General features: G+C 42.8%; 5 non-coding genes and 2 pseudogenes across 5 annotated transcripts; all 7 read right to left on the minus strand.

The window, feature by feature from the left end:
- Positions 1–31,332: 31,332 nt before the first annotated feature.
- Positions 31,333–38,043, minus strand: LOC123426199 (annotated as a pseudogene).
- On the minus strand, positions 31,790–31,876 carry LOC123433806. Its single transcript, XR_006625115.1, has one exon. It is a non-coding gene; the product is annotated as a small nucleolar RNA Z102/R77 (small nucleolar RNA).
- LOC123433798 lies at positions 31,949–32,046 on the minus strand. The gene has a single exon (XR_006625108.1). It is a non-coding gene; the product is annotated as a small nucleolar RNA Z101 (small nucleolar RNA).
- LOC123433807 lies at positions 32,163–32,248 on the minus strand. Its single transcript, XR_006625116.1, has one exon. It is a non-coding gene; the product is annotated as a small nucleolar RNA Z102/R77 (small nucleolar RNA).
- On the minus strand, positions 32,291–32,387 carry LOC123433799. Its single transcript, XR_006625109.1, has one exon. It is a non-coding gene; the product is annotated as a small nucleolar RNA Z101 (small nucleolar RNA).
- On the minus strand, positions 32,492–32,572 carry LOC123433815 (annotated as a pseudogene).
- LOC123433800 lies at positions 32,616–32,715 on the minus strand. Its single transcript, XR_006625110.1, has one exon. It is a non-coding gene; the product is annotated as a small nucleolar RNA Z101 (small nucleolar RNA).
- Positions 38,044–72,089: the final 34,046 nt, after the last annotated feature.

Here is a 72,089-nt window from a genome sequence, read left to right on the forward strand (position 1 = left end):
TATGGTGAACCATTATGTGATGAAGTCAGAGCATGATTTGTTTAATGATTGTCAACCTTTGTGTGGAGGTCGGGATCACCCGATGGTCAATTACTACCAACCCTTCCCCTAAGAGCAGGCATATAATACTTTGCTTTGATAAGTGATAGTCTTTTGCAATAAGTATGTGAGTTCTTTATGACTAATGTTGAGTTCGTTGATTATACACACTCTCACCCTTCAACCTTTGCTAGCCTCTCTAGTACCGCACAACTTTCGTCGGTACATGAAACCCACCTTCCTCAAAACAACCACCATATATTTTCCTCAAAACAGCCACCAAATCTACCTATTATGGCATTTTCATAGCCATTCCGAGATATATTGCCATGCAACACCACCTTCTTGTTTTGATGACACGCACCATCACTTCCATATTGCTTATAGAGTCATTCTTTGTTCTTGATATCGAGTTGTAAGTAAATAAAAGTGTGACGATTTGCATTATTAGAGCATTATACCTTGTGATGAAAAGGATGATGGAAGCTATGATTCCCTCAACAGTTGGGATGAGTCTCTGGACTTCACAAAAAAATAAAAGAGGCCAGCGAAGCCCATAAAAAAAATAAAAGACTCCATAGAAGCCCATCCAAAAAAGAAAAAAATGATAAAAAAGAAAAAAATGAGATAAAGAGAGAAGGGACAATTCTACTATCTTTTTCCACACTTGTTCTTCAAAGTAGCACCATGTTCTTCATAGAGAGTCTCCTATTTTGTCACTTTCATATAACTAGTGGTATTACATCTTTTTCACAACCGTGCACTTAGTTTTCTTTTTTAGCTTTCATACACTTATAGTTCTAGTACATTTGTTGCATGGCAATCACTACTCACTCACATTAATATCTATTGATTGGCATCTCCATAACCCGTTGATACTCCTAGTTGATGTGAGACTATCTTCTTTCTTTCTTTTTGCAACCTCCACCACACTCTATACCACCTATAGTGCTATATCCATGGCTCACGCTCATGTATTGCATGAGAGCTGAAAAGGTTTGAGAACATAAAAGGTGTGAAACAATTGCTTAATTTTCACCATGGTTGTGCATGATTTAGGTACTTTGTGTGGTGAAGATAGAGCATAGCCAGACCATATGATTTTTTAGGGACAACTTTCTAAGACCATGTTATTTTGAAAGGAAGCAATTACATTATTAGTATGTTTGAAGTATTATTGTTTTTGTGTTAATATTAGACTTTTGTTTTGAATCTTATGGATCTGAATATTCATGCCACATTAGAGAATATTACATGGATAAATATGTTAGGTAGCAATAATTCCACATCAAAAATTCTGTTTTTATCATTTACCTACTCGAGGACGAGAAGGAATTAAGCTTGGGGATGCTTGATACATCTCCAACGTATCTATAATTCTCGATTGTTCCATGCTATTATGTTATCTATTTTGGATATTTTATGTGCATTAATATGCTGTTTTATATTATTTTTGGGACTAACGTATTAATTTAGAGCCTAGTGCCAATTTCTTTTTTTTCCAAGTTTTTGAATATTGCAGATAAGGAATATTAAACGGAGTCCAAACGGAACAAAATCTTCGGAAAGATTTTTCTTGGACCAGAAGATACCCAAGAGACTTGGAGTAGGGGGGCAGGGCATCTGCCGAGAGGCCACAAGCCTGCATGGCGCGCCCTGGGGGGTGGGCGGGCCCCTTGGCTTGTGGGTCCCCTGCAGGCCTCCTAACCCTATTCTTTGGCCTATAAATTCCCAAATATTCCTGTATCGCCAAAAAGAGCCACGAAAATACTTTTACGCCGCCGGGAGCCTCTGTTCCCGAGAGATCCAATCCGCGAGCCTTTTCCGATAATCAGCCGGAGAGGGAATAGATCACGGAGGGCATCTACATCAACTCCATTGCCCCTTCGATGATGTGTGAGTAGTTCACCATAGACCTACGGGTCCATAGCTAGTATCTAGATGGCTTCTTCTCTCTTTTTGATCTTCAATACCGTGTTCTTCATGATATTCATGGAGATATATCCGATGTAATACTCTTTTACAGTGTGTTTGTCGAGATCCGATGAATTGTGAGTTTATGTTCAGATTATCTATGAATATTATTTGGGTCTCTTCTGAATTCTTCTATCCATGATTTCATATCTTTGCAAGTCTGTTCGAATTATTGGTTTTGTTTGGACAACTAGATTGGTAATTCTTGCAACGGGAGAAGTTCTTAGTTTTGGGTTCAATCTTGCGGTGTCCTCACCCAGTGACAAAGTAGGGGTAGCGAGGCATGTATTGTATTGTTGCCATTAAGGATAAAAAGATGGGGTTTTCATCATATTGCTTGAGTTTATCCCTCTACATCATGTCGTCATACTTAATGTGTTACTCTATTCTTCATGAACTTAATACTCTAGATGCAGGCAGGATTCGGTCGATGTGTGGAGTAATAGTAGTAGATGCAGAATCGTTTCGGTCTACTTGATACGAACGTGATGCATATATGCATAATCATTGCCGTAGATATCTTCACAATTATTTGCTTTTCTATAAATTGCTCGACAGTAATTTGTTCACCCACCATATGATTCCTTTATGAGAGAAGCCTCTAGTGAAACCTATGGCCCCCGGGTCTATTTTCCATATTATATTTTCAGATCTATAAACCGAAAACACCAAAAATACTTTGCTGCAATTTATTTTCTTTCGTTTTCGCAAACTTTTATATTTATCTCTATCAGATCTCATCCTTGCAAATAGCTCTAAAGGGATTGGCAACCCCTTTATAGCATTGGGTGCAAGTGTTTGATTCTTTGTGTAGGTACTGCTATTGGGGCCTTAGTTGTTCCTCCTACTAGATTAACACGTTGGTTCTCAACAAACTGAGGGAAATACTTATCTTCTTTGCTGCATCATTCTTTCCTCTTCAAGGTAAAATCAACGCAAGGTCAAGAGGTAGCAAGACTCCGTAGCCCCAATCATGCGCTCCTGGGTAGGCCGGCACTCGCCAAGTTCATGGTGATCCCGCACTATGCTTACCTAAAAATGAAGATGCCGTGTCCCATAGGTATCATCACCATATCGGGCTACAGGAAGTCAACCGAGTGCGCTCGCGACGGCAGCCGGCTAGCCGAGGCAATGGTGATTGTGGAGGAAAAGCGTTAGCTCGACCAGCTCGTGGGTGAGGCCACCGAGCAGCCGGCCGTGCCGACTCCCCCATCCCAGCTGGCCAGCGAGGCTACTTTCCAGCAGTCTAGAGACACCAGGTAGGTGCCACTCGACCCGGACAACTCAAAGAAGTGCTTCACCATTGGCACCACCCTCAGTAGCAAATAGGAAGCCGAGCTTGTCGACTTCCTCCGTGAGAATCGGGACATTTTCGCATGGTCCCCCAAGGACATGCCTGGTGTTTCGAGGAAGTTCGCCGAGCACAAGCTTCATGTGCAACCGGATGCAAAGCCGGTCAAGCAACCCTTGCATCATTTCTCCAAAGAGAAACAGCGCACCTTTGGAGAGGAAATTTCCCGGCTGCTTGCAGCCAGATACATCATGGAAATTTTCCACCCGAAATGGCTGGCCAACCTAGTCCTCGCGGTGAAGAAAAACAAAACCTGGCGCATATGTATCAACTACACAATCCTGAATAAGACATGCCCAAAGGATCCATTCACCCTACCCCGAATCGATCAGGTGTTCGACTCCACGGCTAGCTGCGATTTGCTATCCTTCGTGGACGCCTATTCCGGCAACCACCAGATGAAGCTGGATCCGGCAGATCATCTGAAGAGCTCCTTCATCACCCCATTCGGAGCCTACTCCTACGTCGCCATGTTGTTCGGCCTGAAGAATGCAGGCGCCACCTTCGAGCGCTGCATGCAGAAGTGTCTCCTACCCCAAATTGGAGGGAATGTGCATGTTTATGTAGATGACATCATCGTCAAAACCAAGAAGCACTTTAACCTCCTCGACGATCTCCAGGAGACATTCGCTAAATTGCGCAAGTTCCGGATCCGGATCAACCCGGAGAAGTGCATCTTCGGTGCGCCGGCTGGCCGACTCCTCGGTTACATCATGTCCGCACGCGATGTTGAAGCCAACCCAGAGAAGATCAGGTCCATCGAGCGCATGCGGAAGCCGACGGAGCTCCACGACATCCAACAGTTCGTCGGCTGCCTGGCCTCGCTCACCCAGTTCATTAGCCGGCTCGGCGAGAAGGTGCTGCCACTCTACCAGCTCATGAATAAGACGACCAAGGTCGAGTGGACCAACCAGGCGGACGAGGCCTTTCGTGACCTCAAGCGCGTCCTCTCCAGCACGTTCGTCTTGGCCGTGCCGACTGAGAAGGAGCCCATGCTCGCTTACATTGCTTCGTCCACATGAGTGGCCAACGTTGTTCTGGTGGTGGAGCAGTCTAAGGAAGGCAAGACGCTACCGGTTCAATGCCCCGTTTACTACCTAAGAGAGGTCCTTGCCGCCTCCAAGCAGAACTACACCCACTACCAGAAGATGTGCTACGTTATATATTTCCCTACCAAGAAGCTAAAGCAATACTTCGAGTAGCACACCATCACCATGGCGAGCACGGCTTCACTTGCAGAGATCATGGGCAACCGGGACGCAACCGGCCGGATCGCCAAGTGGACCATCACCATGTACGAACATGACATCCAATATAAGCCGCGCATGGCCATCAAGTCCTAGGTGGTGGCTGGCTTCCTCGTCAACTGGGCGGATACCTAGTTCACGCTACTGATACATCCCAAACGTATCTATAAAAAATACCGATAAAATCATATAAAAAATCAACGTAACGGAAGCTTCTAGATCATCGAAGATGGGCCAAAGGGGGGCCGGGGGCCGTCGAGGCGACCTCCTAACACGACATGCCCACTGGCCGCACCCACAGGTCGCCTGTGTGGGTTCCACCTCCGCTGGTGCCCTCCTTTTGCCTATATTTACTCCTCCGACATAAAACCCTTCCATCACATCCAGAATCGCAAATTTCTCCATCGTTCCGCCGCCGCAGTACTTCTGAGATTGGGAGCGTCAGGAGACCTCTTCCCGGCACCCTGCCGGAGGGAGGATTGACCTCCAGGAGGTTCTCCACCGCCATGGACGCTTCTCGGACGTGCTGTGAGTAGTCCTCCTTGGACCATGAGTCCATGACCAGTAGCTATGTGATGTCTTCTCTCCAATCTTGTGCTTCAATGGTTAGTCCTTGTGAGCTGCCCTACATGATCAAGGCATCTATATAATTCTCTTGCTATTGCTATGCTCAGTTTGTTGGGATCCGATTTGATTATGAGATTATGTTCAGATTCTTATGAGTTATATATTTGATTATCCTTTTATATTATGTTCCTAAGTGATTCATGCATGTTCTCCTTTGCTATTTATTGCTTTGGCCGAGTAGTAGATTGTAACTCCAAGAGGGAGCGTTATGCATGATTGTGGGTTCATGCCCCTCGATGTCTAGCTTGAGTGACAGAAACATGAGCCTAGGGGATGAGTTGTTGCCATGAGGGAGAAAAAAACGGTGCTTGTGACCACAGTTGCAATGATTGTTTACCTTGCACATAGTTCGTTAATGCACTTGTCCATTGCTTTGAGTTTACAGTTTGGATGGCGCTCGGAACTTAATACCAGCGAGATGTTCTCGATAGATATCTCAAGGTGGATGATTAGTAAGGAGACGTGGATGAATAAACGGTCTACTTGTCTTGTTGTACTGCCCATTACTGTTGAACCTCTAACTATCAAGTAGCATAATTAGCATTGCGGTTCGTCCATAATTCTCTCAAATTCCCAACTGTAATTTGTTTACCCCAAGCATAGTTCTTTATCGTATTTTGGGAGAGAAACATCACTAGTGAACATCATGTGACTCCGGTCCATATCAGCACCATTGTATACACCACCACCATTTACTTCTTTCTTTACATTTCCGTTGCAATCATTGTTACTATTCTCGCTTGTGTTTTGATCCTTTGCAAACTACAAGGCCGGGGAGATTGACAACCTCTTTGTACTCGTTGGGAGCAAAGTTATTTGTGTGTGTGCAGGTCCATGTCTTCTTCTAACCAGGGCAGGAGACACCTACTTGTGGAGCCTAGGTGTCAACCTGGTTCGATAAACCTTACAATCTCTGTGTAAGGGAAACCTTGCTGCTGACTAAATCTCAACTTTCCACTTGGGGTAACCAACGGGGTGCGAGAAGTACATACATCATCTCGTCATCAAGCAATGTTTCTTGGCGCCGTTGCCGGGGACTCCAGTCTTCAAGATAGGGGAGGTGCACACTATCCTTTACCTTTGCTTTTTAGTCTTGTTAGTTTGCTTTCTAGTTTTTGCTTTAGAGTCTTATACCAAAAACCACAAAAAATTAGTTGCTTTGTTCTTGCTTATTGCCACTAACCTCTCTTTGAGAGTCCTCTGAAGACTAGTACTATTATTGAAGAGCTTTTTGATGATCTTTGTGCTGGTTCAATTGATACAACTTGATCCTTTTTGCATTATGCCTAGCTCAAAGGCATAAAAGAAAGCGCTTGTTGGGAGGCAACCCAATTTGTTTTTTAATTTCTGTTTTGTAAGTCTTTATGCTTGTTACTACTGTAGAACATCATTGTATCTTTATTTTCAAGCTTTGTGCCAAGTTATAGCCTCCAATTGCAAGAAAGTTCAAAAATTGTGACATGATGTCCAGAAACAGATTCTGTCTGCTTGTCGGAAAAATTCTCCAAAAATCACCAGATCATCTTTTTGATCTGAATGTTTTTGACAGAATGATATATATAATTGTTTTTCTGGCATCTGTTCTGAATTTTTTGATTTGACTTGCAGAATTGCCCCGAATAAATTAATTACTACCTGTTGTTCTGTTTTTCACAGATTCTGCCATGTTTTGCATTTTCATCATTTTGCAAATCTTAAGCTTTCTTTTTCTTTGCAAAAACCTTTTGGCAATCATGAGAAACAGTATATTTTCATGAAAATAATTATTCCCAATAGGTAATAAATTATTTCATTAAGGTACTAACCAATTTAATCAGCTTATCATGAGTTTCGTATGAAGGGAGTTTTCAAGTATGCGATGGGATATGATGAAAGAAGATACATGAGTATCAAGCGCTCAAGCTTGGGGATGCCCCCGTGCACCCCGTAGAAATATTAAAGGAGACTCAAGCGTCTAAGCTTGGGGATGCCCCTGTGCATCCCCTTCTCTATCAACAATCATCAATTCGTCCATCTCCATGCTAAATTTTTATCACTTCATATGTTATGTGCTATGCTTGGAGCGTCCCGCTCTTTACTTTTTAGTTTGTTTTAGTTTTGCTTGCTGTTCATAACAAGTCGGAACCTAGCCTACCTTGTTTGTGAGAGAAAGACACTCCATTCCACTCTAGAACACAACATAGGTTTTCATGCTTATGTTTTATGTGTGTTCTCTATCTCTACATAGCTATTGTCATGCTTAGCTCTTATTTTTCATGCTTATCTTTTTAAGAGTTTTTATTTAGGTTGCTTATGGAACTCTCTTGAGTTATCATTCTTATCTTGTTTAGAGAGTTTGCTTGTTGCACTAAGTTGTGTGTCTTGCATGAGTAGGTAACTGAGGTTGCTATTTAAGTATAATAGTAACTTGCAATAGTTTTGAGGTATTGATTAGAGTAATGTTTGGACTATTGGTGCCAAGAGCTTGAGCCTATTACTGATAGGTGTCGTATTTTGGGAAATCCGTGTGTTTTTTAAAAACTAAAAATTAGTTGAGAACTCTAGCTACTAAATTGATCGCTAACCTCTCGAGGGACTGGAATATATAGAGTACCCTCATGTTACCATGAGTCGAGGATGCGCAAGTATAACCAAACCCCCAAACACTCCTCCTCGGGGTACTTGTCTCTTTGTGAATTTCCTAACTAGATAGAGAGTTACTGATAATTAGTGTATGAGTTCTTTGGACTAATGTGAGTATTCGATTGTTGGCACTTCCACCATCCATATTTTGCTAGCCTCTTCGGTACCGTGCATTGCCCTTTCTCACATTGAGAGTTGGTGCAAACTCCACCGGTGCATCCAAACCAATGACATGATACGCTCTGTCATACATAAGCCTCATTATACCTTTCCTCAAAACATCCACCATACCTACCAATTAAGGCATTTCCATAGCCTTTCCGAGATTCATTGCAATGCAACATCCACCATCTCATGACTTGTTCTTCATGTCATACATGCTTTTGCTTGATCGAGGAGCCACATGATAGTTGGGCATTACCCTTATTATTGCTACATGACACACTAGTTTCATTTCATATCCTGCTACACTAGCAGAGGCATACATTTGTATACATCCTGATAGTTTTCACTTGTCTTTATGTTGAGTACTTCTTATAAAGTGTGATGATCTTCTTTTTATTCATGTAAAACATAGAGTGTTTCCCTTAAGTGAGGAAAAGAGCCCAAAGACGACAAAAGAAAAGATCTCAAAGAGGACAAATGAGAGATAAAAATAAAGAGCCAAAGAGGCCACAAAAAAATAAAAAATAAAGAAAAAGAAAAAGAATAAAAAAGAGAGAAGGGGGCAACACTACTATTCCTTTTGAAAGATCCACACTCGTACTCCATTGCTATATTTGTAGTACACAGAGATTATCATTCATGCAATACTATGTGGGGACCCTTACACTATAGAACTTGGCTTGCATATTCCAATGATGAGCGTCCTCAAATGAGATCTAGGTATTCATGAGCAAAAAAGTTGGATGCACCCCCACTAGTTCCATTGGATAGCTTACCTTAGCTCAAATGTGCATCCGTTACATGGCAATCCCTACTCCTCGCATCATATCTATCATTTGGCTTTCTCTTGCCTATGGTTGTGCTCATTGATGTGAGCCTTTCAAACCTTTTTGTCTTCTTTCCCCATCATTATTCTATTTGCCATCCTAAGTGCCAACATATTTTTCTTACGCTCATCCATTGCATGAGTGCTCAAAGTCGAATGGGAGAGGATCATTTTGACTTGTGCCTGACTAGTGGTGTGGGGATGAGTCAAAATAAGATTCCGAAGGAGACTAAGTGTGAGGTTTACTAGATTGAGTTCTCAATTAAAAGTATATTTTATGATCTCAACCCATCTCCCACTTCTTGGACGCAAACACCATTTGGAGACATTCGAATCACGAACAGCGAGAGCTCTTGCACCTTTATGTTCTTACTTTGTTAAATTCAATACTAGATATAGACTCTTGCGTGTTATTGTCTTGACTTGAATTGCATATCTCACTTGATTTAATTTGAAGTTCTTATATGTGTGTTAGCATGTCACCGCATAAATTATTGTGTTATCATTTTTATACTCCAGGACGAGCAGAAATTAAGCTTGGGGATGTTGATACATCCCAAACGTATCTATAGTTTCTGCTTGTTCCATGATCTTTTGGGTGACATTGTTATATGTTTTGCTACACTTTTATATCATTTTACACATATTTGGACTAATCTAATAACTCAGTGCACCTAGTGCCAGTTTGTGTTTGCTGATGTCTATTTTGCAGGGGCTTTTACCCAATTTTCCGAACCCCGAAAAATCCCAAGAAAAATATATAAAAAATAAGCATAACGGAAGCTTCCAGATCATCGAAGATGGGCCAGAGGGGGGCCAGGGGCCGTCCAGGCGACCTCCTGGCGCGGCTTACCCCCTGGCTGTGCCCACATGCCGCCTGGGTGGGTCCCACCTCTTCCGGTGCCCTCCTTTCGCCTATATTTACTCCTTTGAGAGAAAACCCTTCCATCACATCCAAAATCGCGAATTTCTCCATCGTTCCGCCGCCGCAGCGCTTCCGAGATTGGGAGCGTTAGGACACCTCTTCCCTGCACCCTGCCGGAGGGAGGATTAACCTCCAGGAGCTTCTCCGCCGCCATGGACACTTCCTGGACGTGCTGTGAGTAGTCCTCCTTGGACCATGAGTCCATGACCAGTATCTATGTGATGTATTCGCTCCGATCTTGTGCTTCAATGGTTAGTCCTTGTGAGCTGCCCTACATGATCAAGGCATCTATGTAATTCTCTTGCTATTGCTATGCTCGGTTTGTTGGGATCGGATGGATTACGAGATTATGTTCAGATTGTTATGAGTTATATATTTGATTATCATTTTATATTATGTTCCTTAGTGATTCATGCATGTTCTCCGTTGCTATTTATTGCTTTGGCCGAGTAGTAGATTGTAACTCCAAGAGGGAGCGTTATGCATGATTGTGGGTTCATGCCCCTCGATGTATAGCTTGAGTGACAGAAACATGAGACTAGGGGATGTGTTGTTGCCACCAGGGAGAAAACAATGGTGCTTGTGATCACGGTTTCAAGGATTGTTTACCTTATGCATAGTTTGTTAATGCGGTTGTCCGTTGCTTTGAGTTTACACTTTGGGTGGGGCTCGCAACTTAATACTAGCGAGATGTTTAGGATAGATATCTCAAGGTGGATGATTAGTAAGTAGATGTTGATGAATAAACGGTCTACTTGTCTTGGCGTACTGCCCATTACTATTGAACCTCTAACTATCAAGTAGCATAATTAGCATTGCGGTGCGTTCATAATTCTGTCAATTGCACAACTGTAATTTGTTTACCCAAGCATAGTTGTTTATCGTCTTTTGGGGGAGAGACATCACTAGTGAACATCATGTGACCCCGGTTCATATCACCACCATTGTTTACACCTCCACCATTTACTGATTTATTTACTTTTCTGTTGCAGTCACTGTTACTATTCCCGCTTGTGTTTTGATCCTTTGCAAACTACAAGGCCCGAGAGATTGACAACCTCTCTGTACTCATTGGGAGCAAAGTTATTTGTGTGTGTGCAGGTCCACGTCTTCTGCTAACCAGGACAGGAGACACCTACTTGTTTTGCCTAGGGGTCCTCCTGGTTCGATAAACCTTACAGTCTCCGTGTAAGGGAAAACTTGCTGCTGAGTACATCTCAACCTTCCACTTGGGGTAACCAACGGGGTGCGATAAGTATATACATCATCTCATCATGAGCCGCCGCCTCCGGATTCCACGCATTGGCGCATGCACTTTGATGGCTCCAAGATGCGAACTGGTTTGGGAGCAGGCATTGTTCTGTCTTCCCCGAAAGGGGATCGGCTCAAATATGTCCCTCCAAATCCACTTTGCCACCTCCAACAACTGGGCCGAGTACGAGGCACTCGTCCATGGTCTCCGGCTCGCCAAGGAGATTGGCATCCACCAGATGCTCTGCTTCGGCGACTCAGACCTCGTGGTGCAGCAGGTCTCAGGAGAATGTGACGCCAGGGACGCCAACATGGCCAGCTACCGCTTCCTCGTCCAATAGCTCACCGACTCCTTCGAGAGGTATGAATTCCATCATGTCCCCCGAGCGGACAACGAGGCGGTAGATGCACTGGCGAAGATCGGCTCCACCCGACAAGCGCTCCCAGCCGGCTTCTCCTTCGAGCAACTGCACAAGCCTTCGATCAAGACGTCTCCGAAGTCAGCATCCATCTTCGTGCCGGCTGATCTATCTGACCCTGCCCCGGACCCGGAGGCTCCTTCGGCTGCATCTGCGGTGCCGGCTCTGGATGGGCTCGTGGCAGCTGACTCCAGATCCATAGCCGTCATGGAGGTGGAAGACGCGTGTGGCTCCGTCGTAGTCCCGGGGGCTGAAGGATCCGCCTCAAGGACTCCGGTAGGAGACCCGGGGGCTCCAGCTCCTCCATTCCCTCAGCTCGAGAAGGCTCTAGCTCTGATTCGGCCCCTACTTGGCACATGCCCATCCTTACCTATCTCATGGGCGGCGTGCTCCCAAGAGATGAAGCCGAAGCCCGAAAGATCCAGCACCACTCCACTGCCTACGCCATCGTTAACCGCGAGGTGGTTCATCACAGCGCGACATGCGTTTTTTGAGCTCTGCGTCGAATTAGAAAAGGTACATGAGATCTTGAGAGACATCCACCAGGGCGAGTGCAGGCACCACGCAGCCTCGAGGACCCTGGTGGCCAAGGACTTCCGCCACGGTCTCTACTCGCCAACAGCCTTGGAAGAGGCAAAGCAGCTCGTCGATGATTGCGAGGGCTGCCAATATTCAACATGCGGAGACACCTACCGTTTACGGCCCTCAAGACCATTCCCCTCTCATGGAACTTCGTCGTTTGGGGGCTTGACATGGTGGGTCCATTCAATACCGTTAGAGGCGGCATGACGCACCTTATGGTAGCCGTCGACAAATTTACCAAGTGGATCGAGGCAAGACCCATCAAGAAGCTGGACGGGCCCACGGCCGTCCTATTCGTCAAGTACATCATGGTCCGCTATGGGGTCTCCCATAGCAGCATCACCGACAATGGCACCAACTTCGACAAGGGTGCAATGGCACTTTTCTGCTCCAAGGAAGGCATGTGGCTCGACCTCGCACCAGTGGCCTATCCGCAGTCGAATGGCCAGGCCGAAAGAGAGAACGGCTTGATCCTAGCCGGCATCAAGCCGCGGCTCGTGACGCCACTGGTCCGATCGGACGGTTGCTCGATTGAAGAGTTGCCAGTCGTCTTGTGGAGTCTTCGCACCACTCCCAACCCATCAACTAGTTTCACTTCGTTCTTCCTCGTGTACGGGTCAAAGGCGGTCATCCCCACGGACATCAAATTCGACTCGCCTCGGGTCACCCTATATATGGAGACGGATGCAAAGGAGGCAAGAGAAGACGACTTCGACCTGCTCGAGGAAGCACACGAGCTGTCTCTGAGCCATACGGCCATCTACCAGTAGAAGCCTCGCCACTACCACAACAAGCGCATCTAGCCCCTTTTCTTTCGCAAAGGGGACCCGGTGCTCAGGCGAATCCTAAGAACCGCATGCTAGTACAAGCTTTCCTCCCCAAGGGAAGGTCCCTTCATCATTAGCAAGGTGCGGCACAACAACGCATACTACCTGATAAATGCCTAGAAGCCGCAGAAGCGCAAGAGATACGCCTCCAACGAGGAGTCTGAGCATCCATGGAACGCAACACTCCTACGCCCATTCTAGTGCTAAAAGAGAAAGAACAAGTGTATGTATGTATCCCCTACCCTTTTGGGCTTATGAATGCATGGGGTGCCCCAAGCCGAGATTTGGGGCATACCTTTTTGATTCCCTCAATCATTCTATTTCTTGAGAAAACACCCCGGTCCTACTCCTCGAAATCGGGGGATCGTGATGACGAGATGATGTATATACTTCTCGCCCCTCGTTGGATACCCCAAGTGGAAGGTGGAGATGTAGTCAGCAACAAATTTCCCTCACACAGAGACTATAAGGTTTATCGAACCAGGAAGACTCCTAGGCTCAACAAGTAGGTGTCCTCCACCCGGGCGCTAGCAGAAGACGTGGACCTGCACACACAAAAAATAACTTTGCTCCCAACGAGTATAGATAGGTTGTAAATCTCTCCGGCCTTGTAGTTTGCAAAGGATCAAAACACAAGCGGGGAGGTAATAGTGATTGCAACGGAAAAGTAAATGAAAGCGGTAAATGATGGAGGTGTAAACAATGATGGTGATATGGACCGGAGTCACATGATGTTCACTAGTGATGTATCTCGACAAAAGGACGATAAACAACTATGCTAGGGTAAACAAATCACATTTGGGAAATTGACAGAATTATGATCGCACCACAATGCTAATTATGCTCCTTGATAGTTAGAGGTTCAATAGTAATGGGCAGTACGCCAAGACAAGTAGACCGTTTATTCATTAGTGTCTACTTACTAATCATCCACCTTGAGATATCTATCCAGAACATCTCTCCGGTATTAAGTTGCGAGCCCCACCCAAAGTGTAAACTCAAAGCAATGGACAACTGCATTAACGAACTATGCGTAAGGTAAACAATCCTTGCAACCGTGGTCACAAGCACCGTTGTTTTCTCCCTGGTGGCAACAAGCAGATCCCCTAGTCTCATGTTTGTGTCAATCAAGCTAGACATCGAGGAGCCCGAACCCACAATCATGCATAACGCTCCCTCTTGGAGTTACGATCTACTACTTGGCCAAAGCAATAAAAAGAAACGGAGAACATGCAAGAATCACTAAGGAACATAATATAAAAGGATAATCAAATATATAACTCATAACAATCTGAACATAATCCCATAATCCATCGGATCCCAACAAACCGAGCATAGCAAAAGCAAGAAAATTACATAGATGCCTTGATCATGTATGGCAACTCACAAGGACTAACCATTGAGGCACAAGATTGGAGAGAAGACATCACATAGCTACTGCTCATGGACTCATGGTCCAAGGAGGACTACTCACGACACGTCCGGGAAGTATCCATGGCGGTGGAGAAGCTCCCAGAGGTCAATCCTCCATCCGACAGGGTGCCGGGAAGAGGTCTCCTGACGCTCCCTATCTCGGAAGCGCTACGACGGCAAAACGATGGAGAAATTCGCGATTCCAGAAAGTTTTCGAGGGTTTCCTCATGGATCTCTAAATATAGGCCAAAGGAGGGCACGAGAGGAGGTGGGACCCACCCAGGCGACCTCCTGGCACGACCTAGGGCCTGGTCGCGCCAGTAGGCCGCCTGGGAGGCCCCTGGCCCCCCTCTGGCCCTCCTTTGGTGATCGTAAAGCTTTTGTTTTGCTGATTTTATATTTTTTTTTCTGGATTTTTTCGGGGGTCAGAAAATTGGGTAAAAGCCCGTGCAAAAAAGACATCAGCAAACAGAAACTGGGACTGGGTGCACTGAGTTAATAGGTTAGTACAATTATGTGTAAATTGATATAAAATTGTAGCAAAACATGCAACAGTGTCACCCAAAGATCATGGATCAAGCAGAAATTATAGATACGTTTGTGATGTATCAACATCCCCAAGCTTAATTTCTGCTCGTCGTCGAGTAGATAAATGAGAAGACAATAATTTCTGTGGTGACATGCTAACACACATATAAGAACTTCAAAGTAAAGAAAGTGAGATATGCAATTCAAGTCAAGAGAATAACAAGCAAGAGTCTATATTCAAGTCAAGACAATAACATGCTAACACAGATATAAGAACTTCAAAGTAAAGAAAGTAAGAACATAAAGGTGCAAGAGTCTCTCGCTGTCCATGACTCGAATGTCTCCAAATCTTGTTTGCGTGCAAGAAGTGGGAGATGGGTTCAGAGATAAAATATTTTTTAATTGATAACTCAATCTACTGAACCTCACACTTAGTCTCCTTCGGAATCTTATTTTGACTCATCCCCAGACCACTTGTCAGGCAAAAGTCAAAATAATCCTCTCCCTTTCGATTTTGAGCACTCATGCAATGAATGAGCATAAGAAATATATGTTGGCACTTAGGATGGAAAATAGAATAATGATGGGGAAGGAAGACAAAATGTGTGAAAGGCTCACATCAATGAGGAAAACCATAGGCGAGAGAAAGCCAAATGATAGATATGATGTGAGGAGTAGGGAATGCCATGTAACGGATGCACATATGAGCTAAGGTAAGCTCTCCATGGAACTAGTGGGGGTGCATCCAACTTGTTTGCTCATGAAGACCTAGAGCTCATTTGAAGAGGTTCATCATTGGAATATGCAAACCTAGTTCTATAGTGTAAGGGTCCCCACATAGTTATGCATGAATGATAATCTCTATGTAGTACCAATATAACAATGGAGTACGAGCGTGGATCTTTCAAAGGAATAGTAGTTTTGCCCCCTTCTCTCTTTTTATTTCTTTTTCTCTTTTTTTATTTTTGTGGCCTCTTTGGCTCTTTCTTTTTATCTCTCATTTGTCCTCTTTGGGATCTTTTGTTTTGTCCACTTTGGGATATTTTCCTCTCTTAAGTGCAACACCCTATGTTTTACATGAATAGAAAGAAAAATCATCACACTTTATAAGAAGTACACAACATAAAGACAAGTGAAAACTATCATGATGTATGCAAATGTATGCCTTTGCTAGTGTAGCAGGATATGCAATGATACTAGTGCGTCATGTAGCAGTAACGAGGGCAAGGCCCAACTAGAATGCGAATCTTTAATCAAGCAAAAGCATGTATGACACGAAGATCAAGTCATGAGATGATGGATGTTGTATGGCAATGTATCTTGGAAAGGCTATGGAAATGCCTTAATAGGTAGGTATGGTGGCTGTTTTGAGGAAAGATATAATGAGGCTTATGTATGACAGAGCGTATCATGTCATGGGTTTTGATGCACCGGCGGAGTTTGCGCCAACTCTCAATGTGAGAAAGGGCGATGCATGGTACCGAAGAGGCTAGCTAAATATGGATGGTGGAAGTGCCAACAATCGAATACTCACATTAGTCCGAAGAACTCATACACTTATTATTGGGATCTCTCTATCTAATTGGGAGGTTCACAAAGAGACAAGTACCTCGAAAAGGAATGTTTGGGAGTTTGGCTATCCTTGCGCATCCTCGACTCATGGTAACGTGAGGGTACTCTATATATTCCAACCCCTCCAGAGGTTAGCGATCAATTTAGTACCTAGAGTTCTCAACTAATTTTTAGGTTTTAAAAAACACACGGATTTCCCAAAATACGATACCTATCACTAATAGGCTCAAGATCTTGGCACCAATAGTAAAAACATTACGCAAATAAATACCTCAAAACTATTGCAAGTTACTACTATACTTAAATAGCAATCTCAATTACCTACTTATGCAAGACACACAACTCAGTGCAACAAGACAACTCTCTAAACAAGATAAGCATGATAACTCAAGAGATTTCCAAAATCAACCTAAATAATTTCTCTTAAAAAGATAAGTATGAAAACTAAGAGCTAAGCATGACAGTAGCTATGAAAAGATGAAGAACACACAAAAGGGATAAGCATGAAAAGCTATGTTGTGTTCTAGAGTGGAATGGAGCGGGTGTCTCTCCCAAACAAGGTAGGATAGGTTCCGACTTGTTATGAACAGAAAGAAAAACTAAAACAAACTAAAAAGTAAAGAGCAAGACGCTCCAAGCATAACACATTTCATGCGTATGAAGTGATAAAAATATAGCATGGAGATGGACGAACTGATGGTTGTTGATAGAGAAGGGGATGCATGGGGGCATCCCCAAGCTTAGACGCTTGAGTCTCCTTGAATATTTCTTGGGGTGCATGGCGGCATCCCCAAGATTGAGCGCTTGACACTCCTGTATCTTCTTTCATTATCCCTCCGATCGCATACTTGAAAACTCCCTTCATACGAAACTCATCATAAGCTGATTAGAGTGGTTAGTACCCTTAATGAAATAATTAATTACCTGGTGGAATTAAATATTTTCATGAAAAGCTACTGCTTCTGATGATTGTCAAAACATTTTTGAAAAAAAAAAGCAAGCTTAGGATTCGCAAAACATGGCAGAATCTGTGAAAAACATAACAACACATAGTAAATAATTTATTCGGGGCACTTCTAGAACTCAAATAAAAAAACTCAAAACAGATTCCAGAAAGGCAATTATATAGAGCATGCTGTCAAAACAATTCATATCAAAAAGATGATCTGGTGAGTTTTGGCGAATTTTTCCGTCAAGCACACACAATCTGTTTCTGAACAGCATGTCACAATTTTTGAACTTTCTTGCAATCGGAGGCTATAACTAGGAACAAAGCTTAAAAATAAAGATACAATGATGTTGCTACAATAGTAACAAGCATCAGTACCATTAAAAATTAAAATAAAAACTCAAAGTAAAGATAACAAGGGTTGGCTCCCTAGAGCTCTTTCTTTATAGCCATAAAGATAGGCTTAAGATTTTAATGATGCTCTCGTAGGAATAAGAGTTGTAGAACAAAAGAGAGCATCGAGAAGAAAATACCAAACACATTTAAGTCTAACATGCTTCCCGTGCATAGGAATATTGCAATAGAATAATTCATTGAAACACAAAGCAATAAGCATAGGAAGGAAAAACAAGTGTAGCTTCAAAACCTTCAACATAAAGAGAGGAAACTTGATATTATTGAAATATCTATAAGCATATGTTCCCTTGTCATAATAATTTTCAGTGAGATCATGAATAAACTCAACAATATAAGTATCAGATAAACCATTGTTACCATGATCCACATGGACTTCATGAAGAGGATAAAATTTGGAGTAAAAGAGAGACTGAATCTCTTCCCAATCCCATAGGTGAGAATCATGTAGTAGCTGATACGTCTCCAACGTATCTATAATTTTTGATGGTTCCATGCTATTATCTTGTCAAACTTTGGATGTTTTGTATGCATTTTATATCTTTTTTGGGACTAACTTATTAACTCAGTGACAAGTGCCAGTTCCTGTTTTTTCAGTGTTTTCACCCTTTTCAGAGGAGAATATCAAACGGAGTCCAAACGGAATAAAACCTCCGAGAAGATTTTTTCTGGAACAGAAGATACGCGGGGAGCTTAAGAACCAAGGCAAAGGGTCCCGGGGGAGGCCACAAGTCCCCTAGCCGCGGCCTAGGGAGCGCCTAGTAGACTTGTAGGCCCCCGTTGCTCCTTCGCCCTACTTCTTCCGCCAATAAATCCCCGAAAAATCTGAAACCACGGGAGAGAGCCACGAAAATACTTTCCCGCCGCCGCAAGCTTCTGTCTCCGCAAGATCCCATCTGGGACACGTTCTGGTGCCCTGCCAAAGGGGGGATTCCGACATGAAGGGCTTCTTCATCAACACCATTGCCTCTCCGATGATGCGTGAGTAGTTCACCACAGACCTTCGGGTCCATAGCTAGTAGCTGGATGGCTTCTTCTCTCTCTTGGATTTTCAATACAAAGTTCTCCATGATCTTCATGGAGATCTATCCGATGTAATCTTCTGTTGCGGTGTGTTTGTCGAGATCCGATGAATTGTGGATTTATGATCAGATTATCTATGAATCTTATTTGAGTTTCTTCTGATCTCTTATATGCATGATTTCATATCCTTGTAATTCTCTTCGAGTTGTGGGTTTCGTTTGGCCAACTTGATCTATGATTCTGGCAATGGGAGAAGTGCTTTGGATGTTGCACTTTCAGCCCTACACTTTTACTTTGTTGCACTTTCCGCCTTCTGATCTCACCTTGCAATCAATCGTGAAGGTATTGACAACCCCTTTGTAGCGTTGGGTGCAAGTTTGCTGTTTTTGCGCAGGTACTTTAGGAACTTGGCTTGATACTCCTACTGGATTGATACCTTGGTTCTAAAACTGAGGGAAATACTTACTGCTACTGTGCTGCATCACCCTTTCCTCTTCAAGGGAAAAAACCAATGCAAGCTCAAGAGGTAGCAAGAAGAATTTCTTGTGCCGTTGTCGGGGAGGATCAAGTCAAGAATAGTCTCCCGTCAACGTGCCAATTTTTGGCGCTGTTGACGGGGAGCATCAAGTCAAGAATAGTCTTCCTCCAACGTGTCAATTTCTGGCACCGGGGATTATTCTAAGTGAAGCTTATCCAAGTAACCATCACAAACTCATCTCTTGCATTTAATTTTTTTGCCTCTCGTTTTCCTCTCCCCCACTTCTGAAAAACAAAAATTTACAAAAATATTTGCCTTTTTCGTTTGCCCTTTTCTTTCGCTTGCTTTCTGTTCGCTTGTGTGCTTGTCTGCTTGCTGAAGTCACCATGACTGAAAACACCAAACTTTGTGACTTCTCGAATACTAATAATAATGATTTTATTAGTACTCAGATTGCTCCCGCCACTAGTGCGGAATCATATGAAATCAATGCTGCTTTGCTGAATCTTGGTATGAAAGAGCAATTCTGCGGCCTTCCTACTGAAGATGTCGCATCTCATCTTAATACCTTCATTGAGTTATGCGATATGCAAAAGAAGAAAGATGTGGATAATGATGTGATTAAATTGAAGCTATTTCCATTCTCATTGCGAGATCGAGCAAAAACTTGGTTTTCATCTTTGCCCAAAAATAGTATTGATTCTTGGAACAAGTGCACAGATGCTTATATATCCAAGTTTTTTCCACCGGCTAAAATTATCTCTCTCCATAATGATATCATAAATTTTAAGCAACTAGATCATGAACATGTTGCACAATCTTGGGAGAGAATGAAATTGATGATTAGAAATTGTCCCGCTCATGGCTTGAGTCTTTGGATGATTATACAAATCTTCTATGCTGGTTTGAATTTTGCTTCTAGAAATATCTTAGACTCCGCCTACGATGGAACTTTCATGGAAATCACATTAGGAGAAGCCACAAAATTCCTAGACAATATCATTACAAACTATTCTCCGTGGCACACTGAAAGGTCACATACAAGTAAAAAAGTGCACGCTATAGAAGAAATTAACTCTTTGAGTCCTAAGATGGATGAGTTGATGAAATTGTTTGCTAGTAAAGGTGCTCCTTTAGATCCAAATGATATGCCCTTGTCTTCCTTGATTGATAGTAGCAATTAGAGCTTGGATGTTAATTTTGTTGGTAGGAATAATTTTGTCAACAACAATGCTTTTAGAGGAAACTATATTTCTAGGCCTTTTCCTAGTAATCCCTCTAACTTTGGCAATTCCTACAACAATTCTCATGGAAATTACAATAAATTACCCTCTGATCTAGAGAGTAATATTAAAGAGTTTACCAACTCGCAAAAGATTTTCAATGCATCCGTAGAAGAAAAACTGCTCAAAATTGATGATTTGGCTAGGAGCGTTGATAGAATGTCTCTTGATATTGATGCTTTGAAATTGGGATGTGCTCCTCCCAAGATCAATATGGATGAAACATTGAAAGCTATGTGTGTTTCCATGAATGAGAGTAAAGAAAGAACCGCCCAAATTTGTGCTAGACATGAATGGCTTCAAAAGGCGTGTTCTCGTGATGAGAATCACGAAGATCTTAAAGTGCTTGGTGTGACTCCCATTAAATCCTTGCTTTCTAGTGTCAAACCTAATGATGATGGGGCTGGATATGAATCCACTTTGGTTGAAAAACGCCCCAATGATTCGGAGTCTATCTATCTTGATGCATAAAGCATTGAAAGTGGAGTAGAGGATATCAAAACTTTGAGTAGTAATGAAACTACTACTTTGGATTTCAAGGAATTCAATTATGATAGTTGCCCTTTGATTGAATGTATTTCCTTGATGCAATCCATGCTGAACTCTCCACACACTTATAGCCAAAACATGGCCTTTACCGATCATATCGTTGATGCTATGATAAAATCTCTTGAAGAGAAACTTGAATTGGAAGTTTCTATTCCTAGAAAACTTCATGATGAGTGGGAACCTACTATCAAAATCAAGATCAAAAACTATGAATGCAATGCTTTGTGTGATTTGGGTGCTAGTGTTTCCGCGATTCCAAAGTCTTTATGTGATGTTCTAGGCTTCAATGAGATTTATGGGTCCTCTCTTAATTTGCATCTTGTGGATTCTACTGTTAAGAAACCTATGGGAAGGATCAATGATGTTCTTATTATTCCAAATAGGAACTATGTACCCGTAGATTTCATTGTGCTTGATATTGATTGCAATCCAACATGTCCTATCATTCTTGGTAGACCTTTCCTAAGGACTATTGGTGCTGTCATCGATATGAAGGAAGGGAATATTAGATTTAAATTTACACTAAAGAAGGGCATGGAACATTTTCCTAGAAACAAAATAAGATTCCCTTATGAATCCATGATGAGGGCTACTTATGGTTTGAGAACCAAAGACGACGATACGTGATTCTATCGCCTTATGCATAGCTAAGGGCGTTAAACAATACCGCTTGTTGGGAGGCCACCCAATGAATTTATCTTTGCTTTTTGCTTTCTGTTTTGTTGTGTCCACACCATCATAATTCTGTTATGATTGTGTTTTTTGTGTTTCTTTTTGTGTTTGTGCCAAGTAAAACCTTTATGACTAGTTTGGTGATGGTTGTTCGATCTTACTGAAAAAGACAGAAACTTTTCGCTCACTAAATTATTTTTAATTTTTATCTAGAAAGAGATTTTGAATTGATTCTTTTTGCGGCTGGTTCATATGCCAATTTCCCAAATTTTCATAATTGTTCAGAATTTTTTCGATACCATAAGTATACGAAGTATACAGATTGCTACAGACTGGTCTGTTTTTGACAGATTTTGTTTTTGTTGTGTTGATTGCTTATTTTGATGAAACTATGGATAGTATTGGGGGTACTAGCCATGTAAAAGTGAGAATATAGTAATATAACACCAATATAAATAGAAATCAAGTTTGCTACAGTACCTAAAGAGGTGGTAGTTTTTTTTCTTGTGCTAATGATATCACGAGTTTCTGTTTAAGTTTTGTGTTGTGAAGTTTTCAAGTTTTGGGTGATGTTCTCATGGAATTAGGATGAAGAGTGGAAAGATATCAAGCTTGGGGATTCCCAAGGAATCCCAAGCCAAATTCAAGGACACCAAAAAGACTAAGCTTGGGGATGCCCCGGGAAGGCATCCCCTCTTTCGTGTTCAATCCATCGGTAACATTACTTGGAGCTATATTTTTATTCACCACATGATATGTGTTTTGCTTCGAGCGACGTGTATTATAGGTGTCTTTTATTTTTGTTGTGTCACAATCATCCTTGTTGCACACCTTTTGAGAGAGACATGCACTCATCGTGAATTTGCTAGAATACTCATTGAGCTCCGCCTAGATCTTTTGAGTTAGGCAATTTAGCTCACATGTGCTTCACTTATATATTTTGAGCTAGATAACTTTGCTATAAGTGCTTAACTTAGATATTTTAGAGCACGGCAGTGTCATATTTTGGAGAAATAAGAAATCTCGATCTTCACTTATATCTTTTTGAGAGTGCTCTCTCTGAGTATCTTGGTAGTTGGCTCGTGTTATGAAAGTAGTCCTAAAGTTGATAGGCATCCAAAGAGGATACAATAAAACTTCCATATTCATGTGCATTGATTAGAAAGAGAAGTTAGATTCCTCTCAATTAGTTTTGAGACACGGATTTGGTAATATTAAGAGTCATGTTAGTAAGGTGTTGTGAATCTAGAAATACTTGTGTTGAAGTTAGTGATTCCCGTAACATGTACGTATGGTGAACCGCTATGTTAGGAAGTCGGAGCATAATTGATTTATTGATTGTCATCCTTTGTGTTGCGGTTGCGATTGCGCGATGGTTAACTCCTACCAACCCTTCCCCTAGGAGTATGCGTTTAGCACTTTGTTTCGATTACTAATAAAAACTTTCACAATAAGTATGTGAGTTCTTCATGACTAATGTGAGTCCATGGTATAGATGCACTTTCACCTTCCACCATTGCTAGCCTCTCTAGTGCCGCGCAACTTTCGCCGGTACACAAAACCACCATAGACCTTCCTCAAAACAACCACCATACCTACCTATCATGGTCTTTTCATAGCCATTCCGAGATATATTTCCATGGAACTCCCACCGTTCCGTCTCATGACTTGTGCCGTCACTTACATATTGCCATTGCATGATCGTAAGATAGCTAGCGAGATGTTTCAACGTCATACGCTAAGCTAGATCGTTGCACATCCACGTACACTGCCGGAGGCATTTCCTATAGAGTCATCACTGTCCTAAGCATTGAGCTGTGAGTAAATAAATGTGTGATGATCATCATTATGAGAGCATTATCCCATGTCAGGAAAAATGAAAAGAGGCCAAAGTTGCCCACCAAAAAAATGAAAAAAAATGAAAAAAGAGGCCGGAGAGCCCAAACAAAAAAAAGAGAGAAAAGAGAGAAGGGACAATGCTACTATCTTTTTCCACACTCGTGCTTCATAATAGCACCATGTTCTTCATGATTGAGAGTCTCTTGTTTTGTCACCACCATATACTAGTGGGAATCTTCATTATATAACTTGGCTTGTAAATTCCAATGATGGGCTTCCTCAAAATTTCCCTAGGTCTTCATCAGCAAGCAAGTTGGATGCACACCCACTAGTTTTCCTTTTGAGCTTTCACACACTTATAGCTCTAAGTGCACCCGTTGCATGGTAATCCCTACTCTTTCCCATTGATATCTATTGATGGGCATCTCCATAGCCCTTTGATATGCCGAGTCGATGTGACCATCTCCTACTTTTTGCCTCACAACCTCCACCACACTCCATTCCTCCTATAGTGCTATATGCATGGCTCATGCTCATGTATTGCGTGAGAGTTGAAAAAGGTTTGAGAAAGTAAGAGTGCGAAAACAATTACTTGGACAATACCGGGGTTGTGCATGATTTAAATTCGTTGTGTGGGGATGATGGAGCATAGCCAGACTATATGATTTTGTAGGGATAACTTTCTTTGGCCTTGTTATTTCGAAAGTTCATGATCTACTACTATTACTCCACACATCGACCCCTATCCAGCATGCATCTAGTGTATTGAGTTCATAACAAGCAGAGTAACGCCTTAAGCAAGCTGACATGATGTAGAGGGATAAATTCATGCAATAGATATAAACTCCATCTTTTTACCATTGACGGAAACAACACGATGTGTGCCTCGCTACCCCTTCTGTCACTGGGTGAGGACACCGCACGGTATGAACCCAAAACCAAGCACTTCTCCCATTGCAAGAATTATAGATCAAGTTGGCCAAACAAAACCCACAACTCGAAGAGAATTACAAGGATACAAAATCATGCATATAAGAGATCAGAGGAGACTCAAATAATATTCATAGATAATCTGATCATAAATCCACAATTCATTGGATCTCGACAAACACACCGCAAAGGAAGATTACATCGGATAGATCTCCATGAAGATCATGTTGAACTTTGTATTGAAGATCAAAGAGAGATAAGAAGCCATCTAGCTACTAGCTATGGACCCGAAGGTCTGTGGTGAACTACTCATGCATCATCGGAGAGGCAATGGTGTTGATGAATAAGCCCTCCTTGTCCGAATACCCCCTCCGACAGGGCACCAGAACGTGCCCCGGATGGGATCTTGCGGAGATAGAAGCTTACGGCGGCAGAAAAGTATTTTTGTGGCTCTCTCTGGCTGTTTCAGATGTTTGGACAATTTATAGGCGGAAAAAGTAGGGCAAAGGAGCCATGGGGGGCACAAGCCTGCTAGGCGAGCCCCCCCTAGGCCGCGCCTAGGGGCTCGTGACCTCCCACGGGGTCCTTTGCCTTGGTTCTCAAGTCCCCTGCGTATCTTCTGTTATGGAAAAAATCATTCCGCACGTTTTATTCCGTTTGGACTCGGTTAATATTCTCCTCTGAAAAAGGTCAAAAACACGGAAAAAACAGAAACTCGCACTTGGCACTGAGTTAATAGGTTAGTCCCAAAAAAGATATAAAATAGCATATTCATGCATACAAAACATCCAAAGTTGACAAGATAATAGCATGGAACCATAAAAAATTATAGATAAGTTGGAGACGTATCAACCGACGCCCCGAAATCCACAGAAGATCCGCACGTGTGGGGCGAGGCGGCCATCGAGCGGGCTCCACTCTGCGGCCTAGTCTTGTCATGCGCATGGCCTGTCAGGCCTCGGACTGCAGGGCACCAAACATGTCACCCTCCCTCTGCGCACCGGAGAGCTTGAGGCGGCTCGCACTTGGCCAGCTACGACCCAGGCCGGCATCGGTGTATCGGCAATCCGGCGGCAACTCCGCGCCATGCAAGAAACGAAGATTAAGTTGGCGAGGTCCGCCACTCTGGGCTGGCGGACCTCCTATGCTTCGGGGAATACTGACGGGAGAAAACCCCGGGGTAGGCCAAATGCAAGGACTCCCCCAACGCCCTTTTGAAAAACATACACACGGCGGCCGACTCGTGGTAGGCCGGCTGCGCCTAGCAGGCTCTACTGGGCTGGCTACACCCGTCCAGCTCAACTGTGCGCCGCTAGCCTGTGGGTCAGCTCTAGTCAAATTGCCCTGACGAACCACGTCAGGGGCATCATCACCAAAGGTACGGCTACAATGTTGCACGTACCGCTGACCAGGCCAAAGCGAATCTACAGTGAAAGGGACATGCCACTGATCATCGCCGACTGCGACTAGCCGAGATCGCAGTGGGATTAGCATGCCCGTCTCCACTCCATTAGCTACCCCGGCATGGGCAACAGTGCAACAGGACATACGATGACCGAAGTCGGCTATGCAAGGTGATGCGCATAATGAGGCGCATGCCACTTGGTAGTGAGCACTCACTAATTGTGGCGCCTGGTCGGTAGGCCCTAGCGTCAGGCGGGACCCAGTAGCCGGCGGGCCCGCACTTGCGACAAGACTTCTCCTGCCGGTGGGACCCCTGGCCGGCTCTAAAGGCTACCAGATGGGTCCCACCCAGTACCTTCTAATCCTATTGTAAGCCAAGGGGTTGGCCTATAAAACCCCCTGGCACCCCCATGCAAGGGTCAACCGATCACACACACACACACACACACACACACACGAGGGGAAAAGAGAGATCACAGCTCCTTCTTCTTCCTCCATCATACAACTCTAGGAGCATATGGTATCTCCAACCGGATCATCAACAAACTCAAGCAAGACTAGGGGTGTTACCTCCCACGGAAGACCCAAAACTGGGTACTTTGTGTGTCTCGCACCACACGTTCCCAATTGCTTTTCGAAACCCGATGGCATACTTTCGGTCCCAACCACGTACGATTAGCCACCCCATGGCATATGTCACGAGAAATTTATGACAAAATCACTTACGAACAATAGCAGCTAACGATAGTTTCGTCGAGTGTGTCTTGATTGAATAACTGAAAAAATTCAGAAAACTCAATCCATATCTCGTTTGCATGGAAGTAATGCTCTTGCTCGACTTTCACCATGAGCATATGGCGCCCCATATTTACTTTTCTCAGGTACCATTCATGCAATCTGTGCATTTGTCTTGATAGAAGCAGGACCTGCTCAGGCCAGACTAAAGGGTTCCCGGGGACATATTTCCCTGCAAATTATGTAGCCATGGGGGCTTCCTCGGTGCCTAGGAGTTTCTCAACATACAGATCTAATTCTTTAGCAAGAGCATTGGTTGCTTCCTTACCGGTACTCACCTTGAGCGGTGGGGGGGGGGGGGGTCGAGCTGGGGAACAGTTTTCCCGCTTTTATTACTACCTGTAAGGCTCGACTCCAGATGTTTCTTTGCATGATATGACTTGATAATATAGCATTCATAGTCGTCTGATCGCCTTGGCGATGGGGGTCGCTCTAGCCGATGCATAAAGTGTTGTACGGTTTTCTCCGGTATTTTGTCCTTTGGCGGTGGTGGCGGTTTCGTTCCAAAATGGGTCTTCACTTCAGAAGCCAGTTAGGTGTCGATTTCCTCCTCGGTCTTCTCATAAGCCAACTTCTTTTGGGAAGGGTCTTGGGTTTCTTCTTTGGTTCTCTCTCCCGCTTTGGAGTCCGGTGATGCGGCAGATATCAATAATATTGCAGACTCGCACTGAGCTCCGTCTCGGGGTGGGGTAGAGTCGGTTGATGCGACGGAGGTAGATATGGTGGACTCGCGGTGCGCTCCGTCTCAAGGTGGGGTGGAGTCATCTCACGCGGCGTACTTGGAGGAATAGTTGGTGGCCTTGGTGCCGAGTTTGGAAAGACGATGCATTTCTTTCTCCATACAACGAGACCACATATGACTTCTCGTAGTGTCTGCTCCAACTGACTAACGGTCTTCGTAGGTGCATTGGTTTTCCCTCCAATCTTAAAGCGTGATGTACCACAGCGACGGCCAGTATTTTCCTCAGTTAAGAAACCAAGGTATCAATCCAGTAGGAAGATCCACAAGACTATGTAAGCAACACCTGCACACAAATAACAAATCCTCCAACCCAACCGTGGAGGGGTTGTCAATCCCTCGTGGGTAAAGTAAGGCTAGATTGATAGATGCAATTAAGAGTGATAGCAAATAGAACACAACAACGTATTTTTGGGTTTTTGATGATATAGATCTGAAAACAAAAGAGCAAATAAAGTAGAAAAGTAAATAGCAATGTAGAGATTGCAAATAGATGATGTGAAGTAGACCCGGGGACCATAGGTATCACTAGTGGCTTCTCTCAAGAAAATAGAAAGAGGTGGGTAGACAAATTACTATTGGGCAATTGATAGAAAAGCAAATAATTATGACGATATTCAAGACAATGATCATGTATATAGACATCACGTCCAAGACAAGTAAACCGACTTCTGCCAGCATCTATTTCAATTACTCCACAGATCGACCGCTATCCAACGTGCATCTAGTTTATTGAGTTCATGGAGAAACGGAATAATGCCTTAAGAATGGTGATAGGATGTAGACAAGATGTATTCATGTAGGAATACACCCCATCATTTTATCCTTGATAGCAATGATACATGTGTGTCATGCCGCTATGTGTCACTGAGATTGAGCACGGCAAGATCAAACCCATCACAAAGTACCTCTTCTCATTGCAAGATAAAAGATCAAGTTGTCTAGAGAAAAACCATATATCGGAGAAGAAATACAAGGCTATAATAATCAAGCATGAATATATTATCATAGATCTAATCATAAACTCACAATTCATCGGATCCCAACAACACACCGCAAAAGAAAGAGTTACATCATATGGATCTCCAAGAGACCATTGTGTTGAGAAACAAAACGAGAGAGAAAGCCATCCAGATACTCCCTACGGACCCGTAGGACTGATATGAACTACTCATGCATCATCGGAGGTGCACCAATGAGGATGGTAAACCCCTGTGTGGTCGTGTTCCTCTCCGGAACTGCCTGTAGATAAGATTTCGTGGCTCTAGAACTTGCAGCGCCTAAAACAATTTGTTGTCGACTCCTCTAAGGTTTGCTGAATATTTGGGTATTTATAGAGGTCAGAGGCGGTGGAGAAGGTTCCCGAAGGCCCCACTAGACACCACGCCACACTAGGGGCTCTAGCACACCTTGATGTCTAGTGAGCTCCCTAGGCCTCGTTTGCTGCTCATTCTTGAGTCCCAAGTTTCCCTCTGGTCCGAAAAAAATATGCGCCAAGTTTCAAGGCAATTGGACCTCATCTGATATAGATTTTCCGCGAAGGAAAAAAATAGCAACTCGCACTACGCACTATGACAATAGGTTAGTTCCAAAAAATGATATAAAGTTGCTATAAAATGATTATAAAACATCCAAGAATGATAACATAACAACATGGAACAATTAAAAATTATAGATACGTTGGATACGTATCGGCATCCCCAAGCTTAATTCCTCCTCGTTCTCGAGTAGGTAAATGATAAAAATAGAGTTTTTGATGTGGAATGTTGCCTCACATGTTCACCATATTCTTTTTTTCTTTTAGCATGGACATATGTACTTATAAATGATGCAAAGTAGTAGTCTATAATTTGAAATGAAAATTTCAATACTCAAGCATATCAACAAGCAACCATGTCTTTCAAAATATCAACTCTAAAGAACGTTATCCCTAGCGCATCATGCTCTATCATTGATCCATTCATGCAACACACTCAAATATTAACTACATCTAATGCTCGACTATGACAATGGTGTTCCTTAGTTGGTGCTTTATAAGAGAAGATGGAGACTCAAAAAAACCCATAATGTAAATAGATATGCCATTCGTAGAGAGAAGCACAGATTTGTAGAGGTGAGAGAGATCAAGGTGAAAAATTTAGAGATAATTTTTTAAGGTGGCATGCTTTTTCTGTCAACGAGAACGACTAAGAATTTCCAATATCCTCCAAGCTAAACAAGTTATAGGCGGTTCCCAAACTGAAAATAAAGTTTATTCCTTTTCCACCCACTACAAGAAATATGCTAATGCATAACGCTATATTTTCGTCGCTACATCATCACGGTTTTTAATTTACGACGAAAAACGAAGCGTCAAAAACTGACACCAACGACATTTTGATCAAAATCGTCGTAACTTTTACGACGATTCCTCGATCGTCGTAACCTTTACAACGATCCTAAATCATTGTTGGCAATCTAACCCAGTCCTACGTGGCAAAATTACGACGAAATCAAAATGTCATGGTTGAAATCAGCCCAACCCATTTCAATTGATCACATGGGCTGGTTTTATTTTTTGGGCTTGTCTTATTGGGCTTCTTTTTGGGCCTTTGCCTATTTACAACCACTTCTAGTATTTTTTTTGAATTTTTTGTATCATTATAATTTGGGCCCTGGCCTTTTAGTACCCAAATACATTTGGTCCGGTTTCAGTTTTGGCCTTTTTTCATTTTTGAATTCAGCAACTTTTTGTTCCAAAACTTGGTTTCATTTCTATTTGTTGGGCCTTTTCAACCCAATTATTTGTCCAATATTAAATCCAACACTATTTCATATTCAAATCAAGAAAACTCCAAGTCGAATTAAAATCATCCATCATATAACATCACATAATACATCTCTCAGGTTCACATAATACATCTCCCAGGTTCACATAATACATCTCCCAGGTTTACATAATACATCCAAACTCCAAGTCGTTCTCCTCCTTGGGCTGGATGGCGCCTGCAGCATCCACCTGATTCTGCATCTCCTCGGCGATCCTCTTCAGGTGCTCCATGTTGTCAGGGCCTGCAACAAATAGACAGATTTTAGAACCATGTTGGTGTTTCTTTTATGCTGCATACAGTACATAAGAGGAACTAAACAAGCATCGATGTGTCAAAGCTAGAGAAAGAACAACACGAGAGAGGTAATAAACAGGATGACTATCAATTGCCAATTGACGAGCATAAAAACACTAACCGCCAGCTCATGTAAACTGAGCTGAGCAAAGGAAGGAGAAGTATAATGTAAGAATATGGCTTGATATTAATTTTCATACATGAAAGACAACAGGTAATGTGAGTCACTCAACCGTTAATAAAACAGAACATTCGTCAATTAATACTACCTATTCATAAAATAGAGATCATAAATTTCAACCCCAATTGCGAGTACACAATTATAGATCAACTTTAAGATTATTAACCTAAACTATTTATTGGCTCGTCTCACCAAGTCACACAGAGTAGCATACTCACTGGACAAATAATAAAATGGAAGTCAAATACTTGAAGCCCAAGTGCCAACACAGGCTTATAAATCACCTTAAAAGATTATTAAACTAAACAATTTATTGGATGGCCTCAGTAAGTCAAAGAGTAGCATACCCAATTGGTTGATGATAGAAGGAAGAACATCTTGTAGCTCTGCCAAGTCAAACCATGAATATAATAAGTAATCACGAAGACAACAACATATTAGGATACACACGGGTTTTTGTAGCAGACATGTCAGGAAGGGCAAACCAAAGTGCATAGCTTCATATTACAAAGACTAATCAGGTGCACAAAAAGATGTGTAGGATGGCCAAAGTTAAAATGAGCATGTTATAAACTTGTTCAAATTGACTAGGACTAGTAAGATATCACAGTAAATGGATCTGAAAAGGATGTAAATGTAGGTTAGCTATGCATTAAAACGATTGATAAAACTAGTGTCCTGCTCCGACAAAAAAACGTGTACCTGGATGGTGTTGACGCCCACCCTCTTGAGCGTGCTCTGCAACCGCTTGTCGTTCGTGGTCGCCGTCTTGTGCACCACCTTATTCTTCCTGCACCGAGACTCCTCTGCCCACCGCGTTTAGTGTTTCTGCAGGTGCAGATGCCAGCAAATTAGTAAGAGCTACAGTAGTATCCTCCATCAAATTCAAATAAAATGCAGGTGCACATTCTACAGGAAAAATTGTACATATATTCTGCAGAAATAAAATGCATAGTTGTACATATATTCTGCACAAAGAAAATGATTAAAAAAATTGATGAAACAATGGTAAAGCGAGGCAAGAAAAAACAGATTGACTTTACTACTGTGAGTTGAAAGCAAGATGATCAGATTCGGTTCAGTATTTTAGGCCATCATATCAGCCAATCAAACCAATAGGGAAATTATTCTGATTCATCATATCATCTCTTGCTAACTTACCCCAAAATTGATTATTTTACACAGAAAAATACTAGCAGGGAAAAATACAATAGTGAGGGAAGATGCATCAGATCTCCAAGGTGAAAAGGAGGGTGACATCACAGAAATGCCTCAGGTGCAAATTACCCATAATCTCATGTCTCATCATCTGCATCAACCCATTCTATCTGAATTGATCTAACACTGTTTTTATCATTCTGCATCAAACACAAACATATCTTTTAACTAAAAATGCTTAGGAAATATTTATTTCTCTTCATATCGAAGGAGGCAGGATGACCAGATTCGGTTCAATATTTAGGCCATCATGTCAGCCAATCAAACCAATAGGGAAATTAATCTCATTCATCATCTCATCTCTCTCAATTGAAAGCCCAAAACAAAAGAAGAATAGAGTACATCAGATGCATCAGATCTCCAAGGTGAAAAGAGTGTGACATCACAGAAATGCCTCGGATGCAAATTACCCATAAACTTGTGTCTCCTCATCTGCATCAACGACGTTCATTTTTCCCAACAACAAAAAAATAATTGAACAGCAAATAAAACAAGAGAAACTAGACATGCTGGCAAATTTTCTTTCTTAGAGAATTCAGTGTGGGGTATGATCAGATAGAGCTAATACATGATTCATTGGACATCATATCATCCATCAACTATATATTTATATCCTCATCTCACCCCAAATGAATCAAAAACAACAAAACCAAATGGAGATGATATTATCAGATACCCATCAGATCTCCAAGGTGATAAGGGTGTGACATCACTAAAATGCCTCAGACGCAAATTACCCATAAAACTTGTGTCTCATCATCTGCATCAACGATAATCCTCCAAGAAACAAAAACAAGAAGGAAATTCTATCACCAGTTCGTACGGCCTCTTAGTTGCGATGCACTACAACTAGTTAGTAGCACATCTCACAAGTGTTTGTGCAGGCACTAACCAAACACCGGCACCTAATCAGAACAGAGGGCTAACATGCTAAGCATGCCGCCAATGTACTTGTTCTTTCATCAAATCACTAATAAATCTAGAGAATCGTAAGACAACTCGGCAGCGTTCGCCACCATCACCAGTAATGAGAACAGAGGGCACCTTTAAGATGAAAATACTGTAGTGCGCAGGTCAAAACCGTCGTTAATAATCGTAAGAGGGGTCGTGCAATCTACACCGGCGTCGCCTACTGGACCACCACAGAGGTGAGTGAGGCCATGTACAACGGCGACAGCGGGGCGGTTCACTGTGGCATCGTCTCATACGGGGCGGCCATGAGATCCGCCGGTAATCAGTTTTTGCGATGCGTGATGGGCAATTGGACCGGAAACACAATCTGAACTAATAAGTCCCTGAGGCGGGGAACGGGGGATCGTTACCGAGTTGGTAGTGAAGGACCCGAGAAGGAAGGGGTCCCTGACTCACTGACCATCGGGGTCGAAGAAGAAGTCCTCGCACGTGCGGCCGTCGAGCTGGGTCTTCTCGAATAGCTCGGTGCCGTTGGTCCTGAGCCCGGTGAGGAACCCGTTGAAGTCGGACACGGAGAAGGCCAGGTGGTGCCGCCGGGGCAGCTGCGAAAGCTGGACACCCTCAGCCCGCTGGGAGACGGCGGCCGCGGCAATGGTCGGGTCGCGCTCGATGATGTGGAGCGCGACGTTGGGGGAGGCCGAGAGGCGGAGCTAGGCGACCTGGAAGCCAGAGTAGGTGGGGACAGGGAGCAGGTGGGGATCGGGAGGGGCGGGGAGGAGGTGGCGGCGACGAGGAGATGGGGACGAGGAAGGAGGGGTGTTCGATCTGGATGGGCTAGGGTTCGCTACGCGAGGGAGAGAGAGGAGCTAGGTGGGTGAGAGGGTGAGGGGGTGTGGGCCGTTGGATCTGTACGACTTGGACGGCTCAGATTGTTTTCAATAGGGCGATCCATGGACTCTATTCTGATTGGTCAAGACATGTGTCATTTAAAATAATCTCTAAGTGCTAAAAACAATGGAGATTTATGAAGAAACTACCAATAATATTTTGCAAAATGCCAACACTAAAATTTTCACTCAAGTTATACCACATTTTATGGATAATAACCAACTTCTATTCATTTTCTTTGGACGAAAAATTCATTTTCCACTTTTCGAGGGTCCAAAATAAGTTATTTTGTGAAGGATCTACCATATATTTGTTGAAAAATTGGACCAAATCATTTTTATAAAATACTAGGCCATATTAAATGCACAATTAACCAAATGGTTGGGTGTCAAAAGCTTTTATCCACCTCTCGTGAAAAAGACATTTTTTTGTCGAATCAGCTAGAAGCGGGTCAAATTTGAACTGCAGCTGCCTCATAGTTTGCTTTTTATTTTTCCCAAAAATAATTTATTGGTACAAAAGTATCTATTTAATCATAGAAACATCAAAAGTTCTCCAAGATTCAACCACTAGCTAGGAATGCTCATACCCGCCGTTTTGACCCCATTTTGAAATGGCCATGAAAAATTCAAAAAAAATCAAAAAATGGAATACCTTTGCATTGTGTCATTTTATGTGACAAATTTACCAGAAAAAATAATAAACTTGTAATACGATAATTATTTTTAAAAAGTGTTCTCAGAAATGGGCTATCATGTGTGAAGATTCATGGTTTTCAAGCCAAATGATCAATCTTATGGTCACATGCATTGCATAGTTTGTTCAAATGATCTAATATTATGCACAAGGGTGCATATTGGAATGTCAAACAACGTTGATTAAGGAAGTTTTCATTTTCCTTGTATGTAAAAAATCATTTTCCATTTTTCAAGTGTCCAAAATGAGTTTTTTTGTGAAGGACCTATCATATATTTGTTTCAAAATTGTACCAAATCATTTTTATAAAATACTAGGACACCTTTAATTTACAATTGAAAAAATGGTTGGGTGTTAAAATCTTTTATCCACCTCTTGTGAAAAAGACAAATTTTCATCGAATCAGCTGGAAGCGGGTCAAATTTGAACGACAGCTGCATTATAGTTTGATCTTTATTTTCCTCAAAAATCATTTATACGTACATAAGAATCTATTTAATCATAAATACATGGTGTGGTGTCTTGACGTCGAGGTTTGGAAGGTGGTCGAGGGCCCCAACTCCAGAGCGCGTAAACTTGCATGTTAGCCACGTGGTCACTACCTGACGGTTGTGTTGCCACACGTTCGGGGTGGAATAGGCATGTCTGGTGGGTTCGAAAATCCCTCGATAAGTGTTAGGAATAAGAATACAATAGAAGAATCTCACGAGGAGACCGAACTAAGCTCAGATATGAATTAGCACACAAGTGTTTGATCAGCGGTGCGGGAAATGCACATAGACAATGGGCCTAAATTTTGGATGAGGATGATTATCTACTAAGGACACTCCCTTGGCAAATTTTAGCTCATATGTATGAACCTAGGTGACACTTGCTTTGCAAAGTACCACACTGTGCAGAAATATGGATGTTGAAGCTGGGATCAAATGTATGAATGTATTGAGCTGAAATTTGGTGTATGATGCTAATTTAGGCATATGAAGGCACTGTAAAAATTTTATACCATTTGTACATGCCAAAGTGACACTTCCTTCACCATGTGTTAATCGAGACAGAAAATGGTAATTGAAACTGGGCTCACATACATGATTGGATTGAGCTAAATTTTGGAGGAGGATGATAACTTGGGCACATTAAGACACTGTAATAATTTCATAAATTTTGGATAAACAAAAATTGTACTTCCTTCATAATGTTCTCTACTGAACATAATATTGGGAAAAATATTGATGGAAACTGGCAGAATTAAATGAGCTAAAATTTGGTGGAGTTATGTTATATGGTAAGTTTTATTCTGTGGTAAATTTTCATCAACTATAAAGCAATATGAAATGTAGTTGCTTCACAAACTGAAAATATTACTAGAAACAAAGATTGGATGCTGAGCTCACATGGATTATTACATGTGGCTGAAATTTTGTGGAGAGCTATTGTTTTGGCATATAGAAGATGTGGAAAAAATTCAACTCATTAGGATATTCCTAGCTAGTACTTCCTTCACAAAGGTGTGAGATGAACACAAACTTGCTGAGAAAGATTTATTAGGAAAATGATTACGAAAGATTTCATGAGTGTCACATCCCTAACCCTTAAGCAAGATAGCATTGTGCTCATGTCTTCTTTGCATTTGCATCTAAGAAGTTTCAACAAAAACAACAAAGTGGCAAAGGAAAAACTCAAAACCCAAGCCACCATTTCAATTAAAGGAAATTTCAAACTAGTTCAAAATCAATGAACCCAAAATGGCCTCAAGAAATGTTCAAACTTTCTGATAAATCATGAAAGTAAATGAGCATTGGAGAAAACTATTTTCTTGACACTTTAAGCATTTTAAATAAATGCAAAAGCCACTGGTTTCAAATTTAAAAATTTGAAATCAGAAACTATAATTTTCCAAAAATGTTGAAAGTCTTGGAAATGAGTGGGGATATTATAACAAATATTTCAGGAGGTCAAAATTAGTTTTTACCTTTTGTTTTGGAGCTGAAATAATTAGCAAAGCAATAAATAGCAAAACAGAAAAACCAAAAAAAGAGAAAATGGGAAAAAACTTACCTGACGCCCAAGCCAGGCCCAGCCCATCTCGCCGCTCGTCCCCTTCCCCGCGCCAGTAGGCAGCAGGAGGTGGCCGCCGCCTCCTCCGGCGCGGCCACGCACCTGCGTGCCTGCCTGGCCGCCGGTTCGCGCTGGCGACGACGGGGATAAGCTCCCCAGATCCTCCCCTATCCATTCCCCGCCTCGGTTCTCCTCCTCCGCCCGGATCCCCTCCTTCTCCCTGCTGCCGCCATTAGAGCCGAGCTCGAGCTCGAGCTGGCCGTGCCCCTGGCCATAGGATCCCCTCCGCGAGCACGCCATTAGCTCCGCCTCGTCGCCCTGGTCATTCCTGCAGAAGCCGAAGCTTCCTCGCGCCCTGCAACGCCCGCAACGCCGTCGTCTTCTTCCTCCGGCCGCCGGACCTCTCCCGTCGATTCGTCGCCCCCAGGCCTTCCCCGAGCCGTCTGAGCACTTCTCTGCACTCCCTGTGAGCATGCGGTGGTTTTCCCTAAGTTTTCCCCGTCGATCCCCTCCTCTAGCCCTAGTTTCACGGGAGCCCGACGAGCACCGCCGCTGCCGCTCGTCGCCGGTAGCCCTCCGATGTCCAGCTCGTCCTCCCGAGAGCACCAGCAGCTCCAGGACGACGCGTAGATGCCGTAGCAGCTAAGAACTAAGCGTGGATCCCTCTGATTCAAAGCCCCAACGACGCCCGAGCTTCGGCCGCCGCTCCGGCTCGTCGCCGACGCCTCTTCCGGCGACCCTAGCCTCCCCAGATGGTCCTGCCAGATCGGCCACTTCGCGGGCTTGCTGTAGCTGCCAACCGCGTGCGTTTTCGTGCTGTGCAGCGCCGTCTAGGTCGCCTCCAGCGAACCCTCCGCCGCGGGTTTGGTCGCCGGCGACCACCCTCCGGTGGCCGTCGACGTGGCCGACCATTAGGGCCTAATCGCCCTCCCCTGAGTCGCTGCCACAGGGCCCCACGCCTGGTCAAACCCCAATTAGGGGCTGGTCAGCGCGGGATTAGTCCCAGAGAGGCTGACCAGTGGGCCCCCCCTGTCAGGTTTGACCTGCATAGGTCGGCTGACCTGCTGACGTCAGCCTGATGCAATAAATGGAATTTCCAGTATAAAAATAATTCAGGAAATTGCTAAAAATTGCAAAAATCATAGAAATTAATCTGTAACTCCAATGAAAATAATTTATATATGAAAAAGTATCAGAAAAATTCAAGGATTCTGATTATGCTATTTTCAACTATGTTTGAAAAAGTTACAGAACCCTAAATTGTGAAATAAGGAATAATTCAATTCTTTTAATCACTTTATAAATGGAATTTGCAAAAATATCCAAATTTCATTATAAATACAATGATCACACACTGCCCTAGGGGTAAATCAGTACCATAACATGACATTTCATGCATGTTAACATTAGGTTGATCTGAGCATCAGGTCGAATCAATTAAACCGGTATTCGGGAATACCCGTTTGAATTGCTATTCGAATGTGATTCAAATCAACTCAAAACCTAAAACATCTTGATTATAATAACTTATCACCTGCATTCTCATGCCATGCTCATGCATCATTTTGATTGCATATGATTGTTATTGAATGTTGCCATTCATTTCGGTAGGCTCCGCACCCCCGGATTCCACCGAATATCCGTCCAACGGATATCGTTCCTCCTCTGAGCAACAAGGCAAGCAACCCTTTTGATCATCCCGATAACACCTATGTTCTTGCTCCTGCACCTATTTAATGCATTAGGATCAAATGCTTCAGCTGCTTTTGCCACGATAGTTGGACCCACTTCCTTTGCATGACTTAACCTTGTCACAGTAAATAGCCGAACCTTGCAACCTAGCATACCTGGTAGTTGCTTGAGCTATGATGTGACTTATCCTGCTATGCATGCTATGCTTAGAGTTGTGTATGGTCTGTCATCTGGGAGATGAACAGAAATGTGGAATGTGTTCGGTGAGCAAAGGTCGTGTGTTGAACTTGATTTGGTAAAGGTACCGGTGAAAGGCTGTGTAGGAGTACATGGCGGGTTGTTTCATTGGAACCGTCCTTAGGAACTGAGTTCCGTGTATGTAATCCAAGACTAGATACTACCACATGCTGGGCCCTGAAATATGACCCCGCTCGGCCTATTAATCGCTTAGTACTCGGTCCAGGAGTTGCAAGTAGTTTCTGGTGTTTATAGTAATGCTGGAGGCCGTGCATGGTGCTGACCTGAGAGGTGGACCGTGATGCGGTAGGCAGTGGCACGGTGTACCAAGTGGCACCCGGATGGTGGGCTTGGGAACCCTGCGCACATCTTTTGAGGCCGTGGCGGAAACCTCGGCCGGACTTCCGTACGGGTTACTCTCAGATTGGCGATAAACCTGGACTAGGTACTAGTGTGATTAACGGTCGTGGCCGACTCCCTCGCTGGGCTTCCGCTTGAAGGTTGCCGAGGTGCATGACGTGCACATGGCGATAAGTGGTGGGAGCGTGTGTGACGAAGTACACCCCTGCAGGGTTATGATCTATTCGAATAGCCGCGTCCGCGGATATGGACTACTTGGAGACATATGTTGTTCATAGATAACTTCAATGGCTACTCATAAAATTGTCAAGATAAGCGTGAGTCTCGTGGACGGCATTTCCGTATGGAGACGGAATGATTCCACGATAGTGTATTGTTGTGGTGTTAGTGGACTCGTGTGCGAGAAATCAAGTTGTCAAAACTAATTTCAAAAAGCAAGTTGTCTAGCCACGAGTCAAATGCTGGCTTTCCGCATGAAACCCCACAATACCTTCTTGATACCTTGCATGAGTAGTTAGTCATCCTAAAGTCTTGCTAAGTACCTTCGTACTGATGTTTTCTTAATAAATGTTGCAGAGATTGCTAATGACCCTAATGGAGGGTTCTTCGTAGACATCGACGACGACGAGTAGCTGGTGTCCCAGCTACGATCTGGCCCTACGTCGGCTCTGTAGTATAGTCAGGCCACGTGCCTACTAGTTGCCATGTCTGTACTCAGACAGTTTATAACTCTTCCGCTGGCTTGTATTGTATGACTGCTATTATTGGTCGTGAGACCCTTAATGTATAATATTATGTGTGTGGCTCTTCCGAGCCTCTTAAATAAAGCTTGTATGTTTATGGTTATGTTGTGATGCCATCGATGTATCTATACATATCGGTATGCCATGCGTACGTGTGTCGTACTTGATATGTATGGGGTTCGATTACCTAGTCGTGAACTTTAGTAGCACTCCTTACAAGGAAATGCCCCTTTGTGGTCCAACGAGCCTTGGTAGTTCGCTACTGCTCCGGACACATTGGTTGACCAGCATGTGTCCTTCTTAGCTGCTGTGTCTGTCCCCTTTGGGGAAATGTCACGCGATGTAATGGAATCCTTGTAGCTTGCTACGACTCGCCTACATTCGCCGATGACCGACACCTGCTTTGTTGGGTCATGTATGCCTGTCCTTGTGCGGTACTGCCACTTTGGTTTATGACTAGACATGTCGATCCGGGTTCTTTGACATTGGATTTCTAGCGATACTATCGCATACGTGAGTCAAAAGACGCAAACGGTCCCGGCTAAGGTAAGGTTGCAGCCGTGGAGTTAACCGTGCGTGAGACCATAAAGGGATGCGATGGGTTACAGGCTAGATTCCTATGGCTTAGGATCAGGGTCCCGACAATGAGGCAATGATTTTAATAGGAAAGAGTGCCCAGCAATTTTGAGGGCAATCAAAAAAATCGAAATAGCACTTACTCCACAAAGTGCTATTCTGAACAGAATGGGAAAATGAATATTGCTGAATTATTTTTGAACTATGGAAGGTAGGGATTTCACATATTTCAGGAATATATGATCCAAAGTATTTATGAGAATTTTTTGAGAATTTTTTGAATGACAGAATAGGAGGTTGCTTCACAAACTAGGAGGGTTTGGCGCGTGACATAGAATGGACCCACCAGTGACATGTCAACATAGCTAGAACATGTTACGACATTTTTATAATCGTCGTAAAAGTTATGAAGATCTCATCTTATGCGGTTACGAAGTTTTTTACTCACATCATCGTAATTTATATGTATATTTGATCCCTTCAAACGGTTTACGACAATATCGGATGAAATCGTCATAGATTTATGACGAATTCATCAACGACGTCTTAAAAAACGTCATGTATGAGCATATTTCTTGTAGTGACCATTCTTTCACATTCCATGGCTAGTCGTATCCACGGGTGTCGTCCATACCAACACTTTCGAAGGAATTTATTATTTGACAACATATTTTCTTTTCTTTTTGGGACTCGGCATCCCTATTACCGCCATACTCTTGTGTAATGACAAGTGAATAAACACTCATCTTGAGAATAACCTGTTTAACATGGAAGATATCGGCCACCCCTCGCTGCTTCGTGAACAGTACATGCACACAAAACATAATTTTATTTTGAACATTAGAGTTGGAACTTGCATATTTACTTGGCACAACTTTGGGTTTAGGATTTCGATGCGCAAGAAGCACTCCCGCTTAGTACAAGTGAAGGCTAGCAAATAGATTGAGAAGCGCCCAACCAAGGAACAAAAATCATCATAACTGAACATTAAACATAACTAACATCAAATAATGCAACACAAGTACGATGTAATTTCATAGCATAATTATTGACTTCATGTGCATGCATATGGAATCACAAACCTTAACACCAATATTCTTACTAGAGCATAATTACTCATCAACATAACTCACAATCAAAAATTATAGATACGTTGGAGATGTATCATTGACCATCGAGAAAGTCGAGCTCTAGTGAGTGATATCCTCATAGAACTTCATCCACCCCAACACGAGCATAGCCAGCTGGAATCAGATTGCCATGGATGGTTTCTTGAGGTGGATTCGATAAAGAAAAGCCATCCAACACCTTCATGGATATGTTCTTCAGTTTCATGTGTAGCTCACAACCTGTAGTTTCTTTGATATCATCCACGGGATAGCGAGACAGCAGTGCACCATTGGCCGGGACCAATGTGGAACCCATGCTGATTTTCGACATAGATGGGATGGCACTATCCAATGCTAGATTTGCTTGCTCCTGCCGCCGAGACACCCTTTGCTTGCTAGTTGTGTCGAGCCGCTCCTCGTAGCGCATTAGAATGTGTTCCAACTGTGTGTTCTTTCATTCTAACTTTTGAAGCCGGTCTGCATCCCGCTTCTCCTTTCTCGCACGACTGTGGTGTTCCACTCCGCAAACCCCTCAACCCATGGAACAACGCCTTTGCCTTGTGTTCGTCCGAGTGTTCAGGATTCCCGAGGGTGTGTGTAAGCTCGTCGTTCTCTCTCTTGGGCTGGAACACCCCTGTTCGAGCCTATTCTATTGCTTGAATTAAAGCATCTAAGACATCTTCAAGATTTGCATGTTCGATAATCTCCCTGTCTTTGGTTCCAACTTTGCCCCATGTGCATAAAACCAACTCCTGCAACTGACGGTCCAAGCGACTGTTTTTGGAGTGACCCCCCATCAAACATCTTGGTCTCAGATTCTTCCAACTTAGGCATACCAGTCTTGTAGCCACATGGCCCAAGACCATGGTGAATATTTTTTGTAAGAATTTATCTTATTTTTTCTCTACCATTTCTTAGGTGCTTCCGATTCCTTGAACCGCACAAATAAGTCCGAGTGATCTTCTCTTATGCTCGAGTGAATTCTGGAGTCTTCTTTTCTCCATTGATGTACTTGGCCCATCATCTTTTCTTCCACGTCTGTAATTGTGTGGCAATTTTCTTAAGAGAAAGCTGCTTGACTCTCGACCATTCACGATCTGTGAAACCCTCTGGTAGGTTGAAATGTGACATGAGCATATCTAAAAGCAATTGTTTGATCTATCATCAACAAAACTAAGTCCTTGATCTTCCCTTGGATTACTCCATTCTTGAACGGGGATCGGGATGTTGTCCCTGGCAATAACTCCACATTGAGCTATAAATTTGATGCCGTTATTTGCAGGAGCAATCGGTTCGCCGTCTGCTTTGACTTCATCGATGTTCTACTTTATGCCATCGGGCAAAATTTTGGTTTGGCCTCGTACCCGTGTAGAAATTTGCTCGAACCGAAGAGCTAAAAGAAGAAAGATTCATTAATATATATATATATATATGTATATATATATATATAGATCAATTAATACATGGAATGATCATTAGAGGATATATATATATACTTTATTAATTGAATAACATTTCCTTCGCCATCATTGTTTGTGTGCCCTTTGTCTCTTGGTTCTTCCTCAATTCCCTCACCGGACTCTTTCAGATATTGTGAGCCGTCATCTAGTTCATTCTCTGGGTTGTGGGAGGAGCGTATCATGTCAAAGATGAGATCCTCTTGATCATGGTCGTCTATGCCGCTATCTTCCATAGCTTAACTAATCCAGAAGAAAAATAAAACAATATAGTATTCAAATTAGAATGCATTCAATAAGAAAAAACTAAATCAAAATAATCACCGACCGACGAGGTTCGATCTGAGAGGCGAGGGATGGTGAGGATGATTATTTTTTTAGCAAGATTATAATATAATATCACTACTACATCTCGAATAATCCAGTTAATGCATCATCAAATATTATGGAATGTTATTACTAATACATCTCAAATCTATTATCATATAATATCACTAGTACAACTCGAATATTATCGACTAACCTAGTCGACTCGTGGGTCCTCAGGCGCGGGCGGTGGACACCCAAATAGAAGGAATCATCACATGATCATCGGTCGGGTGAGATCCCTACATAACCTGCTAGGTATTGGAGAACCCGACGTCCAACGCAACAATGTAGTGACGGACATGCTCGTCCTCCTCACTGACACAGCGACGTACCACCTCCTCATGGGTCGGCTGCCTCTGCACCAATAGTGGCCCGCAGGACTGCCACCAAAGAAGCTCTGGGTAGACGACAAGACCCGGATTCCTCACCAAGCTGCGCGCCTCGGAAGGGAGCTCCTCCCAGTGCTAGCCCAGTGGAGCCCAATCCCGGAGATGGCAGCTCTCAAACTGGTTGTCACCGCCAACACGACGATGAGGATGCGAGCGAGGCATTGTCTACGTAGAGAACAAATTCTTATGAAAAGCAAAATTCCTATGCAATAATGATCATTTTTTATACTCATATTTAATAAACTTTTACAACTATATTGTAGATACTCATATGTAATAAACTTTAACATTTTCCAAATAAGATATTAACATGTTTTGAATACATGGTAAACTTTTGCAATACAAATGAAGATATTTCGTAAAGACAACATTAAGATATTAACATTAAAATACATGAAAAACTTTTGGAAATACAACATTAAGATATTATCATTTTCCAAATAAGATATTAACATTTTTTTGATTAATATTTTGTAAATAGATCACTAAAATATATTTAATACATGGTCAACTTTTTTCTATGCAAATTTAACATTAAAATATTTTTAATACATGGTCAACAATTTTCTATACGACGACCAAGGGAAGCGGCGACCACGCGGTGGCACGCCGACGCTCGGTGGCCAAAACAATGATGGTAGCCTCCGGGGCATGGGTGGCGACGTGGGCAGCGGCGACAACCAGTGGAGGTGGTTGCCGTGCGATGGCACGCCGGTGTGCGGTGGCTAAAATAGTGGTGGCAGCCGCCTACACGTGGGCGACGACATGGGTGTGGGCGAGGCCGACAACTTTGGTATGGGCGTGCGCAGCAGCGACGTCGAGCGGGTGGCTACGAGCACAAAATTGAAGGGGAAATGGAGGGGTGGGCTCACTTCTAGGTCGACGGGTTGCTCAGCGGTCTCGGGGAGGGGCTGGAGTAAGCGGGAAAACGTGGGTGCTCTCCGGCGTCGGAGGTTAAAGACGAGCGGCGTGGTTGTTTCTGTCTCCCGGGCAGTGGCTGGCCCCCAAATGCTAAGTGTCGGGTTATGTAGCCTTGACCCTTAGTCCTAGTTACACCCACGAACTGGGACTAAAGGATCTTTAGACCCGGTGCGCGGCTGTAGCTGGGACTACACGGTGGCTTTTAGTCCTTGTTCTAGCCATGGGCCCGTACTAAAGGTCTATTTTTGGGCCCAAATTAAGCGCGGGGAGGAGGACATTTAGTCACGGATGGTTGTGGCAACCGAGACTAAAGGGTTTTTTTTCATGTTTTTTGTTTTTGTTTTTTTGCTTTATTTTTTTACCTTTGTTTCTACTTACTACCAAATATTTAGGGATTTTGGGTGAATATTTTTGCTTTAGGTCGAAAAAATTATAAACTTTCTCTTAGTGTGAGTAGTTTTCAAATTTGAATAGTTTAAGTTTGAATTTTTTGAAATATGAGTGAATCACTAGTTTGTGAATAAGTTTAGTTTAAAAATAGATTTTTGAGTGATTCTTTTTCTAGTTGTTTAAGATTAGTGGGTTTTATCAGTATGTTCAATTTGAAACATTATTTGTCCATATATTTGTCCATATATAAGAGTTTCAACACGTGGTCACAAAGTTTCTAGATATTCCAAGCTTTTGAAATATTTTCAAAGGACAAATTCAGCAACCATTCCAAAAAAAATCTAGCATGTCACAAACGCCATATTTGATGATCTTACCAACTATCATGTCTTGGAGAACAAGATAACATCATCAAATTCCCTCAAAATAATCTACAAGTTTCATGCATTTAATGATTTTTTGAGCTAAATGACCCTTAAATTGAAAAGGCACTACAAATGAACACAAAAAAGGTTGAAATTTGGCATGGTATCATCATTTCATCCACATAGCATGTGCTAATAAGTTGAGAGGGTAACGACAAAAATTGGATGAACTTCGTATACAAACTAGACAATCTCTTTCGAAGTATCATGGCTTCACACGAAAACTGATGTGTTGTAAAGGGATTTTATTTTTAAGCTTATTTCAACTCTAGACTTTTTGTGCATTCAATATGCACCATTCAAAGCCATATCATCATTTCAACCCTTTTCTGACTTCATTTGCTATTTTTCATGCATTTAATGATTTTTTGAGCTAAATGACCCTGAAATTGAAAAGCACTACAAATGAACTCTGAAAAGGTTGAAATTTGGCATGGTGTCATCATTTCAGCCACATAGCATGTGCTAAAAAGTTGAGAGGGTTACAACAAAAACTGGATGCACTTCGTATACAAACTAGACAATCTCTTTCGAAGTATCATCGTTTTTGACGAAAACACATGTGTTACAAAGGCATTTCATTTTCTTAAGATTATTTCAAGTCCAGACTTTTTGTGTGTTCAATTTGCATCATTCAAAGCCACATGGTCAATTTTCAACCCTTTCAAGCTTCATTTGCTATTTTTTCATGCATTTAATGATATTTTTTGAGCTAAATGACCCTGAAATTGAAAAGCACTACAAATGAACTTTGAAAAGGTCGAAATTTGGCATGGTATCATAATTTCACCCACATAGCATGTGCTACCAAGTTGAGAGGGTTACGGTAAAAACTAGATGCACTTCGTTTACAAACTGGACAATCTCTTTTGAAGTATCACAGTTTTAGAGGTAAAAACTAGATGCACTTCGTTTACAAACTAGACAATCTCTTTTGAAGTATAACGGTTTCATACGAAAACTCATGTGTTACAAAGGGTTTTCATTTGTAAGCTTATTTCAGCTCCAAAAAACTTGTGTGTTCAATAAGCACCATTCAAATACACATCATCAATTGTCAACCCTTTCTTACTTGATTTTCTATTTTTCAAGCATTTAATTATTTTTTTTGAACTAAATGACCCTGAAATTGAAAAGAATTACAAATGAACGCTCAAAAGGTTGAATTTTGGCATGGTATCTTCTTTTCACCCACATAGCATGTGCTAAAAAGTTGAGAGGGTTACGGCAAAAACTGGATGCACCGCGTGTACAAAGTGGATAATCTCTTTCGAAGTATCACGATTTTGGACGAAAACTCATTTTTTACAAAGGCATTTAATTTTTTTAATATTATTTCAATCCCAAAATACCAAAACACTTAGATACCCTAAGTCTTACAAAGATTACCTCCGGTTGTCCGAAGTGGCACTTTCCAACTATAAGTCCGGAAACTCACTAGAGAAGAAAGTGACGATGGTGAATCCGGTCACATCCCAGAGTGGGATCTTGGGGTATAATTTTTTTTGTTCATGTGTGTCCCTTTGCGCCGTAACCATGGACAATCTTCATCATTTAACAGGATGGTTGGGATAGTCTTCACTATGAAGGGAGAAATTTCATGAAACTTTTCATAATCTTCTGACATGTGTGTCTTGTCCCTGAAATAACTATGTGGTGCTTTCTCTCATCGCATGATGTATTTTCTTTCTTATCTTTTCTTTTTATCGGTTTGGTAGACATGTACTTCACATGGAAAACATGCGCCACATCATTGGTTAGGAAAAATGGTTCATTTGTGTAACCAAGATTGTCGAGATCCACTGTTGTCATTCCGTACCGCGGGTCTTCCTTTACCCAACCTCCTATTAGATGGACCCATTTGCACTGAAATAAAGGGACCTTAAAAAGGACATTAAAAGAAGGTATATACTCAAGTTCCCATATCTCCTCTATGTAACCATAATATGTGTCATTTTTCCTATTGTTGCTTGTTGCATCAAAGCGGACACCACTATTTTGGTTGGTGCTCTTTTTTATCTTGGGCATCGTGTAAAACGTATTCCCACTTATCCCGTCCCCTTTGAAAGTCAATATACTCGAAGATGGTGACTTGGCCAATAAGTACGACTCATCTCCAACAGTGTTATCATTCATGAGACGTGTTTGCAACCAACGGCCAAAAGTCACCATGTGTGTACGTTTAATCGAGGAGTGAGACTACTCCGAGTTTTTGGAGCATAAAATATCTATGTGTTCCTCGATATACGGGGACAACATGGTGGAATTTTGTAGAAGTATGCAGTGTGCTTGCGCCCAAGAATGCCCATCCCTACATATTACCGAATCCTTTCCTAGCGTGCCTTTTCCACTCAATCTCCTCTCATGCTGCGATTCAGGAACACCAATCTGCTTAAGGTCAGGAATAAATTCAACATAAAAATCTATAACCTCCTCTATTTCATAGCCCTTGGAAATGCTTCCTTCTGTCCTAGCACGGTTATGAACATATTATTTAAGACTCCCATGAACCGGTCAAAGGGGAATATATTGTGTATAAATACAGGATCCAGAATAGCAATATATTTGACTAGGTGAACTAGGACGTGCATCATGATATTGAAGAATGATAGTGGGAACACCAACTCGAGACTGACAAGACATTGCACCAAATCATTTTCCAACCTTGATAGGATTTCAGGATCGATTACCATGCGATAAATTGCATTGAGGAATGCAATAGCTTCATAATGGCTAATCAAATATTTTTTGGTAGAAGCCCCCTCAATGCAACCGAAAGCAATTGCATCATAATCATGTGGCAGTCATGAGACTTTAGGTTTTGGAATTTTTTCTCTGCCATATTTATTAATCCGTTTATATTCGATGATAAGCCAAATGGGACCTTCATACTGAGTAGGCATTCAAAGAAGATTTCCTTCTCTTCTTTGGTAAGAGCGTAGCTCAGAGGACCTTGATACTGCTTTGGCTCCATGTCGTCTTTTTCGTGCATATGTTGCTGGTCCTCCGGTGCCTCAGGTGTATCTTTTGTCTTCCCATACATGCCCAAGAAGCCTAGCAGGTTCACGCAAAGATTCTTTGTCACATGCATCACGTCGATTCCAGAGCGGACCTCTAGGACTTTCCATTAGGGTAGGTCCCAAAATGTAGATTTCTTTCTTCCACACGGGTGCGTGTCCATCAGCGTCATTTGGAATAGATTTTCCGCCAGGACCCTTTCAAAAGATTACTTTTAAATCCTTGACCATATCAAGTATATATCACTAGTACGGTGGTGAGGCTTCTTTCGGTGATCTGCCTCACCTTTGAAATTCTTTCCTTTCTTTCTCAAGGGATGCTTGATCGGAAGAAATCGATGATGTCCCAAGTACACATTCTTCTTACATTTATCCAAATATATACTTTCGGTCTCATCTAAATAGTGTGTGCATGCATTGTATCCCTTATTTATATGTCCTGAAAGGTTACTAAGAGCAGACGAATAGTTGATGGTTACAAACAGCAACGCTCGTAGGTAAAATTCCTCCTGTTTGTGTTCATCCCACATGCGTACACCTTTTATAGTCCACAACAGTAGAAGTTCTTCAAATAATGTCCTTAGGTACACATCAATGTCGTTGTCGGGTTGCTTAGGGCCTTGGATGAGTACTGTCATCACAATGAACTTTTGCTTCATGCACAACCAAGGAGGTAGGATATAGATACATAGAGTCACAGGCCAGGTGCTATGATTGCTGCTCTGCTCCCCAAAAGGATTAATGTCATCTCCACTTATACCAAACCAATAGTTCCTTGTGTCATGTGCAAACTCCGACCAATTACTCTCATTTTTTCTCCACTACGACCCATCAACGGGTACTCTCAACTTCCCTTCTTTCTTACGGTGTTCTTTGTGCCATTGCAACAACTTGGCATGCTCTTTGTTTTGGAAGAAATGTTTCAACTGTGGTATTATAGGAGCATACCACATCACCTTGGCAGGAATCCTCTTCGTGGGGTGCTCGCCCTTAACATCACCAGGGTCATTGCGACTGATCTTATAACGCGACGCATTGTATACCGAGCATGCATTTAAATTCTCGTACTCCTCACCACATCAGAAGATGCAGTCATTAGGGCATGCATGTATTTTATGCACGTCTAATCCTAGAGTGCAAACAATCTTCTTTGCTTCATACGTACTGTCGGGCAATTTGTTTTCCTTTGGAAGCATCTTCTTTAACATTGTTAACAACTTTTCAAATCCCTTGTCAGATACACCCATTCTCTGTCGTCCATTGCAGCAATTCTAGTGTGGTACCCAGATTTTTCTTGTCATCTTTGCAATTTGGGTACAACATTTTTTTGTGAGCCTCTAACATGTGCTGCAACTTCAACTTCTACTTTTCACTTGTGCAGTTTCTCTTTGCATCGGCAATGGCCCGACAAGATCATTAGCAGGATCATTTCACAAGTAGAAAACGGGGCTATAGTCTCGGTTGGTAAGGGCCTATAGTCCCGGTTCTCCAACCGGGACTATTAACTTGGGATTAAGACCCCCCCCCCTTTAGTCCCGGTTTGCCACGAACCGGGACTAAAGGCCCTCCACGTGGCTGGATTTTTTTCGATTTTTCTTAAAAATCATTTTAAAAAAGCAATTTTTTACTTTTTACGTTTTTCAAATCTTTGAATTATTTGACAACTTAATCTCTAATCACCCCCATTTCAAACCGTATAACTTCCGGACTAGTCACTCTATCAATCCTATTAACACTTAGGTCTTGATGTCACTTGATTTAATTTTTTGAATTCCAAACAATTATTAAAATAAACAACAACAATTAATTTAAAAACTTCAAAAAAGGCAAAAATTTCAAAAAAACTCAAATAATTCTTAAAAACCATAAAAAACAAAAAATCCAAAATAACTAAAAAGTTCAAAATAAAATTAGTAATAATTATAATATTGAATTTCAATGAAAATCAAATAAGTAATAATCTTATTTTTTTCATTTTTTGCCATTTTCAATATGACATAATTAATATCTTTAAATCTAGAAATCGAAATTCGGCAAATAATATATCCAATATTATGAGAAAAATGTGAGGAATCCAAATTTGACACCCTTTTTAAATAAAATTAAAAACAACTAACATAGCAATAAAGTAATATTAACTAATTACAAAAACAAAATTATTGTCAAACAATAGAAACTAATGTTAATTATATTAAAGTGGAAAAAACAATTACTTTTTAATATAGCAAAACTAATTCAACCAACTAAAGTGCCAACTTCCAACCTTCATACCTCAAAGCAGATGATCCAGTTTTTGCTATAACCCTCTGAACTTTTTATCACATGCTATGTGGTAAAAATAATGATACCATACCAACTTTCAACCTTTTCAGAGTTCAATTGTAGTGACAAAAATTAAAAACAAAAATTAAATGACTAAACCAACTATATAAGCTAAACACTATTATTTTCATTAAAATCATAAATTAAATTATTCTAAAATAACCAAATAAGTCTAAGAGTGACAACAATCTAACATGAGACTAGGAGAAAATTGAATTAAATTAAAAACTATTTTTAAACTCAAGTTATTCAGAATCTAGGGTTTGAAGCAAATTTCGAAAAAATCAAATGTATACCATTCAAATTTGAAAACTAAGTCAGAGACAGAAACTATGCAAATTTTTGAATCTAATGCAAAAAAGAATCGCTCAAAAACATCAAATATCCTAAAAGATATAATGTATTCAAAACAGAAACTAAAAACAAACAACAAATAGAAAAATGGAAAAGAAACTTTCAAAACCCTTTAGTGTGGGTTGGTATCTCCAACCGGGAGTGAAGGTTAGACCCCCTTTAGTCCCTGTTTGTATCACCAACTAGGACTAAAGGTCTATCTCTAGTCCCGGTTGGTGATACCAACCGGGACTAAAGGGGCTCGTACGTGCCTCAGCCTCACGCCAGCCTGCCACCACCCCTTTAATCCCGGTCGGTAACACCAACTGGGACGAAAGGTCAAATGAACCGGAACTAAAGCCCAGCCTTGGAACCGGGACTAGAGGTCACATTAGTCCCGGTCCAAAATCCAACCGGGACTAATGCTCCGAACGAAAGGTCCTTTTTCTACAAGTGTTTGATGCCTCTTCTTCCACTTCTTCCCCCATTGTAGTGTTGGGGAAAGTAGTAGTTTCAAAAAATTTCCAACGTCACACAAGGATCTATCTATGGAGAAACAAGCAACAAGCAAAGGGGTAGAGCATCTTCATACCTTTGAAGATCACTAAGCGGAAGCATTGATAGAACACAGTTGATGGAGTCGTACTCGCAGCGATTCAGTTCGCGGTGGATTCCGATCTATGCGTCGAACAACGGCGCATCCGCGTTCAACACACATGCAACCCGGTGAAGTATCCAAAGCCTTGATCCAGCAAGGAGGGAGCAGAGGTTGAGGGAGAGCTCCGGTAGCACGACGGAGTGGTGACGGTGGAGGTACGTGATACTCCGAGAGGGCGTCGCCAAGCACTACGGAGGACGGGGAAGAGGAGGAATAGGGCTGCACCGAGAGGGAGGAGGAACTTGTGTCTTTGGAGCCCTAAAACCCCACATATATTTTGGGGCGAGGAGGAGGAGGGCCGGCCACCCCTAGGGAAACCCCAGGAGGTGCGGCGGCCAAGGAGGAGGAGGTGGTGGCGCCCTAGGGTGGCTTACCACCCAAGGCAAGCCTCTCCACGCCCTAGGCTTGGCCCCTTAGCACATCGGCCCACCAAGGGGCTGGTTCCCATCCACTTTAGGCCCATTTAGCCTCTTGGGGCTGGTGTCCCCTCTCGGTGGTCCCGATACATTACCGATGAATCCCGAAACACTTCCGGCGATCAAAACTCCACTTCCTATATATGAATCTTTACCTCCGGACCATTCCGGAACTCCTCGTGGCTTCCAGGATCGCATCCGGGACTCCGAACTACCTTTGGTAACCACGTACATTATTCCCATAACAACCCTGGCGTCATCGAACCTTAAGTGTGTAGACCCTACGGGTTTGAGAACCATGCAGACATGACCAAGACACCTCTCCGGTCAATAACCAACAGCGGGGTCTGGATATCCATGTTGGTTCCCGCATGTTCCACGATGATCTCGTCGGATGAACCACGATGTCAGGGATTCGATCAATCCCGTATGCAATTCCATTTGTCTATCGGTATGATACTTGCCCGAGATTCGATCGTCGGTATTCCTAGACCTTGTCCAATCTCGTTACCGACAAGTCTCTTTACTCGTTCCCTAGCAAATCATATCGTGGCTAACTCCTTGGTCACACTGAGCTCAATATGATGATGGATTACCGAGTGGGCCCAGAGATACCTCTCCGTCACAGAGTGACAAATCCCAGTCTCCATTCGTACAACCCAACAGACACTTTCAGAGATACGTGTAGTGCACCTTTATAATCACCCAGTTACGTTGTCACGTTTGATACACCTAAATCACTCCTAGCAGATGAACAACACGATCTAGTGCTATGCTTATGATTGGGTCTTGTCCATCACATCATTCTCCTAATGATGTGATCCTATTATCAATGACATCCAATGTCCATGATGGAAAACCATGACCATCTATTGATTAACGAGCTAGTCAACTAGAGGCTCACTAGGGACATGTTGTGGTCTATGTATTCACACATGTATTACGGTTTCCGGTTAATAGAATTATAGCTTGAATAATAAAAAATAATCATGAACAAGGAAATATAATAATAATCAATTTATTATTGCCTCTAGGGCATATTTCCAATAGTCTCCCAGTTTCACTAGAGTTAATAATCTAGTTCACATCACTATGTGATCGCAATGAATCTAACACCCATACAGTTCTGGGGTTCGATCATGTCTTGCTTGTCAGAGAGGTTTATTATTCAACGGGTCTGAACCTTTCAGATTTGTGTGTGCTTTACAAATTTCTATTTCAGCCTATAGATGCTGCTACCATGCGCCATTTGGAACCATTCCAAATTACTGCTCCACTATATGAATCCAGTTCACTACTTTAGAATGATCTGGATTAGTGGCAAAGCTTGCATCATCGTAATCCTTTACGACGAACTCCTTTTACCACCTCCATAATCAAGAAAATTCCTCAGTCCACTATTTACTAAGGATAAATTTGACCACTGTCGAGTGATCCATTCCTGGATCACACTTGTACCCCTTGACTGACTCATGGCAAGGCACACTTCAGGTGCGGTACACAGTATGGCATACCTCAGAGCCTACGGCTAAGGCATAGGGGACGACCTTCGTCCTTTCTCTTTCTTCTGTCGTGGTCGGGTATTGCGTCTTACTCAATATTCACACTTTACAAGATAGCCAAGAACCCCTTCTTTGCCGATCTATTTTGAAATCCTTCAAAAACTTGTCCAAGCATGCATTTCGTTGAAAGTTCTATTAAACACTTTGATATATCTCCATAGATCTTGATGCTCAATGTTCAAGTAGCTTAATCCAGGTTTTTCTTTGAAAAGTACTTTTCAAACAACCCTATATGCTTTCCAGAAATTATACATCATTTCCGATCAACAATATGTCAACCACATATATTCATCCGAAATTCTATAGTGCTCCCACTCATTTCTTTTGGAAATACAAGTTTCTCATAAACCTTGTATAAATCCAAAAACTTTGATCATCTCATCAAAGCGTATATTCCAACTCCGAGATGCTTTCTCCAGTCCTTAGAGGGATCGCTGGAGCTTTGCATACTTGTTAGCATCCTTTAGGATCGACAAAATCTTCTGGTTGTATCACATACAACATTTCCTCAATGAAACCGTCGAGGAAACAATATTTGACATCCTATCTGCAATATTTCATAAATGATGCAGTAACTCCTAACATAATTCCAATAGACTTTTCAGCATCGCTACGGCTGACAAAGTCTCATCATAGTCAACCCTTTGAATTTGTCGGAAAAATCTTTGCGACAAGTCGAGCTTTCTTAATGGTGACTTTTCACCATCATCGTGTGTCTTCCTTTTAAAGATCCATCTATAGTTAACAGTCTTATGACCATCAAGTAGTTCTTCCAAAGTCTATACTTTGTTTTCATACATGGATCCGCTCTCGGATTTCATGGCCTCCAGCCATTTGTCGGAATTCAGGCCCAGCATCGCTTCTCCATAGTTCGCAGGTTTAGTGTTGTCCAACAACATGTTCTCCATGACAGGGTTATCGTACCACTCTAGAGTAGTACGCGTCCTTGTCGACCTACGAGGTTTGGTAGTGACTTGATCCGAAGCTTCATGATCACTATCATCAGCTTCCACTTCAATTTGTGTAGGCGCCACAGGAACAACTTCCTGCGCCCTGCTACACACACTGGTTGAAGTGATGGTTCAATAACCTCATCAAGTTTCCACCATGCTCCCACTCAATTCTTTTGAGAGAAACCTTTCCTCGAGAAAGGAACCGTTTCTAGAAACAAACACTTTTGCTTCCGGATCTGAAATAGGAGGTATACCCAACTGTTTTGGGTGTCCTATGAATATGCATTTATCCGCTTTGGGTTCGAGCTTATCAGGGTGAAACTCTTTTACATAAGCATCTCTACCCCAAACTATTTAAGAAATGACAACTTAGGTTTCTCTAAACCATGGTTCATACGGTGTCATCTCAAAGGAATTACGTGGTGCCCTATTTTAAGGGAATGCGGTTGTCTCTAATGCCTAACCCATAAACGATAGTGGTAGTTTGATAAGAGATATCATAGTATGCGCCATATCTAATAGGGCACGACTATGACATATGGACACACCATCGGACTATGGTGTTCCAGGTGCCATGAGTTGTGGAACAATTTTCACGTGAACAATTTTCACATTGCCTTAAATGTTTACCAAACTCGTAACTCAGATATATATATTTACCTCCACGATCACATCACACAAATATTATCCTCTTGTCACGATGATCTTCAACTTCACTCTGAAATTACTTGAACCTTTGAATAACTTAGACTTGTGTTTCATCAAGTAAATACACTAGTATCTACTCAAATCATCGATGACGTAAGAACATAATGATATCCACTACGTGCCTCAACACTCATTGGGCTGCACACATCAAAATGTATTACTTCCAACAAGTTACTTTCTTGTTCCATCTCACTTGAAAACGAGGTCTTCAGTCATCTTGCCCATGTGGTATGATTTGCATGTCTCAAGTGATTCAGAAATCAAGTGAGTCCAAACGATCCAACCACATGGAGTTTCTTCACGCGTTTATACCAACAGGCATGGTTTGCATGTCTCAAACATTTAAAAAAATGAGTGAGTGCAAAGATCCATCAGCATGGAGCTTCTTCATGCATTTTATACCAATATGACTCAAGCAACAGTACCACAAGTAAGTGGTACTATCATTACTACTTTGTATCTTTTGGCAACAATATTATGAACATGTGTATCACTACGATCGAGATTCAATAAACTGTTCATTTTAGGTGCAAGACCATTGAAGGTATTATTCAAGTAAACGGAATAACCATTATTCTTTTAAATGAACAACCATATTGCAATAAACATAATCCAATCATGTCTATGCTCAACACAAACACTAAATAACAATTATTTAAGTTTAACACTAATCTCGATGGTAGAGGGAGCGTTCGATGTTTGATCATATCAACCTTGGAAACACTTCCAACACACATCGTCACCTCGCCTTTAGCTAGTCTCCATTTATTTCGTAGCTTTTATTTCGAGTTACTAACAATTATCAATCGAACCGGTATCTAATACCCTAGTGCTACTAGGAGAACTAGTAAAGTACACATCAATATCATGTATATCCAATATACTTTTGTTGATTTTGCCAGGCTTCTCGTCTACCAAGCATCTAGGGTAGTTCCGTGACTGTTCCCCTCATAATAGGAGCACTTAGTCTCGGGTTTGGGTTCATCCTTGGGTCTCTTCACTAGAGCAGTAACTGGTTTGTCGTTTCATGAAGTATCCCTTCTTGCCCTTTCCCATCTTTGAAACTAGCGGTTTTACTAACCATCAACAATTGATGCTCCCTTTTGATTTCTACTTTCACGGTGTCAAACATTGTGAATAGCTCAAGGATCATCATATCTATCCCTGATATGTTTATAGTTCATCACGAAGCTCTAGCATCTTGGTGGCAGTGACTCTGAAGAACTATCACTGTCTCATTTGGAATATGAACTCCCACTTGATTCATGCGATTGTAGTACTCACACAATCTGAGCACATGTTCAACGATTGAGCTTATCTCCCTTATTTTATAGACAAAGAATCTTGTCGGAGGTCTCATACCCCTCAACAAAGGCACGAGCATGAAATCCCAATTTCATCTCTTGGAAAATCTTGTATGTCCTGCGATGTTCGAAACGTCTTTAGCGCCTCAATTCTAAGCCGTTTAAGCTTCACTGAACTATCATGTAGTTTGCAAAAATGTGTATGTCGAATGTTTGCAACATCCACAGATCACGCTTGGGGTTCACCAAACCGAGCGGTGCATTAAGGACATAAGCCTTCTTCTCAGCAATGAGGACAATCCTCAGTTAACGGACCTCAGTTCGCAAAATTGCTACTTCTATCTTTCAACTAAGTTTTCTCTACGAAGATATCAAAAACCCATAGAGCTATAGCGCAAGTTATAACATAATTTGCAAAGAGCTTTTGACTTTGTTCATAATAATTAAGTTCATGTAATCAAATTATTTAATGAACTCCCACAGAGATCGACATCCCTCTAGTCATCCAAGTGATACATCATCCACGTCGACTAGCCCGTGTCCGATCATCACGTGAGACAGACTAGTCATCAATGGTGAGCATCTCCATGCTGATCGTATCAACCATACGACTCATGTTCGACATTTCGGTCTCCCGTATTGGAGGCCATGTCGGTACATGCTAGGCTCGTCGAGTCAACTTAAATGTTTTGCGTGTGTAAACTGGCTTACACCCGTTGTATGCGAACGTTAGAATCTATCACAGCCGATAATCACGTGGTGCTTCGAGACAACGATTCTTCGCAATGGTGCACACTTAGGGGAATACATATCTAGAAATTTTAATGAGGGATCATATTATCCTTGCTACCGTCGTTCTAAGCAATAAGATGAAAAACATGATAAACATCACATGCAATCATATAGTGACATGATATGGCCAATATCATCTTGCTCCTTTGATCTTCATCTTCGGGGCACCATGATCATCATTGTCACCGGCATGACACCATGATCTCCATCATCATGGTCTCCATAATTGTGTCTCTGTGAAGTCGTCACGCCAACTATTACTTCTACTACTATAGCTAACGTTTAGCAATAAAGTAAAGTAATCACATGGCGTTGCATATCATACAATAAATTAAGACAACTCATATGGCTCCTGCTGGTCTTCATACTCATCGACAAGCAAGTCGTGAATATTGTTACAAGAACATGATCAATCTCATACATCACATCCTTTTGGCCATATCACATCACATACATACCCTGCAAAAACAAGTTAGACATCCTCTAATCGTTATTGCAAGTTTTACGTGGCTGATTAGGGTTTCTAGCAAGAATGCTTCTTACCTACGTGACAGCCACAACATTGATATGCCAATGCTATTTAACCTTCATCAGGACCCTCTTCATCGAATCGATCTGACTAAAGTGGGAGAGACAGACACCCGCTAGCCACCTTATCCAACAAGTGCATGTCAGTTGGTGGAACCGGTCTCACGTAACAGTACGTGTGAAGTAGGTCCGGGTCGCTTCATCCCAATATGCCGTCGAATCAAGATAAGACTAGTAACGGCAAGCAATTGACAAATTATCACCCACAACTTTTGTGTTCTACTCGTGCATAGAATCTACGAATAGAACCTTGGCTCGGATACAAGTGTTGGGGAACGTAGTAGTTTGAAAAAATTTCCTACATCACACAAGGATCTATCTATGGAGAAACCAGCAACAAGAAAAGGGGTAGAGCATCTTAATACCTTTGAAGATTGCTAAGCGGAAGCGTTGCTATAATACGGTTGATGGAGTCATACTCGCAGCGATTCAGGTCGCGGTGGATTCCGATCTATGCGCTGAACAACGACGCCTCCGCGTTCAACACACGTGCAGCCCGGTGACGTCTCCAACGCCTTGATCCAGCAAGGAGGGAGGAGAGGTTGAGGGAGAGCTTCGGCAGCACGACATCATGGTGACGGTGGAGCTACGTGGCACTCCGAGAGGGCTTCGACAAGCATTATGGAGGACGAGGAGGACGAGGAGTAGGGCTGCGCCGAGAGGGAGGAAGAACTTGTGTCTTTGTAGTCCTAAAACCCCACATATATATAGGGGGAAGGAGGAGGAGGGACGGCCACCCCAAGGGAAACCCTAGGAAGTGCGGCGGCAAGGAGGAGGAGGAGGTGGCGCCCTAGGGTGGCTTGCCACCCAAGGCAAGCCTCTCCATGTCCTAGGGTTGGCGCCTTAGCCCTTGTGCACCTTGGGCCTTAGGTGGGAGGCGCACCAGTCCACCTAGGGGCTGGTTCCCATCCACTTTAGGCCCATGTAGCCTCTTGGGGCTGGTGTCCCCTCCCGGTGGACCCCGAAACCCTTCTGGTGGTCCCGGTACATTACCAACGAATCCCGAAACACTTCCGGCGATCAAAACTCCACTTCCTATATATGAATATTTACCTCCGGACCATTCCGGAACTCCTCGTGACGTCCGGGATCTCATCCGGGATTTCGAGCTACCTTCGGTAACCACGTACAGTATTCTTATAACAACCCTAGCATCATCGAACCTTAAGTGTGTAGACCTTGCGGGTTTGGGAACCATGCAGACATGACCGAGACACCTCTCCGGTCAATAACCAATGGCGGGGTCTGGATATCCATGTTGGTTCCCGCATGTTCCATGATGATCTCATCGAATGAACCATGATGCCCGAGATTCGATCGTCGGTATCCCTATACCTTGTTCAATCTCGTTACCGGCAAGTCTCTTTACTCGTTCTGTAACACATCATCATGTGGCTAACTCCTTAGTCACACTGAGCTCAATATGATGATGGGTTACTGAGTGAGCCCAAAGATACCTCTCCGTCACACGGAGTGACAAATCCCAGTCTCGATTTGTACAACCCAACACACACTTTCGGAGATACCTGTAGTGCACCTTTATAATCACCCAGTTACGTTGTGACCTTTGATACACCCAAAGCATTCCTACGGTATCTGGGAGTTGCACAATCTCATGGTCTGAAGAAATGATACTTGACATTAGAAAAGCTTTAGCAGACGAACAACACGATCTAGTGCTATGCTTAGGATTGTGTCTTGTCCATCACTTCATTCTCCTAATGGTGTGATCCCGTTATCAATGCACTACTAGAAAAAAGGCTATTAGTGGTGCACCTATTTTGCCTATTAATGGCGCACTATAGGTGCGCCACTATTATCACGCCACTACTAATAAATAGTAATGGCGCACCACCTTGTGCGCCATTAGTAGGCCCAGAAGTGCGCCACTGTTGTGGGTTTACTAATGGTGCGCCACTACTATTAATATTAGGATTTTTTTAGCACATTGTAGCACATCATCATCATCATCATTGTAACATGTGCACTTTTAGATGGTGCACAGGTTACAAAATACATTGTAGCACATCATCATCATCGTCGTCAACTCTAACACATTGTAGCACATCATCACATCATCTCGGAAATAGCTAATAATCATCATAGTCTTTACCACCAATACTATTTAATATATTGTAGCACATCATCACATCATCACATTGTAGCACATAATAACACATTGGCCTAGGATCTACTCCTCTGCTTAGGTAGAATATCAAAAAACAAGATAGGCCCTGACTCTCCATTATGGAGAATGGAGATCATCTTGTCTCCAATTCTTGGCCTACGCACAATGTTGCTTCCATGTAGCTCTCTAGGATAGACCATACATTTTTTCCAATCTTTGATTGTCTTGACTTCATCGGTTTTAGAAATCCGGTATGGACAGGAGTACATCAGATACCTAGGATTACCTGGCCGCGCTGGTCGTATCATCATAACATGAACGCTACCTCTTGGTAACATCAGATGAGGCACACAATCTTCCGGGATTTTCTGTTGAAAAACATAGTATTAGCTTTGTAGCTAGCAATGTAGTTTAGTTTTACAAGAATTTATGCAAAAAATGCATGGATGTCGTAATAGTAGAAAATCTTACCATGCAATCTCCATGCATGTTACCGTAGTTCACCACGTGCACTAGTGGCACATATTGACAATAATGTGGGGAAGTTTGCTTATTGGTATTGTACTTCTCAAGATCAATGATAAAATGGACAAGATGATGTATCTCCTGACAAGTTAATTCTGCTTCATCATTGTAGTAATAGGTTCTGTCTACCATTTTCCGTACATTTTTTGAAGAATGAAAATAAGCTGTCAATGGAAATAAGTTGTCAACTATTTTTAAATAAACAATATAAATTACTTAATAAATGTGGTTGAGAAACTCACATAATGGTAGACCTGGAGGCATCTGCACATCGACCCAGATGTCGATATACCTTCAATTTCATCTTCCGGACGAATATCAAAGTTGATAAGCATATTAGGATCAAATGCATAAGCCTTGCATAGTGCTACCCAAGTTTTGCATTCAAAATAGGAGTAGGTGTCTGCATTGTACAATTTTACAGCAAAAGTATAACCATGCTCGGTCCTCAAGTGAACTATCTTTACCTCCCTAGTTTCTTCAGTACTGAAACCAATCTTATCCAACACATAATTTCTTGCATGGCAAGGGATACGCTAGTAGAATAGTAAAAAATAAAAATTAGAAGTTGAAGCAAAAGAAGTCATGCTTAATTACGAAAAAAGACATGTCGTTGTGACTTACTGTATCCACTTGGAAGTCCCCATCCAGCATGATGCTGAAGCACCTATCATCAACTAGGAAAGGCGTATCGCAAAGGCCGCGCTTGTCTTGGCAGTATTCGCACATAACGTATTCGTCGTCACACGACAATTCCTAAAGCAGAGAAAATTTTGGCATGGCATTTACTAAAAAGTGGACATATGGAGCGCCTGAAATTTTCCGGAACAGAAATGAATCAACATTCCGGCAAAACAAGCAAAGCTACCAAACATGAAGAACACTCTTTCGGTGCAAGGGAAGTATCAAAAAGGAAAAAAGCATGAATGAACAAGAATAAAGAACACCAGCATTCTACTTTCATCTTTGTCAGATAATAATTGGTTCGGATTATAATTGGCAAACATCATATCATAGGAGGGGAATGTGAGGATTAAACAACACCATCACAAGTTAACAACATCAGCTACTTAGTTATCTACACCAACCAAAGAATGCATTTGTTCCATATCATCGACACATGAGTAACAAAGATGAAATGATTCACCTACATCTTAACTGTCTTTTGCCTGGTAACCATGCTTCAAACTAAAGTGTCATGGTTCATCTTAAGGCAACCAAACAACATAACTAGAATCAGCAGTTCAAAAACACTAAAGCACACCAAATATAATCATGTCATTTCAAATAGCCTCTAGTTATGCTGTTTTAAACTGATGTTTGGTGTGTTTTTGCTATTTGAAGCTATTCTGATGCGGTTTAAATATAATCATGTCACTTCAAATAGCTTCAAATAGCATCAAAATAGCAAGGTTCATCTTAAGGCAGACCCAATACAATCATTGTTCAAAAACACTAAAACACACCAAATATAATCATCAGTTCAAGGCTTCCAGGGACAACAGTCAATGGTCCTTCACATGACACGTGAGCTTCTGTCACCAACATCTCTTAAACTATGGGATCACATGCCCTGCACTTTGGTCATGACTGTAAAGTTAATTCCTTTGCGAAATGGTAGGAACATAGGCTTTACGCTAATAATCATCTGGACATGATGAAGCTAAACTGTATTGGATGCACATTCTGAAGGACCGATAAAGTGAGAATAGAAAATTAGATTGTGGGTTTGCAGTTACATACATGTAGTGCACTTTATGGTGTTCACCTTGACAGGTAAAAAAATACAGTTTGTTTTATATTGAGAAAGGGGCTAGTGGCAAGCAAGTTGGTGTACATCCACAACAAGCCTAACATGGGCTACATAAGGGGAATTACTGAATTCGCAGATGGAAAGCTAAGGAAGCCCTATTGCTCTGATCTGCTTGATCTTAAGATTGCAAAGGAGATTGACCATCTAGTTCCAGCTATCATAGATGACAGTGGCAAACTTTACATGCGAGTCTTCGCTGATTATAAACTGGTTCAAGACAGATTGTATGTCCATTTACCCAAGGGGGTGATGTGAAAACCATCACCAGCAACCGTTAATGGGATCAGCTGGAATCCTTTTACTCCACCAAGCCTGATTACTAGATGTGCTATGTTGAATTGGTTGGTTGTCCTAGTTCTGGCATCTGATATTTCTCTCGGCAGTGGAGGCTGGAAGTTCTAGATCAGCTAACACATGAACAAGAGACCACCATCTATGTTCAATCTATGTTCAAAAATGCGGGGGAGGGAGGGGGGCGAACCTCGGGGTAAACCTCGTAGCCGAAGGAGGGGAGCGCGGCGTAGGCAGAGGGGGAGGCGGAAGCACCCTTGTCATCGCCCATCATCGGGTGTTCCTGGCGGCGGTGGGGAGAGGCAGGGAGCAGGGAGGGCGCAGTGCGAAGCGGATGATGGCGCGGCGATGAGGGGGGGGCAGGGGGTTCAGCCGGCGGTGGCAGGTGCGGTGGGGGAGGCGGCCGGAGGGCCAGCCGGCGGCGGCAGGTACGGTGGGAGGGGCGCCGGTGGGAGGGGCGGCCGGAGGGAGGAAAGCAGGAGTTTCTGGATTTGGATCGGGAGGGAGAGCCACGAGGGGAGGGGAGCGGGAGTTTTTTTCACTTCTGGTTATCAATGGAGCACCAACATAAGAATGTGCCATTGGTAACCAGGATTACTAATGACGCACCTGGGAAGAATGCGCCATTAGTAGTTTTAAAAAAAAACTGAAAAAATATTAGTAGTGGCGCACCATTGACGTGGTGCGCCATTACTAGTTAAAACTAGTAATGGCGCACTTCCCATGGTGCGCCACTGGTAAGTGTTGGAAAGGGTGGGGGCCAGGTCAAAGAGAGTAATGGCGCACCAGACACAGGGTGCGCCATTAGTGTTATGGACACTAATGGCGCACCTGTATCTGGTGCGCCACTGCTATATAGCAGTGGCGCACCACATGCATGGTGCGACATTAGTGTCCATATTAGCTATAGGCTTTTTTCTAGTAGTGATGAAATCCAATGTCCATGATCAGAAAACCATGACCATTTATTGATTAACGAGCTAGCCAACTAGAGGCTCACTAGGGACATGTTGTGGTCTATGTATTCACACTTGTATTACGGTTTCCGGTTAATACATTATAGCATGAATAATAGACAATTATCATGAACAAGGAAATATAATAATAACCAATTTATTATTGCCTCTAGGGCATATTTCCAACATGTTGTACCATCATATTCAAGGAACCTAGGATAGTTGTCATCCTCCTCTTATTCTTCATTCTCTTCCATTAGAACCCCTCTTTCTCCGTGTTTGGTCCAACAGTTGTAGACACACATGAAACCGGACGTAAACATGTGGACGTGCAGGAATTTTGAGCTAGAGTAATTCCTATCATTCTTACACACACCACATGAACAACACATAAAACCATCCCACTTGTTTGCCTCAGCTGCACCGAGAAAACTATGCACATTATTAATGAACTGAGGAGAACGTCGGTCATCTTACATCCATTGTCGTCCCATCTTCATTACACAACTCCGAAAATACCAAACTAATACAAGTTCATACACACTTATTCTCATAAAACAACATACAACTATCTAGCTAAAGCATTTAAATGCAACAACAAATGCGATCAAAATCGCAACTAAGGTAATAATTGATCTAAGAGTGATACTAAGCCTTGTTATTATCGAAATATTTTCTAAAAAATTTAATCTTCAAGCGCATTGCATCCATCTTGATCTTATGATCATCAACGACATCGGCAACATATAACTCCAATTTCATCTTCTCTTCTTCAATTCTTTTCAAATTTTCTTTCAAATACTCGTTTTCTTTTTCAACTAAATTTAACTTCTCGACAAGAGGGTCGGTTGCAATTTCCAGTTCATATACCTCCTAGATAAAAATATGTATGTCAATTTGATGGGCATAATTGTCATAAAGACAAAATACAACAAATAGCTATAAAAGATATTACACCACATCCGAATCATAAACCGGATGAGGGCCGACGGGGACGGATATAAAAACCATGACACTAAGTATAACAAACAATCATACAAGTAAGAAAACTATACAAGCAACTCCCTAAATCATATAAATAAGATATATTTTTTCACAAAAAGGATAAGAACAAGAGCCTCACCAAACTGGTGCCAGTGACAGGCCGACGCGGGCGGTCGACTGTGGTGAGGATGGGGACGGAAAGGCACTAAGTAAACCACACCTACACATATGCAAACTAAGAAGTTAATTTGAGCTCAGATTGCATATTAATAAAATAAACTTTCACGTAATTACTTCGAAACTAAAACCCACAACACACTATACTTATATAGAATGAAACAAGCTAAACTAGCAATGAGAGGTGAAAGCATGAAGTTGCTAACCTTTTACAACCCTTGGATAGATGGAGTGCCTCAAATCTTGACAAATGTTAACAAAAATGAAGGATGAAAGCTCGAGCTATGGGGAAACAGAGAGGATGAGCTCGAGCTCGGGCTGGAGGAATGAGTTTATATAGGGACATCTTTAGTTCTGGTTGTTGATACAAACCGGAACTAAAGGACCATCTCTAATCCCGGTTGGTAATACCAACCGGAATGAAATGGGTTCGTTGGGACCCCAGCCTGACGCCAGCCTGCCATCACCCCTTTAGTACTTGTTTGTAATGCCAAAGGTCATAAATGAACCGGAATTAATGATGATTGTGCCCCGTCCGCTCCTAATCATTGGGACCGAGACTAATAATCACATTTGTCCCGAATCCAAATCAAACCGGGACTAAAGGTCATAAATGAACCGGAATTAATGATGATTGTGCCCCCGTCCGCTCCTAATCATTGGGACCGAGACTAATAATCATATTTGTTCCGAATCCAAATGAAACCGGGACTAATGCTCGAGACAAAACAGTTGTTTTTCACTAGTGCTATCCCGGCCGTACCTACGAGGAGAACTACAACTAGCATTGCATATGAACAAATACTAGCAAAAAAGCCCGTGCGTTGCAACGTAAGAGAAAATAACACACGCTTTGAACGTAATATATTTTCACATGGCATCACATTTGTGTTGTCGACGTTGGCCTCAGTGCTCACACAACGAAATCACATTTAAATGTACAATCACTCAGAATAAGATGAGAAATATGTTGTTTCTCCCCACGAGATTTTCCAAAGGTGTGCATGTGTGGTTAATGATGTTTTCTTTCCTCTCAATTTGGTTTTAATTTAATGAATATTTATTGCAATTCGTATGGTCGTCGAAAAGAGAGAAAAAAGACCGTGCACTAAAGATTAAGTTTGCACCAAAAAATATATTTAAGAAGTATTCAACAGCTAAAAATAACATCCTATTTAGATTGTACACATTTTTTCAATCAAATTTCATATATAACATGTCAAAATCGGAGTTACGGTTTAAAAGATATGGATAATTTTGTTTTAGATAAAATATGGATTGATTAACTGAAAAGTCAGGGTTTTTTTTTGTAAAACAAAAAAACGTTTCGGCTGACTCAAATAGGACGGGTTGATTACCTGAAACATCAGGGAGCTTTTTGTAAAATGCAGAAAAAATGGTTCGGCTCTGACTAAAAGATGGACCGCGGGTTGATTGTCTAAAACTGTGAGGACTTTTCTACAAAACGACAGAAAACGGTTTATTCTGACTTAAAGTTGAACAGCGGGTTAATTAACTGAAACTGCGAGGGCTTTTCTGCAAAATGACCGACGACGGACGACATAAGCGCTGCACGCTTTATTATTAACGGAGATGATCGGCAGATGTGCTCATGCTAATGGCTCATTGTCTAGTACTAGGGTTTAACTGGCATACTGAAATTATGGAACACCGATCAAGATGCTGATTGTGCCGCTCACTAACTTTGGTACTCTACAGCTCCATGGGAAACGTAAAAAATAAAACTGTTCCACACACAAAATGCAGTCCACTAGGATAATTTCAACGGTGAGCGAGAGTACTGTCACGAGTTTTGGGTTCTACAGAATGTCAGTGCAAGTTGCTTGCGAGCCTCCCACCCCATGGCGGCCAGCCTGCAGATACCAGACTAAAGAACTGGAGTTTCGACGAAGGAACAGGTGGGTCTTCGTCGCAACCACCATGCACACGACAAAATTAATTCATCAGCTTACGCCCCTTTCTTTATTATGCCCGTTCATTTCAATCTTACATTGTACTTTTTCCTGTCATAAAATAAGTGTTGTTAACTTAGTATAAAATTTATAATAATTTAGTTATAAATTTGCATACTTACTTTAGGACGGAGGGACTACTATAGATACGTAAACTAATTTGGAACGTATCACTCTTTATGTGGATCATATTCAAATATCCAAAACATGTTATAATAGTAAATAGAACGTATTTATTCTTGCAACATTTATCTCGGTCCAAATATAATTTTTTTAGAAAAGAAGGTTAAACCCCGACCTTTACATTAATCGATGCATACGGTCATTTTTATTAATTATTTCATAAGAGTCTAACAAGAACATACATCAAACAATTCAAAGTCACCACTCGCACTTACAACTTTAGTAATGTGGAGTGCTTCGATCCATCCATATAACGTATCGGATCTAACAACCGGTGCAGCAGATCTAAAGCGTACACCACATGCACATGTTTTAGAAGCCGCCATCATCATCGAGTCGATGTCCCATCTTCAGGAGAGAGATCCACATCATCCTTGCCAGTCCGACCATCCGTCGACGCCACCACGGCTCCTAGCGGCGCCATCGTCCTGCGCTCGTTCATCCTGACACGGAGACTCTAAAAGATGTGTCGTGTGTAGCACCTGCCAAACATGCATGATACAACATAGCACCTGTCGACCAGACATGACTTGACATCTTCACCAAAGATCCGTTCAAGATGACGCGCTCCACCTCATGCATCTGTCCCAGCGCTGCTCTACAAACAATGCTCTCAAGAGAGAAACGACACTGTAGTGCCACCATTGTCCGATCTGGAATACTAGATCCAAGGGTTTCCCCTGGAGCAGCACGAGCAGGTCGACAGTAGTTACATGACGATGTCTTCATCAAGGTAACGACGAAGAACGCCGTCATCACCTACCGTCGGCTAGGTTTTCACCGGCAACTATGTCTCCCCGACTCACATTCAGGACTATATGACCGATCTCGAGATCCGACCATTCAGCCTCGGCCTACCACCTCCGACAAGGGAGATGACCACCACTGCCGGCTGCACCGGCCAAAATAGATCTGATCAAAGGTGCCGTCGAGCCGTCCACAAGACCCTTCACACCGTTGCCGATTCGAAACCAGATGACGTGCCGCCGTCGCCGACGGCATCGCGCCACCGCCTAAACAAGGCTAGCTCGCCGCACGCCGCCCGTGACCGGGCCGCCCGACGCGGCTGTAGTCGCCGTTGCTCGAAACAAGACCGACTACTGCTGTCGTCGCCGCAGCCATCCTCACCGCTCCGTTAAATCGGTCGCGCCTCCACGTGTGTAAGGACTCCGCAACACGCCTAAGACACGAAAAAGAGGGAGTCCCTGCCACCACCGTCGGCCCCGAGCGTAGCCCGGGGCTTCCTCCAACGAAGACGGAAAAAGGGAAGGAGGAAGTGCGCGTAGCCGGCGGCTAGACTTTGGACGCCGTTCGAGTCGCTCTAGCGGGGACGACGGAGGGGTCTGAGAATTGCGGCCTTCCGATCAGGTCCTAATCCAACTACTGCTAGTATTAATATTTTCTGAAGCCGAGACCGTAGGACAATTGTTCTGCTAGTAATTTTATTCACTCTCTGATCTCTCTCTAGGCTCGAAGCAGCTGCAACAAGAGATTAGATCAGGTACTGGGGCAGTGTGCAGTGCGCTGTAACCAACAATATACTACTACGAATCATTTGGTACTAATGGACAGCCAAAGTATAGTAAATAAAAATATTAGGCAAAGAGAGAGAAAGGACACCTAAGCATGCCATTAGTTTAACGTGCCCAGATCACATTTTCTATAGTTCCTGTCTGCAAATTGCACCGGCGGCAGAGTTTTTCTTATTCTGCGTGCGCGGAACCCCAGGGGAATGTCGGTCACTTGTTGTTTGTTTGCTTGCTGTTCGATCGATCGTGAAGGGAATGTTTGTTTCTTCCTTTTGTTTTTTGTTGCTATGCTAATGTATTGCAAATCACAATCAGCTTGGGGCCATCACCTGAGATTAGGTGATTTTGAAATGCGCGGATAGAAGCTTAGAATATGTTGATAGTTGTCTCCTCGGCAATTGCTGGGGCAGATCGTCATCTATACGTGCAATCTTGGGTTATCTTTGTGCCGTTTGGTCTATATATACATACGAGCTGTCATCTCTACGGCTTTAAGGCAGAGTCCTCGACATCCCCGGCTCCCGATCTGCACGGCCCGCGCTCCTCTCCGCATAGAGACACGCACCGCGCCATCACCGGACCCCCTCTCCGCCCCCCTCCCGCTTCGCCATTGCCGGAGGGGACGCCGGCAAAGCCGTGTGCACCCCGGGGATGGCAGCGGCGGGGGCCCTCGCGTCGGCCCTCGGGCTCTGACGGCGGCGCCCCGCCGACGCGGTTGCGGGATCCGGTGTGATCTCGCCAATCGGCGGCGGTGGAGGGCGGATCCGGGGCTCCATGGCCGGATCTAGCGGGGCGCTCGGCCCTGGTGGAAGGGAGCGGCAGTCGGGCGCGGCTGCGCTGGTCGACTGGGCACGAGCAGTGTCCAGGGCGCGCGGTGCAGTGGCCTTGGATGGGGGTCGTGATGGTGCGTGGCGGCCATGCTCAGCGGTCGGTGGCGGTGGATATCCAGCGCAGCTCCGGGAGAAATTCTTGCTCCGGTCTTTATCGGAGCCGCGACGGCGACGCCCGCGGGTGCCGCTATCTTTCTTGGAAGCGTCGTTGTGGAGGTGTGCTCTTCCCCTTCGTCGGCCACTGCCCGCACCGCCACCTGCGCCCCCCAGGTCCTGATCTGTGGGCCTCTCTCCTGCGGATTCTTGACGGTGCCGGCGTGGTTGCTGGGGCCCTTCCTGGGTGAAGCCGGTGGAGGAGATTCGGATTGGGGGGAAACCCCTTGGTTGGCCCAGGCCGGCCGCGCCGACGACGATGCTCAAGGGCGCCGTTATTCTTTTTGGAGACGTCGGTATACATCTGCTCCTGTGCTCCCCTTCCTTGCCTCTCGGGTGAAAACCCTAACTCCGATGGGCGGCGGCGGCGTCCTTGACGTCGTGACCTTCCTGAAGGCGTCGCCTTGAGGGCTGAGTGGTGGTGGGCACTATGTGGGTCCTGAACGGTTGCTGGTGGTGGGCACTGCTTCGGGGGAAACCCTAGGATCTGGTTTTCCAGATCGGACGATGGCGGTACTGTGGTGCCGTTTCTTTCTTGGGAGCATCGTTTGTGGAGCAGCGCTGGCAGACTGAGGCAGGAGGTGGAGCGGCTTCGTCTTGCACCAAATTTCGGTGCCGCTGTCAAGTCATGCCTGGCCGACAGGTGCTACGCTGAGTCCTGCCTGGTTGGCAGGTGCTACGCACGACAGATCTCCCGGAGTCTTCGCATCTGGACGGATGAGCGCAAGGCGGTGGCGCCGTTGGGCGCCGTGGTGGCGTCGACGGATGATTGGACTGGCATGGATGATGCGGATCTCTTTCCTGAAGATGGGTCAGTGGTTCGAGGATGATGGCGGCTGGTAAAACGTGTGTGTGAGGTGTGCGTTTTAGGTGTGTTGCACCGGCTGTTGTTCCCGATACGTTATGTGGATGGATTAGAAACAACACCGGTCTTAGATATGTGGAGTGAGAGCACTCCACATTATCGAGTTTGTAGGTGTGAGTGGTGGCTTTGGGTGGATTGATGTATACTCTTGTTAGACCTTTGTGGAATAATTAATAAGATGGCTGCATGCATCGATTGATGCAGAGGCCGGAGGTTTAACCTCCTTCTCTAAAAAAAATAAAAAAAATCTCTACGGCTTTAATTTAGTTTTCTCCTGAATGTAGTAGTATTACTTTCAGGCCAGGTGTCTATATATTCAAAAATACAACATCAAAATTGTGGTGTATTTTGGCCAAGCCATACAATCTTCACAGATCCGCGTGCTCCTATGCTCCATTTAAAACTGCCGGATCTCTATTGGTAATATTGCCGAAGAAGTAGTGAAATCTGTTAATGAACTTCTAGACCTAGAAATTGATAGCCAAAACTTAACGGCAGTGAAAACCAATGAATGAATCAAAAATTAATAACTTAGGAGTAACAACTTTATAAACTATGTGTGAAGATTTAGTCCCCCAGTACGGAATGGAGGACGAAGGGGAAGAGGATGAGGAGTTGGTTAATCATGGGTATGTGGCTCCCGTTAACCCAATGGAGATTTCAGTCTCGGATGGAGGTCATTAGACTAAAGAGTCGATGCAGGATAAACCAAGGCGTCCTTGGAAGAGGAAAATTTATCCGGTATCGACCGTGCATAGTAAAATAAAAGAAAAAAATTATGATGAAAAATAAAAGGAATTTTTTGAAATAACAGAAGTCTTTCAGACTTGGCTAAAAAGGGGTTCCTGGCGGAGGCATGAGTAGAGCATAAATTAGACTCTATGGCTTTACTAGAAACTGGTAGAGATAACTTTACTCCACAATTCTTAAGAACTATTTCAGGGGGGTAGATTCCGATTGGCATTGTTTACCTCCAAGGGGTCGATCCGGAGGGATACTCTTGGGAGTTAAATGTGAAACATTGGAAGTGATCGACATGACATATGGAGACTTTACCGTCAAATTTCGAGTGAGGTCGAAAGTTGATGGTTTTCGATGGGCTTTAGTGGTTGTCTATGGAGCAGCTCATCAAGAGGTCAAATCTGAATTTCTCTCAGATCTAGTGAGGATCTGTGGAAACGAAGGTTTCCTATTTTAGTTGGTGGAGATTTTAATATCATCCGATGACAAGAAGAGAATAATAATAATAATTTCGATGCTAGATGGTCTTTCATGTTTAACATGATTATAGAAAGTCTCAACCTGAACGAAATTGATCTTATGGGTATGCAATTTAGATGGGAAAATTCCCTACCCAATCCGACTTATGAGAAGCTAGATCGAGTGCTCACGAGTGTGGAGTGGGAACAAAAATATCCTCTTGTTATGGTCTAGGCTCTACAGAGAGCAATTTCAGACCATACCACTTTACTTGTTGACTCACGGGAGGCGACATATGGGTAATAAAAATGTTTTCTCCTTCGAAGTAGGATGGTTCGAGCGAGAAGGATTTATAGACCTAATAGCAAATGAATGGCCCAAAGAAACTAGAGGTAATACAAATATGGATAGATGGAAAAATAAAATCAGACATGTACGCTAGTTCTTGAGGGTCTAGGCCAAGAATCAAAGTGGTGCATATAGAGTGGAAAAACAAAGTCTTATCCAACTCATAAATGAGTTAGAATTGAAGGCTGAAGTAGCGGTACTTAATCATAGTGATCGAAGTAGGAAGAATGAGGCTGAGGAGATGCTTCGACATTTACTTCGAGAGGAAGAAATTAAGTGGGCACTAAGAGTGAAAGTGACTACGGCCGTCCAAGGG

Source organism: Hordeum vulgare, chromosome 2H (assembly GCF_904849725.1).
Source record: "Hordeum vulgare subsp. vulgare chromosome 2H, MorexV3_pseudomolecules_assembly, whole genome shotgun sequence".
NCBI lineage: Eukaryota > Viridiplantae > Streptophyta > Magnoliopsida > Poales > Poaceae > Hordeum > Hordeum vulgare.